This window comes from Solanum tuberosum, unplaced genomic scaffold (genome assembly GCF_000226075.1).
Source record: "Solanum tuberosum cultivar DM 1-3 516 R44 unplaced genomic scaffold, SolTub_3.0 scf00010, whole genome shotgun sequence".
NCBI lineage: Eukaryota > Viridiplantae > Streptophyta > Magnoliopsida > Solanales > Solanaceae > Solanum > Solanum tuberosum.
The window spans coordinates 3,591,372-3,662,736 of record NW_006238936.1 but is presented as its reverse complement, the minus strand read 5'-3'; the positions used below and the strand labels follow the sequence as shown (position 1 = coordinate 3,662,736).

Genomic DNA, 71,365 nt, shown 5'->3' with positions numbered 1-71,365 from the left:
TTTTTAGTTTATCTTAACTGATTTTGAGTGAATTAAGGATAAAAAATATTGTTAATATGGTTGAATCCCTTATTTCATGCTAATCATTAATTATCTACAATAAATTTCAAATTAAATTACAAGCCACACTTTCAGTTTTTACTTTATTATCTATAATTCCGTTTTTTTTTTAATTTTCGTTTTTAAAAAAAAAAACTTTTTTCGAATTAATAAAAACATTTCTTTTATTTGTGAATTTGTTATAACCTGAAATTTTTAATGTTATAGCTTGAAAGTCTAAATCTACTGCTATAGCTTGAAAATAGTACTATAATATATGTCATATATGAAATTTACACATTACAAAACCATTGGGTGACAAACTAATTAATGGAGAAAGCCCATTTATTGAAATGGTTGCAAGAATCCATCAAACTTCTTAGGTTAACATTGTTAAATCGAAATCAACACTGCTTACTAGTAATTTTTCAAAGCATTGTTTTAAGTTCAATATTAGCAGTGGAAGCAGAAGTGATTCCGACGATAGAGTTTTCCATTCTCCTAAAGCTTCAATAAAGAACATAGATTTTGTTGATATCAGATCTCCTCTGAAGGTCTAAGCATATAAAGTAGTCATGGAATGCATCCTATCTAAAAAGACATTTTTTTAAAATCTGAAAAGCATTGTTGAAGACAAAGAAAAAGAGGAATGGAAAATTAAAAAGAAAAGTAGAAAGGAAATATAAAGAAAAGCATAATAGAGAAAAAGAATTATTATTTTTTATATAAAAAAAACGTAATATTACGTGGCAGGGCGCGTGCAGATCTCTACTTAGTGCGAATCTGAGTGTTCGATTTTAAGGGGATATATATTTCATTTTGAAAATGTCCAGGGGGGTAATAGGACCTCCGTAAAGTATAGGTGTGTAGTTGGTAATCTAGTTATAGGTTGAGGGGTTATTTGGCTATTTTCTCTATTTATTTTATTCATACATCAAGACTTTTACACCTTGTTTAGCAGTATATATAAAAATAATGTTAAATAGAGTATATTAGTATTCTTTATATTAGTTATGCTTCCATTAGTTATACATAACTTATTTCTTATGCATTATTTGATTTGTATATTAAAAATAACATGCAATGCATTAAAAATTATTTTTAACCATGTTAATGCATATATTAAATCTCCAAATTGTTAAATTCTTTTGCATTACTAAAACCAAAAAATTCATGGTATTAGTAATATACTCATCAACACACAATAGAATACATTAGTTATACATATCATGAAAAAAATATATACTAAACAAGATAGTATTAATATACAGAGTTAATGCATGCATTGTTTTTGCTAATACACTCAATCAAACGAGCTTTTATTATTTTACATATATTACTTTTATTTTTATTATTATTGTTGTTGTTGTTGTTATTATTATTATTATTATTATCATCATCATCATCATCATTGTTATAATAGTGTTTTATATTTATTTCTAATTAAATTTCCCTTTTTGTCAAGATTTTCTCATAAAACTTGTTTCGTGTCTTTCACACGTATGATTCTTCGTTCTTCACACAATATTCATCATTATTATTTGTCATGGTTAAAAATAAAATTTAAAATATATCGGTTAACATTATTTAAAATATTTTATTTTATTTTTAAAATTATAGCAACATGGATATTGAAAATATGGTTTAAATTTCTTCTCCACACGTAGTTGGATAATTTTTTCATTATCATCAAATTTATTGTAAATTGGTCTGAAACCGCTTGAATGTGCCTTCATCATCGTTCAACTATTGGATCATTGAACCATGTACTCATGTATTCATTGAACCATATGTTTTGATACCACTTGTTGCACTCGAAAGAATTAGGGTGTCAAGTTCCATGACAATGATAAATCAAATGACAAATAAAACTATAATAAAAAGCACAATATTATTATATAGTTTAATCAAGTAGCCTACATATGAAAAACTAATATACAAGAAAATGTTAAAATTGTTGACAGGAAATCTCTCCTTAAACAAATCTCTTTAATTATTAGTGATGCTATTGTGTTAATTGGTATGAGAAGGGGTTACAGAGTTCCAAACTTTTATTTAAGAAAAATAAACCAAATATAGAAACGAATCCAATTTTCTTATGAGAAAAAGTACAAGCAATTATGGTAATGTTTTAACTTTCCTTCATGAAAAAAATAAAATCCAAATATGATAAAAAAAATCAGGACAAAATTGCAACACATATAAAATTAATAGGAAGAACAAAAACAAAATAAACACAATAAAAAGTAAATAAATATGTTAAAAATCAAATAGAAAAAAACAAACAATTGATCTATAATCAATACATACAAACAAAGTAAGCTTGTATAATGTAATAAATAAAAGTACACCTAAAGTCATAAATATATAAAAAATTAAAATCTGTGTGAGCAAATCAAAAGATTTTCAACATTTTAAAAAGAAAACTCCTCGTTGCATTAATCTTTGATCAACAGTTTTATCTTCTTTCAAAGCCTAGGGGATCAATCATTCTGATTCCTCTCTTTCAAAAAGAATCAGTATAAACTATATCGTAATTATTTTGTATTACTCATTAAAATAGTATATTCTAATTTGCTTTAACGTCTGCTTTATAATGAGTGGAGGTGCACATAATTTTTTTTCTTTTCCAAGAAACATAATGTGTTTTGTAATGTAACAAATATTAAAGTTGATTTTTTAAGAACAATTTATGTTTACTTCGGTATTTTTTCAACTTTTTTTGTTGATAATTATATGATTATGTTTGATACTTACATCTCTCTCATTTGCAGTGATTTTGCTACAGTATATAAGTGCATTCCTAAATTATAACTACAACATTGAAGAAGTAACTTACTCTTATTAGGATTCAGCTCACCTCCCATACTTGATCCCTCTATTTCGTCCGATTGTCTATTATATTTATTACATGTGTCTTGAAAATGGATGACACAAATTTTTATTTGCTAACCTTAGTTATCAACTTTTCATCTGTTCTCTGTTACAATGCTCTTTCTCCCTAAAATTTTTTAGATCAAACAAAGAAAGACGATGAGTATATAATGCCTTTGAGTTACAAAATTTGCATATTCAATCAAAAAGTAGAACAATTGATTCAATAAAATTTCTCTCATTTTTATAGGCTAGAATGATAAAAGGTACTATTTTACAAAAATAAATTGATAATTTTATTTTTTATTATTTGCAGAGACTCTTACCAGTAAAACTAAATTTTATGACATATTTAGATTGTAAAACTCTCTAAACACAAAGTGTTCAACGTGTTTATAATACTATAGTAAAATTAATGTTTTAGAATTTATTTTGGAAAAATGTATTTATTATGTCTTTAATTTTTCTATTGAATTATGTGTTTGTGTTAAATGAAAAAATATTTTTACACTATATATCATCACCATTTGATATATTAGGTTTTAATTAATTATAATTACAATTGGATAGTTAGATCATAGAAGATTTAAAATAGATAGTAATTCATAACTTTAATATGAGAACATATATAAGACCAATGCAAATAAAGAGTGTTAACACGGGTTGAGATTGAAGATTGAATTAGACATTCTTTTAAAATGAATTAAGACTTGAATAAGTTGAGATGTACAACCCGTAAAATTCTGACCAATTTGTGCCGAGGTTGATTTTGACCTCTTTAGGTGTGATTGTGAGATGTCAATTTCCTTATCCCACAAATATCTTAAAGTTCATAGTGATTTTACTACGTTTTCCTCAATATTAAATGTGTTTTCTATGTTCTTGTTGATTATTTTTAAAAGTTAAAATAAAATGTTTTTTTTCCATCATAGAAGTATTGGATTGTACCGTATTTTAATCAAAATTTCGTTGTTTTATAAAACACTCTGTTTCACTCAAGTGATTGAGTTGGTAAATTCGTTTTTAAAATTTGATTTTTGTGTTCTTGAATTGTTAGTCCGATTTTGATTTCGTATCAACATAATTCTTTAATTTTATACCTTATTGATTCATCACAAATGACTCCTCTGTTATTCCAATTATTCACTCTTCACTTGCTACTTTGTATATTTGTATTAAAGAAAAAGAAAAAAATGGAATAAATATTTTTGTATTGATCGATGATATCGATAAAATTCAATAATAACCTGTCTCACCTCAATCATCCTTGATTTAGGGTATCATTAATCTCTTCAATACTAATATGGTAATTATTTTTAAAAAAATTATTTATGTTTGTTTTCATTGAATTGGAGAGGGTATTGTTGTATTATTTGTAGGGTTATATATTGATTACATTCGATATGTGGAGTAAAAATATATGAATTGACAATAAAGATTGTTTCTAATCTTCTTAGTTTTAATTATCTTCGACGAGCTACTTTTATAAAAAAATCACAATCAAAATATCCTAATATTTTTAGTTGGTGTACACCCTACAAGTATAATACTAATGTTCAAATAATTAATAATATGTTGTTTTATTTATTAATTGATTTAACTTTTTTTTGCAATTAAAATCAATAGAGGTAACTTTACTTTGCTAGACCAATCAAAGTTGTAAACTATTGCTTACTTTGTATATGAAATTTGACCAAATCAAACAATACTAGACCATACTAATAGCACTGACAAACATAAAAATCGAGCCAAGTAAATGATAAAACAAGAAGATATTAAAGATTAGTATACATTAAACTTTTAACGATAGCAACATGCTTCCTCAAAATAAGTCCTAAGTGAGATGAAAATGGTATATAGAAAATGCAAGACTAATCATGAATTTGTTCTCAACAAATATATGAGATAGCTAACTCGAAAACTCTTAGACTCATATGAATAAGATTAAGCAGTAACAACCTAAACAACAATGCACTTTATGCTCGACAACAGTATAAATAAGATGATACCAACCCAAATGATATTAAGCAGTAGATTTGAGGAAAATAATAATGCAAAAACTCAAATAGAATAGCAAAGAAGTACCAACATTGTAAGCCAACCCACAAAGCTTTTACTCGATATTACGACTAACATGGAAACGACTAAGAATACATATATCACATCAAAACAACAACAACCTAGCGAGAATTGATCAGTGGGCAGCCATGGAGTAAACAATTTTCGAACATCAGCATATCATTTTGAAATGGAAGAAAGGGCGTGAAAATATTATGGGGAAGAACACGTTACCTTTCTTCGGGCAGCAAACTAGAACGACGACGAGCTTGAACGAGCAGCAACTCCCACCACCGAAAACACAACTCCGAGAAACTTGAATGAACGAAACAAAGCAAACGAGAGCAAAGACTGAACGAAAAGGTTTCAAGAACTTTTGTTTAAGTGTATTTTTTCCTCTCAAATGCTAACTAACTCTAAACGCAAAGTGTTCAACGTGTTTATAATACTATACTAAAATGACGAAATTGTTTGATGGACCCTTATATTTGTATGAGTTTGTATTTTGTACCTTCTAACTTAGCACCTTGTCAACTGAACTCTTTAACTCAATGAAACTCAACATTTTAAATCCTTTTGGCTTTGTATGAACTTCAAACTCCCAATGAAAATGACAAGTCATCATCCACATCAAATTTTATATGACACGTCATTTATTATTTTATTTTTAAAAAAAATAATTTTTTCTTCTTTTTTACTCCATACTCCCTTCATTGTTACTTGAGCAACTACTAAAACCCTTTCCTCCATTGATACCAATGAATCACCATTAAAATACCTTAATATATCTTAATATTTGCACACAATTTTACACAATACACTTCATCTAATTTCATGAAGATATTCAACAATTACTTTTCACCATTCAAAACTATCAGATCTTGACACTTTAACCTAGAAAAATGAAAAAAAGACAAATCAAGAACAATGTTGACAGCAAAAGAAGTTAAGATACTCATTAGACATATTTCTTCCGACAACTATATTTATTCCACCAATTTTTTGAATTTTCCTTTGCTGATTATGTTCAATTTTTTTGCACAATTTCATTTTTAATTTGGGGGAATAGAAAACGAAAAAGAAAAAAGAGAAAAAGAAATTGGAAAGGAGCGAGGAAAGGGAGAAAAAGAAAAATGGAGGTCTAAGTGGGGAAGAACAACAAAAGTGATGGTTGAAGAGGAAAAAAGAAACGTGGATGGGTGGGGGAAGAAGAAAGAAGTGAAACATTTATTTTTAATTTTGTTTTTTCTTTCTATTCTAATTTTATTTTTCTTTTAATTATTTTTAATTTAAATTCTTATGTCTACGCTCCTTTTGCGCGTGGAATCACGTATTTATTCCAGCTCATTAATCAAGTTGCCACATAAGCCTGATCAACAGTCAGAGAGATTTAAAATGTTAAGTTTCATTGAGTTAGATGGTTCAGTTGACAAAATTCTAAGTTGAAAGGTCCAAAATACAAACGCATACAAGTATAAGGGTCCATCAGATCATTTCGTCGACTAAAATTTATGTTTTAGAATTTATTTTGGAAAAAAACATTTATTGTTTCTTTAATTTTTTGTGCTAAATTATGTGTTTGTGTTAAATGAAAAAAAATTTCACACTATTAATAATCAACATTTGATATATTGGCTTTTAATTAATTATAATTACAAATAGATAGTTAGATCCTAGTAAATATAAAATAAATGGTAATTCATAAGTTTAATATGAGAACATAGATAAGACCAATGCAAATAAAAAGTGTTAAAACTTATTGAAATTAAAGATTAAATTAGACATTCTTTTATAATGAGTTAAGACTTGTACAACCCTAAAAATTCTAGCTAGATTGGGCTTCATTTTGACCCGTGATAGTGAAATGTCAAATTCCTTATAACCGCAAGTATTTTAAGGTTCATAGTGATTTTACTTCGTTTTCTTCAATAATAAATGTTTTTCTATGTTCTTGTTGATATATTTTTAAAGTTAAAAATAAAATGTCCTCTTTTCATTTTAATAGTATTGGATTGTATCGTATTTTAATAAAAAAATCATTGCTTTGTGAAACAATCTCTGTCGCTCAAGTGATTCAAGTTGGTAAGTTCTTTTTTTAAATTTGATTTTTGTGATCTTGAATTTTAGTCCAATTTTAATTTCATATCAACAATAATTCTTTAATTTTATACCTTATTGATTCATCATAAATGACTTTTCTATTATTCCAATTATTAACTCTTCATTTGCTACTAAATATTTTTGTATTAAAGAAAAATAAAAATGTGATAAAGTTTTTTGTATTGAGCGTTACTATCTTTGCAACTCAACAATAACCTGTCTAACCCAAATCATCTTTGATTTCGGGTATCAATAATCTCTTTAATATTAATATGATAATTATTTTAAAAAATTATTTGTATTTGTTTCATTTAATTGGAGGTAATGTTGTATTATTTGTATGGTTCTACATTGATCACAATCCATACATGAAATAAGAATATATGAATTGACAACAAAAATTGTTTCTAAATCTATTTAGTTTTAATTTTCTTTGAAGGACTACTTTAATTTTAAAAAAAATCACAATAAAAATACCCTAATATTTTTAGTTGATGTACACCCTACAAGTATAATACTAAGATTCAAATTATTAATATTATGTTGTTTCATTTATTAATTGATTCTTCATTATTGATATTTTTCTTCCTTATTGTAATTAATGAATTATTATTTAATTGATAATTTTATTTTTTATTATTTGTAGGTTGAGACTATTATTAGTAGAGCTAAATTTTATGACATATTTAAAATGTAAAACTCTCTAAACACAAATTGTTTAATGTGTGTATATAATACTATAATAAAATTAATGTTTTAGATTTTATTTTGGAAAAAATATTTATTTTGTCTTTAATTTTTTGTACTGAATTTTGTGTTTGTGTTAAATGAAATTATTTTTCACACTGAATAGTTAGATCCTAAAAGATATAAAATAGATTGTAATTTATAACTTTAATATGAAAACATATATAAGACCAATGCAAATAAAGAGTGTTAAAACAGATTGAAATTAAAGATTAAATTGAGCATTCTTTCAAAATGATTTTAGACTTGAATGAGTTGAGAGGTACAACCCATAAAATTCTAGCCAGATTGGGCGAAGGTTCATTTTGACCCCTTTAGTGTGGCTGCAATATGTCAATTTCCTTATACTTGCAAACATCTTAAAGTCCATAGTGATTTTTCTGCGTTTTCTTCAATATTAAATGTTTTTGCTATGTTCTTGTTGATTATTTTTTAAAAGTTAAAAATAAAATATTCTCTTTTCATTCTAGAAGTATTGGATTGTATCGTATTTTAATCAAAATTTTCTTGTTTTATAAACACTCTCTGTCGCTCAAGTGATTGAGCTGGTAAGTTCATATATTAGCTTTTAATTAATCATAATTGTTAAAATTTCATTTTCAAATACTATTATTGTAAGTTTATCCTATAGGTTAATCAAACTACCAATAGCAGTGGTCAAATATTATCAGTCTAATTAAAATAACATTATGAAGTTATGAAACATATTAGCAAATTTTTTGCAAGCCTAATTAAAATACTTATATATATGTTAAGGGGAGCGTGAACTCTGTCGTGCACATTTATTTGTGCTTGCCATTCTAACAACTCAATATAGGCCAATATCATGATGCACTCTACTTTACAAGAGGGTGTTTGGATTGACTTAAAAGTTGGTCAAACCTACTTTTAAGTCAGATTTTGACTTCTAGAAGTGTTTGATAAATATAAAAAATAATTTAAAATAAGTCAAAAATGACTTAAAATAAGTTGGAAAGTGTCTGGAAAAGTAAAAAATGACTTAAAATGAGTTTAAAATGACTTAAAATAAGTCAAAAACCAAAAGTAGGTCTCCCCTACTTTTTATTTTTTGACTTAAAAGTCATTTCTGTTTGACTTTTTATTTTTGACTTAAAAGCTGTTTTTTTTAAGCCAATCCAAACGGGCTCTAAGACTATTTTGAAGGTATTGACAAGTCGACTACAACAAGTGATGGAATGCCTAGTGGACAAGAACCAATCAACTTTTGTTCCTCGAAGACTAATCAATGATAATATTATTCTTAGCCATGAACTGGTCAAAGGGTATGAAAGGAAGAGTATCTCACCAAGGTGCATGATGAAAGTAGACATGCGGAAAACATATGACTCAATTGAATGGGGGTATTTAGGAAAAGTGATAAAATGCTTACAATTTTCTGAACAGTTCAGACATTGGATCATGCAGTGGGTAAGAACTGTCTCTTATTCCATCTTGATTAATGGGCATCATAGTATACCTTTTAATGCTAAAAAGGGCCTGAGACGGGGTGATCCTTTATCACCATTCATGTTTGTGTTGTCTATGGAGTATCTCACAAGAATTTTAAAGCAACTTAAGCACAATCCAAACTTTAACTATCACTCAAGGTGTGCCAGGTTGAATGTGATATAATTAAACTTTGTTGATGACCTGCTCTTATTCAGCAAAGGAGACACCACATCAGTAACACTATTATTTGAGCTCTTTACTACATTCTCGAAGGCTTCAGGCTTAGAAGCAAATGAGGATAAGAACCCTGTCTATTTTGGGGTGTGCCACAAAATATACAATAGAGAATACTAATTATGTTGGGCTTTGTACAAAACATACTACCTATAAGATACATTGGGGTACCTCTTACTTCCAATGGAACATCTATTGTTCAATTCCAAAGGTTGATTGAAAAGATTATGGCAAAGGTTTAGAGTTGGACATCAAGATTCCTATCCTATGCAGATAGGGTTCAAGTAATCAAAAACGTGCTTTTTTCAATTCATTTTTTTGGACCTAAAATATTTGTTATGCCAAAGAAGATAATCAAGTGTATAGAATCCATCTGCAAAAAAATTATTTGGTCTGGAGGAGCTGATACTTCCAGGAAACCACTGACTGCCTGGGAAACATTGTGATGGCCCAAAGTTGCTGGAGGGCTGAATTTCCTAGATATTGCCACATGGAACAAGACAGTTGTATGTAAATTGTTGTGGAGTCTTAGCAAGAAAAAAAGATAAGAATATGAATTCAATGGGTGCATATATATTATGGTAAGAATGAGTCACTATGGGAGACACAACAGAAGCAAGCATTGTGGATGGTTCAGAAGATTCTCAAAGCTAAAAAGTACTATAAGGAGGTATGATGAGATGAATAGGAGATCTTGAAGTGGCCAATCTTCTTTGTAAAGAAGATGTATATGAGGATGAGAGGGGAGTTTCCGAAAGTAGATTGGAGAAGATTAACATGCAATAATGCAGCACCACCAAGGTGGACCTTCATACTATATTTGGCCCTAAATGAGAGACTACAAACTAGAGAAAGACTAGCTGCTTGGTGAATAGTGGATGACTCGAGATGTATATTGTGCAGCTCAAGGATGGATAGTAGTGAGCATCTGTTCTTTGTGTGCGGGTATTCTGCAACATTATGGAGGAAGATCTTGCAATGAATGTACATAGACAAACATATACTAGGATGGAAAAAGGAAATAACATGAACACTGAGGCATTTTAAAGGAAAACATACATTAGCAAAAGTATTTCGAATGGCTCTAATAGCAAGTATTTATGCAGTGTGGAAGGAGAGAAACAATAGAATATCAGCTAGTATTCTTATACAAAATTTTGTCCAGAAAATTCACATTAGAGGAAGTAGGAAGGCAAAAGTAATTAGTGCTTTGAGTAGTCTAGATTACTACCCATAGCTAGTTTGAATGTTTTGAATGATATGATCTGCAAGGCTGGGGCTGTCCACATTTTGTTTGTACTTGCATGGCTCTTTGGTAATAATATTACTTAACAAAAAAAAAAAAAAAGACTCAATTGATCTATCCAAAAAACCTTGGGCACCCAATATAACTTATTTTAAAGCTCGTCTACAAATCACTCTTAAGGCGAAGCTAAATCTGGTAAGACTTCATACGGGAACACCTCCGTTCTCTCAAATTCTCTACAATGGAGAGTCACAAAATCAGTTGCTGTAATACAGCGGACGACGTCGTTTCGAAGTTACCACTTCAGCTGATTAAATCGGAGATAATTCCTCCGGCACCGAACCGATCAAAATCTCCTTCCGAATTCGAGCCAGCAATTGACTGGCAGCCGAACTTCGCTGGCTACTCATGGATCGCCTATGGTGCCTCGTCTCTCCTCGTCATACGTCAATTCCCTAACCCTCTATCACAAACTGAGACTGTAATCGGCACAGTTTTTCAGCAGGTTCTCGAACTGTCAATTGATGGCACTGGCACTGTTTCCGCCGTAGCTTGGTCCCCCGTGACGCCTTCTTCTGGAGACCTCGCTGCCGCACTCGATAACTGCATTGGATTGTTCTCTTACAACTCTGATGCTTCTCATAGTAAGTTTTAATTTTCTGATCTCACTCTCAAATGTGTACACTAGTCTCATTGATTACTTTGCTACACTTCATTTGTTAACTAAAGAATATAGAGGAACAACCATTGTGAAATAGGATCTCCGGATCAAGCAATATGAGTGATACATTTATACATGAGTGTGCATGTTACGAGAATGTCTTTGATATTTTTCACAACAAGAGCAATTGTGTTGGGTTCTGTGTCATCTTGAGGCAATTTAATTACCTTTATTATGGCCCTTGGGACTTGTATAGAACAATGGTGAGTAAAATTCATTAACTACGTCTCATTCACAAATTGCTTAGGATCTGCTTGCTGAAATCTTTGATTTCATTCTGCTTATTTGGGTCTATTTCATTCCAATACTAAATTATTTGTCTTTAAGTCTAATTAGGAGTTCCCGAGAATCAGAGATTAAAGCTGGATGAAAATCTATGCCTAATAAAATGGCTCGGAAGGATGTCAAACTTGGTGAAAGCATGTTTTTTCTTAAAGAACTTTTTCCCCCCTTTTGGTAGGTTACATAGTGAGAGCGTGTTTCATCTAAATGAAGTTGGCAAATGAAAAGGATTACCTTAGTTGGATCCTATGCGCTAAACCAAAAAACAAATTGTTTAGGTGGTAATCCAGTTTTGAATGGGTATGAATATGGAGCTCTAATCACTTGTTTCATCATTAATTACTACTATTGGTCAATTGGATCTTATGTGTCTCTCTCCCCCTTCCTCCCTTCCCTCTTAGATGTATAAATTTATTTACTCATAGTCAGGTTCTTTTTATTGGAGCCAGACATCAACGCTAGTACTAAAAAACAAATTGTTTAGGTGGTGATCCAGTTTTGAATGGGTATGAATATGGAACTCTAATCACTTGCTTTATCATTAATTACTACTATTGGTCAATTGGATCGTATGTGTCTCTCTCCCGCTTCCTCCCTTCCCTCTTAGATGTATAAATTTATTTACTCATAGTCAGGTTCTTTTTATTGGAGCCAGACATCAACGCTAGTACTAAAAAACAAATTGTTTAGGTGGTGATCCAGTTTTGAATGGGTATGAATATGGAACTCTAATCACTTGCTTTATCATTAATTACTACTATTGGTCAATTGGATCGTATGTGTCTCTCTCCCGCTTCCTCCCTTCCCTCTTAGATGTATAAATTTATTTACTCATAGTCAGGTTCTTTTTATTGGAGCCAGACATCAACGCTAGTACTAAAAAACAAATTGTTTAGGTGGTGATCCAGTTTTGAATGGGTATGAATATGGAACTCTAATCACTTGCTTTATCATTAATTACTACTATTGGTCAATTGGATCGTATGTGTCTCTCTCCCGCTTCCTCCCTTCCCTCTTAGATGTATAAATTTATTTACTCATAGTCAGGTTCTTTTTATTGGAGCCAGACATCAACGCTAGTACAATCCACAAAAGTGGACTCAATCACTTGGACGGGGTCAGGCGATGGGATAATTTCAGGTGGCATTGAATTGATCTTATGGAGAAAGAAGGAGAGGTCATGGGAAATAGCTTGGAGATTTAAAGCAGAACTGCCTCAGACTCTAATTTCTGCTACTTGGTCAATTGAAGGACCTTTTGCTGCTGCACCTCCATATAGATTGCACTTTGAAGGTTCGGGTTCCCATATCCATGCAGGAAACAAATGTGTTTTGGTAGGTCAAATAGATGCAGATTCCAGACATTTAGAAGCTATGCTACCACACCCGTTACCTGTTTCTATGATTCAGTGGAGACCATCTACAGTTACACATTCAACTAGAGATGGCAGATATTCAAGCAGGTTGGTGTTATTAACATGCTGCCTAGATGGAGCTACAAGGCTCTGGACTGAGATTGATGATGGGAGGGTTAGAAAAGTTGGCAAGGATGGTAATGAACACAAAATGAATAAATTCTCTTTTCGTGTTATCGCTGTAGTTGAGGTAAACCAAGCATTAAATGGAAGGCTGGGCTTGGATGTATCTGTAAGATGGGCAACAGATATTAATGGTATAATAACTGTTAATGGTGAGGCTGTGTCTTATGCTTCACCAGATGAACATCAACATGGCAATGCTAGTAGGTGTGAATGGCTAGTTGCTGTAGGTCCCCAAACAACACTGACTTTTTGGGCCATTCATTGTCTCGATGATTTTTCTCCCCTGAGAGCCCCAAGGGTGACATTGTGGAAAAGAAAAGAGTTGAACAGTCCTAAAGAGATGCCAAGGGGATTGCTCTTAAATAAAGTCTTTATCATGAGAAATCAGGTCTTTGGTCCACCAACAGTATGTTCTTTTATTAATCTATTACCGAGTAACTATCTAGCCTGGATGCAATTTTATTCCTCAAAATTCCCCAGTGGTGCAAAGGTATCTTCAGAACTGATTAGCACCGAAGATTCGACTCCAAATAAATGTCAGAGTGAATGTTTGTTATCATTATGTGCAACGGGAATTTCAACTATGGACAGTCACAGCAATAAAATTCTGCAGGTAGCAGTTCATCCTTGTTTATCAGAGTTGGAAATTGCTTCCTCTTTGGACACTGATGGAAAGCTCCTTTTTTGGTTGTTTTCTTCTGCTTCAAATACTATTTTGGGCCTCCCAACTTTGAGTCCATCTTGGAAACTTTTTGGGAAAGGTGCTACTGCACTCCCTCAACCCAAGTATACAAGCTTAAGCTGGGCTCCCACTCTGTTAAGTGAAGAACGAATTCTCGTCATTGGGCATGCAGATGGAATAGATTTCTTATTAGTCAAGGCTTTGAAAGCTGAAGAATTGGAAATGGTTTGTCACAAAATATGTACAATACCACTTACTGCTGGAAGTCAAGAAGAGGGGCCGGATAGCGTCTTCTCAATTCCTTTGCCTGCCACTTGTAACAAAACCTTCATTTCCAATAGCTTTTTGCTGCTAGCTGTGTGGAAGAAAGGCTTTCAGGCTTTATCGTGGAAAATTTACCTTCATCACTATGATTTGTCTGGAAGTCGCTGTGGGTGCAGTTTTGACAGTACAAACACCTTCCAGGACAATATATGGAAGTTTGAGAGTAGTTATTCTGGTAAGGTGTACCTTGTTTCTGTTGAACCTTGTTCATCAGCTTTTCCAGACCCTCATCACCATAATAAAATTTCAAGTTCTGCTGTGATCTGTCCCACAAACTCTGGATTCAGTGAAGAGATTTTTGCTAATAATTTATATAGCAACTACTTTGCTTATCATATGGTTACTGGTTGTGTTGATGGTAGTTTGCAATTATGGAGAAGTGTTCCTGCTGTGAGCTCAAATTCTCAATGGGATCTTGTTGGTACGGTTGCTTTGCATCAAGACCCTATTTCGGCGGTATCTGCAAGTGTCTGTGGCCGAAAGATTGCAACTGTATCGAAAGAAGGTCCATTAAGTGCTTCTACTACTATTCATATATGGGAATGTGTGCGTGTTGAGGGTACTGGCAGCTTTATACTAGAAGACACTTTGTATTTTGACGGTGACGTTGTCGCTTCAAATTGGTTGACTATTGGGAATGGTCAGTTTTTACTTGGTGTTTGCTCAAGAGATAAGTTGCATGTGTATGCTCAAAAGAGATGTGGGGGTCAGTGCAATTTGGAACCGGAAAGATCATTAGAAGGCAACATTTGGTTGTGTCTTGCAACAAGTCATACCAATCCAACCATTCAGGACTTCTTTTGGGGACCTAAAACCATGATAGTGGTTGTTCATGACGAATACATTTCTGTATTTAGCAAGTTCTCATATTTTATGGACAAGAAACTTATGCCCCAGCTTGGTGCAGAAGTTTGCGGGGAGAGTTCCATCTGTCAGTATGGTTCTAATAAAGTGCCAGTATTTTATGGTCATGAAAATTGTGACAATGCACAGCGTCAGTCTGATTTTCCGTTGAATATGGAAGTGGTGAATGAGACTTCACTGTTTAGTAGTATGACAAAATCTAAAGAAGGCTCTACTTCTGTTAAAAATGGGATTTGGAGCATTTTAGAGATAGCAGAACTTGTAGGAGGATCTCTTCCTCTTGTTCACCCGGAAGCATTTCTTGTTAACTTACTTTCAGGTACTTATGAATTGTTTGTTGCTCTTTTTGCTTCCCCCCCATCCCAAACTCAAATACCCAAGCGCCATCTTCTTCTTCATCGATACATCTTAAATATATTGTTTGTTGCTCTTTCCGCTTCCCCCCCATCCCAAACTCAAATACCCAAGCGCCATCTTCTTCTTCATCGATACATCTTAAATATGATATGGGCGAACCATTTGTTGTGTTTACGAATTCGTTGTGCATCAGAGGAACTATTTTGTGGTTGGCTGCTTTAAGGAACTGACATGTGCATCTAGGAAGTAGATGCTGTTGTATCTGAGCTTCTAGACCAAACAATAAGCAGCTTCTTGACAACTAAAACTGAAGTACACTCTTTACTTTTTAGTTAGTAAAGCCAAACATTTCTTGTAGCATACAGATTAAATGAAGTTCTCCAATGTTAATTAATTAGTTTATCGATATGTATTTAAGGTTGTGAATCCTTGTCTCTTCATTAGAAATCATTTTGTAATACTCATGCACATTTTGACCAAGGATCTTATTGTTTATCTTATCAGGCTTTCCTTTTCGTTTTTGAAATAGGTAACAAATTTCCTTGGCCTGCTTGCCTTACAAATGAGCACGTCTATCGGTCTATTCGTCCTTTTAAGTCTTTTTCTTTGATAATATCCTATGTACTCTTTTTGAAAACCAAATATCTTTGTTTTAGATGTTCTTAACTGAGGGTTGAAGTACTATTGAAAGTTTATGTAAGTAATGACAATTGTCTTTCATTTTAAAGTTAAAAGCTTGTTCTTGACTGTACTTCAAGAAATAATTTGCTTTGGAACAAAAATTTGGGAGGAAAAAAAAGGGGTAAAGATGCATTTTATAGTTGGTTTTGGTTTAAAACTAGTAAATGTATCGATGTATCATCCTTACAAGGAGAAGAAGTCACTTGATTGAGCTCACTAGGAATAAATAAACTAGGAGGAGAAATTTAATATAATGTTGTTAGGTTTTAGTACGTAATATTTGTGGCTCTCTTGATGTGGGAAGATCAGAATTTCTTAATTTATATCTCATTCTTATCTTTTCTTGTTCTTCTATTGTAAGATTTGTGACAGCATTCAGCAGCAACTCTACTTTAGTTTGGGCAACTGGTTTCCATCTTTCCCACTGCCAATGTCCAGTCTTGTGAAGGAAAAAAGCTCTTCAATAAGAAATAGATTGTGCATTTTAATTTTATTCGTGGTCTTCTTTTTCAATTCTTAGGCTTTCCTAGTGAAATCACGATGGCAATATTCAGTATTGTGAATTTAAATCAAAGCTGGCTGCCTGGCTCATTTAAACATTAAACTTTGTGAGGACTTTTGAGTTGTGGCTACTTGGTTAGTCAGCTTAAACTGAGTAGATTTTTCCATCCATAAACAATTATGCGCTTGAGGAAGCCAGGAATGCCCACAACTAAATCAAGTGCATACTGCTGCCAAAATTAATAGATTTTTGTAGAGCTGTTTGACCTAGGAAAGTTCTCTTTACTTTCTAAATTTGTTCGTATTTGGAGTACTTTGGAGATCCCAACAACAGTAGCAGATTGGATGTTCTTCATAGAGAATCTCATTTTTGTGTTGGATTCTCTACTTTTTGTATCTGCTTTGTAAGCTGAGGATTGCTTCATTATATCAATGAAATTGCCTGTTCATTTCAAAGAAGTTCCTTCCATCTTAGAAGAAGAGGTGGCAGGTTTTCCATGTTATCAAAATGGCAAGTGCTAAAGGGCATTGCTGACGTTGTTTGTTGAAGAAGATTGCACTTAAGGCTTGTTTGGTTTCCCATATAAGAAATGTCGGTGAAAACTCTGGATTACTAATATATGCCATGAACCAATGACACATAAAGTTCTTTAAAAGTAGAAAGCAATTGTGCTCATTTACTCCTGGAGATGTAGATTCTGAAGCACTTGCTCTCAGGAAACATTTGTATGATTACAAAGTCGGGGAAACTTTTATCTCTTCTGACTACATCATTTGCCTGTTCTGGATTTTGTTCTCTGTTTGTTATTACTCATGGAGTGCTATTTTCTTTTAAATCCTCACCTCTGTTGGTCACAATGACTATTTTATTGTATCGTTCTTTTTCAGTTTTATGTTAACTACTTGCCTGAAAATACAGCCAGATTTGTCTGCCATGAGAAGATTGTTGCCAATTTGTATGTCATGTAAATGTTGCCATCATGAAATCCCAGTCATTCTATTGGACTTAATATACTTGCTAGTCTGAGTTTGACCTCACAGTTGTGTGTTCCAAATATGTTTAGGTAATTGGAAACGTTCATATGTGGCTCTGCAGTGTCTCAGTAAACATGTTACTTCTACAAAGTTATCGGTGAAAATATGCTGCCTTCGTGCCTTCAGTGGTTTAATATTTCCCATTTCATTGTCAAACTATCTGGAAGGAAATGTCTTGTTAAGTTCTGGTGAGAAGTCATTTCAATGGGGTGGACCTTCAGATTCCTCAAGCTGGGGATATGCTGCATCTGATAATGCGCTCTCTATCTCATCAACAAGATCTGAAATAACCGACTTTATTGAAGCCGTTGATAAACTTCAGAAATTTGCAACTATATCTGCCACTGAAATGATGCAAATTCGTGCTGCTATTCATCTTCTAGATGAAGTTAGCAATATGCAGTCCACTTCTGCTTATAATAGCCTTGATGGACCTGGTCGTAGGTAAGTCTATGCTAGAAACCTAGAATACATAATCTTCCATTCCGTGTGAACGTATTGGTATGAAAAGTTTGTAAAGGCTCATACATTTTTTTTATGATCAATCTTCTCCTTGTATTCCATATTTTCTTCTGTATATTTATGCTATGATATCAACTAGAGAAGTGTAGCTTTTGGCGAACATGCACAAATATTTCAAGTTTTTCCTTGAGATATATATGCTTAAAGTTTCAATGATGCTATGTCCTGCTTTCCTACTGTTGGGATGGAGTTTGCAAAAGCTGTAAATGGGTGATATATGTGGATAAAAATCCAATTGTTCTGCTACACGTCAATATTCCCTGATATATCCAAGACTTTTTGTGGGTATTACTCTGCTTCATGGTTGTGGGGACAATTTTGGGTACAATTTCAGGGAACGATGATTATACTCAGTTTTGTTTTTTGTGTCATGTCATGGCAGTAGTACAAGATGGGCTATTCTCATGTATGGGTTCAACTTAGTTGTACCCTGACAATCTCAGTGCTACCTGGTAGATAATTCGTGATGATCTAATTTACCAACTAGAGTAATGAACATCCTAATGTTCGTGTGCATATAGCTCAACTCATAGAGTTGACATTATTTTCATGAATGCGTTATCTTCTATTAATTCCAATATTTGGTAGGAGTACTTTTGGTTTGGTCAGAGACTTCTATGTCAATATAGGGGTAAATGTGAGATTCAGTGAACCTCTAGTTTTAGAGGACACCTAATGATTTAGTATTAGAATGGAATGGAAATGGGTACCTGAAGAAATGGAGAAAAGACGTTGAAGGATTAAAATATCTTGTCTCGTCCATTTTCTTCTCAAGAGACAGATAAAAAAGGAGATATCGGCAAGATAGAGCATTCATTCGTGTCTCTCCTTACTAAAGAACATAAATTTGAACATTTTGATGAGAACGAAATAAAAGGTCTCCTATTGCCTTGCATCAGGTTGAATGAATTCAACAAATTAAAATTTGACAATATTTTTAGAGGGGAATGGATTCAACAGATTCATGTAGCCGATTCAAAAAGTTTGCTAATGAGGCCTAGTTGATTGATTGAATACTGACTTTATCTCGACTAAGGTTAAAGTTAGATAGCATGTTTTTATTTTACTGTGAGGTTTTTCTTCTCAATTGCACTGGTTACTCTAAATATTGTTCACATTGTCCTGTCTCCCTTCTTTAACCAGTTTTCTTCAGATTATTTCTTTATGCAAGCATAAACACGCCCTCAGTCTCTCTCTCTCTCTCACACACAAACAGTGTTATCATTTGCCTTCTCCAATGTATCCATTCATTATTCACCCAATCATTCTTGCAGTGATGGTTCTTTCCTTCGTGGAATTATGTATAATTATAAAAACAGCTTTTTATGTAAGATTGGAGCACAATTGTTCCTCTTTTCAGCTTTAATACAAAGAGGAAAAAGTAGCAGATGATCTTAGGTATTCTTGTACCATGCTTCCTTTCAAACTTCCCATCAGCCAGTTGATGTCTAACTCTTTTTCTCTTTGGTGTTTTTACTAATGATTTTGATTTCTTGCCCATAAAGATTAAGTTTGTCAAAACCAAATGTTCAAACTTCAAAGTTCAAACACTAAGGCTTTATCAAAAAAACTAAATGGAATTCAAATTCTTCTCTTCTTAGTGTGTGCAGTGATATCTTTAAATCTTTTATATCAATATTCAAATAATTTGATGTGATTGTAGGGTCTCTATTTTTCGCATACTCCGTGTATCCGGAGATTTCCCCAATATCAATAAAATAGTGACTCTTCTCTCATGGTCATTTTTTATTCATTATCAGACAAATAATTTTTTCCCCTATCTTGCACAGTAAATGAGAGGACATGGAGTCATGCAAATTTTTTTATCTTCAGTTATAGTTGCTTCTAATTGAGTTATCAATTGTTGATGCTACTCATCTTTTCTTCATAGGTTTTGGGTTTCAGTGAGGATTCAGCAGCTATATTTTGTTCAAAGATTTGGCAGACTGCCATCAGAAGGTGAGCTGGTTGTGAACTCGGGACTGATTGGATGGGCTTTCCACTCTGATTGCCAAGAGAATTTGTTTGATTCTCTTTTATCTAAGCAACCATCTTGGCAAGAGATGCGTGATATGGGTGTTGGACTATGGTATACAAGTGTGGCACAACTGCGATTGAAGGTATTTGTTTTCATTAAGATAATGAATTCAGTTGTAGCATAACTAGTGAGGTTGTCCAGTGATGTGCGGACTTCATTTCTTACCTAGAGGTTGGGAATTCGCATCACCCAGGGACCAAAGGCGGAAGGTGCAACTATTGACTCCTGGATGGGATGGGGATGGGGGCTAGGAATGTAGGATTAGCCATATAAAAAAAAATCAGCTGGATCTTCTTATAGTTGTTCTTTTTGGGAGGTGCAGTGCAGTTCTTATAGAAATAAACAATTCCACATCATCAACATGACTACGTGAAATAGACTCCCAATATTTAGTTTTTGGGACTAACATATTGATGCTGTCCAAGTACATTGCTCTACATTTCTTAATGTTCCTTCCTTTCTCAAACTAGTCAGCTCAATTTTCTTTCCTTCCTCTTTTGCTGGTCAAGAATGAGAGTTTCGAAAATTAGAATCTTCTTTCTAGTGTTTATCATTTGCTTTTCCATGTTCCTTCCTACTTCATTAAGCACACCATCCTTTACCTTCTTCATCAATTATTAATGTTAGAAAAATAGTGAAGGTCTGTCATCAATATCTTTTTGATATTGTACCAAGAAGGTACCAAAATAAGTACAAAAATCTGGACTTGTTTAACACTAAAAATAACTTATCAAATGAAGAATAAAACTTGCTTAACACTACGGAATAAGGGAGTTCAACGAATCTAAGGTATCTGTTGTGATAAAGATCTGTCATGAATTTTTATATATCTCTGAATTCTGCATAAATTCAGCTTCTTTTTGGTTCATTATTATGAACTGTTTGGTGAAATGGTTGGTTTATTCCAACACAGTTAATGTGGTTACATCACTTGAGTTTTTTTTAAATGAATATATTTTGAGCTATAGCTTCTCCTGAAATATGAATGATCTTCTAGTTTGCCATTTTTGTTCCCTTTTTTGTGATTAGGGTTAACCCTAGTTGTTGTGTCTAATTAGTGAAGAGGTTGTAGAGTTCAGATTCTCTTACTCTTTTTTCTATTCAACCATAATGGAGAAGAGTCCTTTTCTTGTTAACTTTTATTATTTATCATGTACCAAGGAACTCTTATCCTTAAATATTTTGATTAATTTTGTCCCAGGGCTTTGATCTAGTGTAAAAGCGCAACACATGATGTGTGAGTTATCCGCATGTCACAAGTCCAAACTCTGCTGGTACATTAGTATAGAAGGGTAGTACATTGCTGGATGTGTGGTGGGTGCACTCCTGCCTGTGGTGAACCAACTTTAATATATAAGTGGAAAAGGATAATGTGGCAGGCCAATTATCCACCAAGTTTCATTGCGAGAACCAAAGGATTTTTCTGTAATCAAAAAACAAAAAAGGGCTATCTTTATTTAGTTTCACAATTTTGTTCCTTAACCATAATTCATTGCGGCAGTTTAAGTTAACGTACTGTTAGGACCTATAGTAGAATGTTATCTCAAAAGCTCCACGTTAAACTACAGCTACTCCTATGCTCTTTCCTCTGAAAGGGATGAAAGAATTGGGAAGACCTAATGTCTTATATTGTTAGCTATCATTTTCCCCTCTGTAGTTTGGATAGCAACTTTGACATGGGTGGGTTTTCTGCAGATGGAAAAGCTGGCAAGACAACAGTATTTAAAGAATAAAGATCCCAAGGCATGTGCACTTCTTTATATTGCTTTAAATAGACTTCAAGTATTGGCGGGCCTTTTTAAGATTAGCAAAGATGAGAAAGATAAGCCATTGGTGGCATTTCTTTCACGCAATTTTCAGGTATTATTAAACATATGCTACTTTATTTGTATGCCTGGTACAAATATTTTCAAAGAATTATTCCTGAGTTTCTCCAATTCTTTTATGCATGAGTTTTAACCATTTATGTTGAATCTTTTCTTAAATTTTCTTTTTCACAAGTGCTAAAATTGGGTAAGTATTGTTACAGAGTTTTGATGAATTTATAGTTATCATTTGATCTTGTGTAATGTCTTTTTGTGGCTTACATTAGAAGTATTTGTATTAAAATGGTAAAGCAAATGTAATAACCTTTTCTTTTTGGGTGCCAAGGGGGAGAGGTTCTAAATGAAGTGACTTTATCTCAACTTTATGATTCTTGTGCCTTCTCTTAAATTTACGTATCTTTTGCCTTCTCATGTATACGTCTTATAGTTCGTCTTTTACACAATTCAAATTGGTGGTTTCTTGAGTACTCTTAAAGGTCTTAACTCTTAACAGCTGAAGAGCAATACATATTTTTTGTTAGTTCATTTGCAGTTGCGTTTACCTAAATCTGTTTTGAAATGTTAAGTCCTGTGAAACACTCTAATTTTAATTTTGTTTGTAATGAAACTTTGTTTTCTTCTTGTGGGGCCAATACTCAACGTTTAGTTGCTTAGAAATTTACTGATTCCCTTGTTAGGAAGATAAAAATAAGGCTGCTGCTCTAAAGAATGCCTACGTCTTACTGGGGAAACATCAGTTGGAGCTCGCGATTGCTTTCTTTTTGCTTGGAGGAGATACAACGTCTGCTGTTACTGTTTGTGCAAAGAATCTTGAGGATGAGCAGCTTGCTCTTGTTATTTGTCGTCTTGTTGACGGTTATGGTGGAACATTAGAGCGATGTCTTATTTCGAAAATCCTCCTCCCGTCTGCTCTTGCAAAAGTTGACTACTGGCTTGCAAGTGTTCTAGAGGTATTCAGCAAGAAATCTAGTGTAGTTTTCGATAAAGTGATGCTTTGAATTCTAAGGGATTGTGCTTGTAGATCTTGTTCCCTTGTTTATATATTTATTTTAAGTTCTGTTATTTGCAGTGGATGTTGGGGGAGTATTCACAGGCTTATCTTAGAATGCTTGCTTACCCAACGGGGTCTTTGAATAGTAAATGTATATTTTCATCACGTCAACCTGCCTTCTTAGATCCAAATATTGGAGACTTTTGTCTAATGTTAGCAGCCAAGACTACCATGAAGAATGCTATTGGGGAGCAAAATGCTGCTTCCTTGAGTAGATGGGCAATCTTGATGAGGGTCACTGCCTTAAGCAGATGCGGACTGCCTGTAAGTTCATCTATTTTTTTTGTTTTTCCTAAAGTTTGGGGATTCACAAGCTTCCTTATTTTTTAGATTCTCTTCAAGGATTCTGAGATCGTAGATTTTTATATCCCTCTTTGAGATCTAGAATGCAGAGTTGATCTAACTTTGGTTCAATCCAAAATTCTTGTTCAGGTCATGATTAGGTGAAACATCTTCTTGATAAATCATTCTGCTATTTGATTTTTAAAAACATTTTCAAGAAACTGACTTAAATAATTGGAGGTCGTAATTCATTTTCTGCCATACTCTTTTCACTACTACTCTATATAACGTGTTTTACCAATATGTAAGCATGCTTTCGCTCTTTGCTACACATAAATATCTCCAAACACCGACCAATGCCCTAACCTCATACTCTGATTGTCACATTGGAGCATGGTTCCACTCGCGTTAATGTGGGTGGTGTGGAGGGAGAGAAATAGGAGAGAATTTGAGGGGGTAAACTCAAGATTTTCTCAGTTGAGGAGTAGCCTCCGATCACTTATTTTCTTTTGGTGCACCCATAGATTCCCAGATGTATAGAAGATTGGATGGAGTTTGTAGACAATCATTTCTTTGTATAGATTCTCTACCCTTTGGTATACCCCTTGTAATTCGGCCAGATTTTTTCCCCATGTTTATGAGTGAAAATGTGTTTACTTGATAAAAAAAAGCTGTCACATTTCACCATCTTCGAGTTCCCTTGAACTACTTGGAAGTGATTTTGTTGTAAAGCATTCTCTTATAATAGATCCATCACAATATTTCTCTTAAATAACAAAATTGGTTAAGGTCCCTTTCCAATGTAACTTGAGTTTTGGCGAATTTGTTGGCCTAGAGTAGTTCTCTTTTTCAAGTCCATACATAGCTTATAGTATTCATGTATATAATATATGAATTATTAACATATTAGATATTTTAGAACTTAAAACAAAACACATTAGATATGTATAAAATGATTCTCTATTCACAGCCCAAATCTAGATCATCTTTTGCATGTCAAGTACTGCTTGGAAAAAACTTGGTTTTGAAATCAGGGCTGATCTAATTTATCTATCACAGATTTAAAAAAAACCTTGACTTTAATATTTGTAATGCAAAAATTTGATAATGTGCTAAATCCTACTGAAAGCAGATTAAGTTCCGAAATGCCACGCCAGGGTGATGGTAGGTGGCCTACCACCAATGGCAACACTATTTGCTGATTAGTGTTTGAATTGTAACTGCTGCCATCTTTCAACTGATGTGACTGTTTGGCATCAAAATCCAAACACGTTGACTTCTATGTTACCTTTTCTCCTCCAAGTCCAGTTTATCTAGGGCTTTCTCCTCCCATATTCCTTAAAAGAGACAGTATACCTTAATGTTATTGCATGTCAGGTTACCCTCTCAACCAGCCTGTCCATGTGGATATGGGTGTACTCTTATATGTTCATTTCAATTAGACATTTTTGTAGGAGGACTGATGGTATTTATTCCTTTTCTCTGTAAGCTTGAAGCTTTGGAATGCCTTTCATCTTCTGTGAGCGTCACTGGTGATTCAAATCGACGAAGTGTGCCTGATAATGTGGACTCTGGATGCCTGCATGAATTGTTGAGTGCAATGCTAAATGAAACTTCATCAAACTGGCTATCACTGGATGTGGCTTTTCAGATAGATTCACATATGAGATCAGACTTGTCTATGCAATACATGTCTAAGATGTTAAAAAGACATCCAAGTTGGGTAGACAATGATATGACATGTCTTCAGGAACAAATGTGTACTGTATCTGAGAATCAAGAATACAAGCTTTTAATTGAAGCTTTTCAAGATGAATTGATGACTACAATTGCGTCCTTTCAACTGAAGTTCTCCTTAATTCCTCTACATCTTATTTACTCGGTATCTACTTATTCATGGAACAAATGTTATGTTTGCAGTTTTTGTTTCGCGAGGACTGATTGTCAGATTTTTTTCCTTTTTGCCCCTGTACAGATCTTCTTGTCGTTTTGCAACCATGGTTTGGCGTATATAGGATGCCACTTGTTGTGTGACTACATAAATAAATATCTGTCAAGTGAGCAAGGCGGTGGACTTGATGGTTGCTCATTGTATCCTTGCCTCCCAGAGCTATTTCTCAAAGTATCTGGAGAACTATTTTATATTTTTGCAAGATACATCATTATGTGTAGCATGGACTGTATCTACTTGAAGTCATTCACCTTTAGGAGTGATAGAGCTGATGAAAACATCTATTGTGCCATTCCGGAGCTGTACAAGAAGAGATTATGTTGGTCATTCTGGTGTATTAGAGCCATGATGCAGTTCTCGTCTGTTTCTTGTACAGAAAATTTTGTAGGGACACATTTTACTGTCCTTGATTTGTCAGAGTATCTTTTACTGTTTGCATCTGCCTGGGTACAAAGGAATTTTAGTGATCTTATCCTGATTGTGAAACCTCTCTTGATGACAAAATTTTTTGACGAGACAGACATAAAGGACATACAGAAACTTCTTCGTGAGTCTCTCGGAATGATGACTTCTGATTTACCTAATCATGCTGCTGGATCTTCTGTTCAGAACAAGAATCTAATGCCACAAGCGCAATTTGGGGATGTCATATTGTCAGTTCCAGAGGAGAGATGGCATGTCATGGTTGCTTCCTTTTGGGGATGTGTATTTAGTCTTTTAAAACCCAAGTTAAATCAGTTATGCCCGGAACTTGAAGAAAGCGGTTTGTTTCTACCTCCAGGCAGACATCCCAGTATATCTACTTCATCAATTCTCCTAAATGGCAACAATGTCTCAACCCATAATGAGATGGTTCCAGGACTTCTGGCTAAGATACTAAAGGTCACATGCGCTCACATCTCTTCTTATTGTGTGAATCAGTTTGCATCTGTCCTGCTGGAGAGCATAGATACAGGTGCAACTGCACTTTTCTGTTCTGAAGACTATCAGTCCCAACATAAAGCGCCATATACTAAACTTAGTCATAGCAACAATGATCTGGATAAGGTGACTGGTGAAGATGAATTATCATCATTTGAGGCGTTATGGGATCTTTGTTCTGAGCTTAAGAAAGTTAATCAGGATTTTGTGCTTCAAGACCAGAAATGTTTACAGCATACCTTGCACAAGTCCTTTAAAGGATGGAGTGAAATGTACCCCAGCATTGTCAGAGAGTGTGAAGTTGATGAAACTTATGACAGAGAAGAAAGGCTTGGTAGTCCTAGTAGCGCAGCTGGATCTCCTCTTGCTTGTTTGTCGCCAAATAATCATCCTTTTCAAAGTTTTGGGGTAAAGGATACTCACCATACAAAGAAGGTTTTGCCATTCCGTAGTCCGATAGAGATATATAAAAGAAATGGAGAACTTTTGGAGGTAATTCTTCTCCTAAACCTGTGTATTATTTTGCAAATTTCTAATTCTTAGAGATTACAGGTAAATTTAATGGCAGATTTTCTTTCATGAAGCTAACAATTGCAATACCCCTATATTTGAGCAGGCTTTGTGCATCAACTCCATTGATCAACATGAAGCTGCTCTTGCTAGCAATCGGAAGGTTAGATAGTGCTTGTGGGTCTTCTTTAGCTGTCTGTTTCCTTATGCATCTGAATTTGATGTTTTACTAGTGTTTGGGGTGCATTTGATACCTCATTTTGGTTGTGAAAAATCAATGTGTTAAGGGTGTGTTTGGTATGCACCAATTTTTCCATGTTTGGTTGGTAAAAATTTTTGGAAAACATTTTCTCTAGGTTACTAGTTTCTTAAAAATGAGGAAATGACTTCCCTAATTGAAGTTGGAAAACAAGTCCCATAAGTGATATTTCACTCATTCCCATCCCCCAACACACCCCCATAGCCTCCCCGCCCCACCTTACCCCACACCCATCTCTGATAGTATTTCCCTAGATTTTATATAAATGCTTTTGGAATAGTATTTTCTGCTTTACCAAACACTTGAAAATAAGAAAACCACTCATTTTCTTATTTTCAAGGAAAAATATTTCCTTCCTACCAAAAACAACCTAAAATTCAGCTCAGTGTCATTCTTCAAAAACACTGACTTGAAATACACAAGTAAAGCGGAATAACAAAATATTCTCTGTTGTCCTATGAAAAGCGATTGGTTAGGCGTTAGGGTGGAGGATAGCTTTCCATATAATTCGGTTTGGATTCCTAAAGTGCCGAGGAAGATGTGTTTCTTCACTTGGTTAGCTGCTAGGAGGGTGTTACTGGCGACGAAAAATCTCATGAAACGAAAGGTTGTATGCATAAGTTGGTGTTTTCTTTGTAAGGAGGGAGGTGAGGACTTGATCATATTTTGTTCTATTGTAAGTTGGCATCGAGGTTATGTTGTGGGATATCTTTAGATTATTTGGCGTTTCTTGGGTAATGCAAAGATTTTTGGAGTTAATGTTCTGTTGGAAGAGTGAACCTAGGAGAAGAAGGCATAAGTCTTGGAATCTTACTCCTTTCGCCTTGATGTGGGTCATTTGGAGAGAGAGAAATAAGAGAGCTTTCCCCTCGTTTTCTCTGACTACCTTTTGTTTCTTCTTTACTTCCTTTTTATACTTCTCTGAAATGCGATACTTGAGGCGAGGGTCTTTCGGAAACACTCTCTACCTCCACGAGGTAGGGGTAAGCTATGTTGCTCGGACTCTTCAAAAGTGTTGATGGGTGCGTGTCATATCCTCCAAAATTACACTATTTTTGAAGGATCCGACATAGGTATGACAACATTTTTGGAGAGTCCGAAAACATAGGGGGTAAGGTCTGTGTACACTCGGCGCATACCATAAAGTAAATTTGTTTGTATTTTATTTGTTTCGCATCTTATATTTCCCATTAGTTGTCTATATTTGTAAAATCAATGTCATCTTTTCCTGATTTGAACTCAATTTACTTTTATTCGATTCAGGGTTTATTATTCTTCAAATGGGAAGATGGACTTCCTTGTGGAAATAAAGCTGACAATGTCTGGGCAGAGGCTGACTGGCCACATAATGGTTGGGCGGGATCCGAGTCTACACCAATTCCCACTTGCGTCTCTCCTGGAGTGGGTCTGGGGAGTAAGAAGGGTACACACCTCGGGTTAGGTGGAGCAACTGTTGGGACAGGTTTTTTGGCAAGACCTACATTTGGGCTTCCAGGTTATGCCTATACGGGTGGATCCAGTCTTGGCTGGGGGGTTCAAGAAGATTTTGATGATTTTCTTGACCCTCCTGCCACAGTAGAAAATGTTCGGACAAGGGCATTCTCAACTCACCCTTCAAGGCCTTTTTTCTTGGTTGGATCAAGCAATACACACATATATTTATGGGAGGTAAAAAATTACAATCAATAGATTAGTTAGATCTTTTTTGCAGTTGCAACAGCAAGGGCTAATTTGCACTTTGAATAAATTTGGCTCCTAAAAGGAATGTGATAAAATACCTGTGAATTAGTTAGTATTAGCTAAGAAACACACTCCGTACCAGATCTTCACACAGTGGCACGTTATGTGTCGCCAATTTGTGTTTCCATTGTTTCTTTTATTGTTCATAGTCCATGTCCTTTTTATAGTTATTGGCCTGAAATTGAGAACTTGTTTATTCATTACATACTTGTCATTGTTCGTTTCTGAAGACTTGGTACTGAGAATAATTTATGGTGTCTGTAGTTTGGCAAAGATAGAGCTACTGCTACATATGGAGTGCTTCCCGCTGCAAATGTCCCTCCCCCATATGCTCTTGCCTCGGTATCTGCCGTGAAGTTTGATCATTGTGGTCACAGATTTGTCTCTGCTGCATCAGATGGTACTGTGTGCACGTGGCAGCTTGAAGTAGGAGGGAGGAGTAATGTTCGGCCAACAGAATCATCTCTTTGCTTTAATAATTATACATCGTAAGTACCCAAATTGTGTAACTTTATATTAGGTGGGAACTGAGTATTAGGACCTCTTCAAAATTATACCCAAGCTGAAATGTTAGATCAATGGATATGATTTCTTTCACTTTACTGCCTCGTCACTCCCTACTAACATTCAGTGGATATAACACTCTCTTTTCTTTAATTGCCATCCAACATAAGCACCCAAAATTGTGTGAATTTCCTGGTTAAGTATTATAATACAGTGAAATTGAATATTAGTATCTCCTCAAAATTGTCTCCAAGCTGAAATGTTACATTATTTGAGGAAAAGGTTTCTTATTTCTTTGGGTGCCTCTCCTCTACCTAACTACCACCACGGAACCCTGAGAATATGCTATGCTGTCTTTGGAGGGGGATGAGGGGCTGCAAGTGTTTGACATTATTTCCCTTTTTTCCCTTACTTGGTTTGGTCATGTCTTGTGTCAACTTACAAAAGCACTCATTTGGTTCATATGTGTGAAAGTACAATGAGTGAAGGTCTTATTACGGGACGAGATAGACCTAAATCACAGGAAAGGAAGTTGTTTTGATAGATCTACAATTTCTTGGAATCAACAGATTTTGCTAAAGATATGATGCAATGGGAGAAAAAAAGTCCTTATAGGTGATCTACTAGTTGGGAATAGGTTTTAGTCTTGTTAGTGCATTGATTTTGAACATATTGCTTTTCTAGGAATATTGACTTTTTCGTACATTTAAATGCTAGTAAAAATATAGAGAACTTTCAATAGTATTATTACTATTATTATTGCTATTGTTACTAACATTTATATATATATAAAACTTATTTTTAACTTCTATATTTATTTGGTAATGATGATGACAGTTGAGCACTTGAACTTAAGCGAAGAGACATGGTCAGTGAGGATTCATATAGGATACCCCAGCTTGTTTGGGACTTGGGCATAGTATTTGTTGAACTTGCTCTTTCATTGTGTCATTAGTAACCCCCACACGGACACCGGTGATAATCAGTTCCATCTAGCAACTTTGTGTCTGATTTGAAAGATAAAACAGTCACACATATCTTCTTCCTTGTTTCTGTTCTCCTACTTTCATCCTTGATATGTGGTGGCTAAGTATGTGCTATAATCTCAATCTTGTGCTTTCTTAAAGCTTGCTATACCCTAATGTAATGGCTGCAGGGATGTCACATATGTTACTTCGAGTGGTTCAATCATAGCTGCCGCAGGGTATAGCTCCAGTGGCGTTAATGTTGTCATATGGGACACACTTGCTCCACCAGCAACGTCTCGGGCCTCAATAATGTGTCACGAAGGTTGGTTCCCTTGACATTTTTCCTTTCTGTCGATAAATAGGATAGTTTCTAATATTATTTCCAGCAAAAAGGCAAAATGCAGAGATAAGATGTCAATTATTCTTAACATATCAGTGTCATGGTGACAACAAAAAGAAAAGGCTCTTGTTTAGAAAACGGGTGACTTTATGAGAAGAAAACATGTGAGTTTACTTGTATAAGGATTATTGGTGGAGTTTGGAGGAGGGAGATGGGTATTTTCATCTATAAAGAGCTAATAAGCTGACTCGTAGTGAACTTCATCTTCTTGGCATGGACATATGTATAAGCCACTTAAAATCTACTTGTAGTGAGTTTGTCTTCAGAACATAAGCAAACCCTGGATAATGGGTTTACTCCGTTAGCCGTAATAAGCTTTTAACTAGCTAAGATTATTGTTTCTCTGCACTTTCCAGGAGGTGCACGCTCTCTTGCAGTGTTTGATAATGATTTAGGAAGTGGTTCTATCTCTCCACTCATTGTAACGGGTGGGAAAGGTGGTGATGTTGGACTTCATGACTTCCGATATATAGCTACTGGAAAGACAAAAAGACAGAAGCATACAGAAATTGGTGACCATGGTGTGAATTCCATGGTTGACACGCAGAAGAAAACCGGTGATCAGAATCGTCATGGGATGCTCTGGTATATACCAAAGGCTCATGCAGGTACTGAAACAATTTTACATGATTGTGGCTGAAAATGCTGTAGAAAGTTGATTGGCAGTACATAATGAGATCTTTCTCTAATTCTGCATTGTATTGTGAAGGGAGTGTTACCAAAATATCTACCATACCACATACCAGCTTTTTCTTGACGGGAAGTAAAGATGGAGATGTAAAACTTTGGGATGCCAAGAGTGCAAAACTAGTATTTCATTGGCCAAAATTGCATGAAAGGCACACCTTCTTGCAGCCAAGCTCCCGTGGCTTTGGTGGTGTGGTTCAGGTAACCTCATTGATCAGATGTGTAAATAGTTGGAAGAAAAATTACTGATTTCTTGAGCCTTCACGATAAACTAAAGAGATTCTTTTTTCCTCTATTTTCAGGCAGGTGTTACAGATATTCAAATTGTTTCTCATGGTTTTCTTACTTGTGGTGGAGATGGTACTGTAAAACTTGTGAAGCTCAATGATCATTTAGGGCTGTGAACAAGTCATGGATTAGTGGCACAAAGAACTGTTTGTTGCATGAAGGTGTTGTCTGCAGTGGTCTCGTTTGTAATTTTCTTTGGGATCCACTTCTATAAGCTCTAATAGAGTTGGTGCCTTGACTTGACAATGGAAGGATAGCCTAGTGATAAAGACCATCTCAACCTCTAACCATAAGGTGGTGCTTTGGGTCTCCAAGGGAACAAAGTGGAAAAGGGCCATTGCTGGACTCCTGGATAGAGAGGGGGTTCTTTCGGGTGGAAGGTTACATTTTGGAAAAGAAAAAAAAGTTGGTACTTGACTTGTATTGAAAATTTGTTATTGGTGCATTACCAGCTTATTGTGGTCTAAAATCTGACCATGCACTGCTGCTGAGGCTGTTTCTGTGTGAGAATATGTATGCTATTAGCTGAATGGTTTGAGCAATTACTTGCACTGATATATTAAAAGACTACTTCCCAGGGGCCTATAGCACGAACGAACAAAACCGATTTACTACTGAAGGCGAGTTAAACAAGATAACATAGCAGGGAAGAGTATGGCTCAGTCTTTCAGTTGTCAAACTGATGGGAGAGATATATCTGTCGCTTTTGTATTATATATCAATCAGGGTTTAGTGTGAATTGCCAAAATAGCAACAGGGATTCATGCAGTTCATTTCCACAGTTAATTCTTATACCCTCTCTAGCTGTAAACATTGTCAAATTGCTAATATGTGAATTTGCTGACTAACTAAAAATACAATTAATTCGTTCTGTTTTGCTGACAAAGAATTTTTATTTCTTTTACCCGGAATAACTTTTGTGCTAAAAGAACATGACAAAATGGTCAGTCAGTTTCCAATTGACTAGCGGCAAATGAGACAAATTGCGTAGAGTCACGCACTAGCTTTTGTCTTCCTTTTTTTTTTTTTGTTATTCAAACCAAAATTAAAAAGCTCGCAGACCATATTATAAATTATATAGCCGATATGATTTTATAACACTATTTCCCTTTTGTAGCAGCAATATATGGCTTAATCCTTGTAAAATATCTTATTCAAGTCAGCATATAGGAAAGTGGAACTTGTCAACCGGAAATTAAACACTTAACCAGAAAAGTCTAATTGTGTAATCATGAGGCTTAATCAATCACCAATAAGATAGTGGCTGATTAATCCCAAGTTAGAAGAAGGTGAGGCACTACCTAACTTGGAAAGGACACGTAGATAGAGAACAATTTATTCCATTTTTATTTGTTGCGCTTTTCAAAGTCAATTTGACTAAATTTTAAAGTTAAATTAGATTTCATTAATTCGATATTTAAAAAAAAAAATAGATATTCAAAAACTATACGAAAAGTGCTATAAATTTTAAATTTTTTGCATATCAATATAATGAAAATATACAACATAAAATGTTAATCAAAATTTTTATAATTTAACTCTAAAAAAAAGCTATGACAATTAAAGTGGACGGAGGTAGTAGGTGAATAAAGCACAAACTTTCTTCCACGTAACATCTATGTAGCTTTCTCTTTGCTGATTCCTATTTTTGAAGTACAACCAGTATAGTACAAGTTTCCATAAGTTATGATGAACCCATGCGTTTATCTACATCCTCTAATTGTCTCAATTGATACTAATTCAAGTTTTTGCACCAAATTTATATGCTCTTGCGGCTCATTTAATAAAAAATTGTGAGAGTATTTTTATTTATGATTTAACTTTATTTGACATAAATTTAGAAAATTTTGCTTTTATTTTTTCATGAGTTAAAAATTAAGTTTTCTGGTATATAAGTATCTAATTCGTTCGACATAACTTTAAAAGACTTGTGTGTGTAGTATAAGTTTGTATGAATTAAATAAACGAAAAAGGGCCTAAAATACCCTTAAACTATTAGAAATGGTATAAAATTACCCTCCATCCACCTATTAGTCCTAAAATACCCTTGTTGTCTACCTTTAGGTCCTATATTGCCCTTTATTTTTTAACGGTCCCCAATTTAAACCCAATTAATAAATTCATTAATGACGTGTCAATTTTCTATTGGCGACGTGACAATTTTCTATTGGTCAGATTTTAAATAACCTAAATTAATTTAAAAACCCACCCATTCCCAAATTAGACCCGCCCCAAATTCATTTAACCCATCTTTTATCATCGTCTTCCTCACAGCAAAATGGCAAATCATAGAGCATAAAAGCTACAACCTTTTCTTTTTCTTATTTTCATCCCACCTACATTCTTTGAAAAATAAATAAAACCTAGATAATTTACATAAAGGAGATTATGAAATTTCTTGAGCAAATTTTTGAGTAGAATCTATCTAATGAATCCAAAATAAAGTAATCCAAAAGATTTAGTTTCATTCTCATCAAATATAAGTGGGCAATGGTGATGAGAATTTCGTGTCATCGATTGAATTTGATTTTCTGTTTATTTATGCAATCGTTGCCCAAAAATACAGAATACATACCACTTTCTTAGACTTCCAAAACAAGTAACTAAGATCTGAGCAATGTGCTTGATTAAATAGTTAGAGGTAAACAACAAAACTATATAACAATATTGTTATCTGAAAAAGCTAAAGTCGAAACTCCCATTTCACAGCATATACAGAGTCTACCATAAATTAGAGTTCCTCCAGACTAGCATAAAAAGAAAATGAAAGAACTCAAAACTTGTTTCAACATCTTTATGATCAACCAATGTTTGTATCATCACCATATTTAACAACAGTAACCTTTACAAAATGATCAAGTTATGCACATCTCTTATCAAATATCTTTTTAGATGTTCAAACTCAAGGTCAGGATTCAATTCAAAAAAGCCTGTGAGGAAGATGGGTTTAATGAACTTGGGGTGGGTAGACTTTAATTGAGGATGAAGAAAAAGAAGAAGAAGGGAATTGAGAAGCATACTTCAGCCTCGTTGAAGACTTGGTAGTTGTCCTTCAGGCTCGTTGTTGAAGACGCTGCAGGTGAGAAAAAAGTACCGCCTTTTTTCTTCTCATATATTTTAGTGAAATTTTAGGTATTTTGAGGTAAAAAATATGGGATAAAAGTATAAAAGTTAAAAGTTTGGGGCTGTTGAGAAAAGAATTTTTAATTTCATTAATATTAATTATATATTTGTCACTTCTACCTAATATTTAAAACTTGGAGGACTCCTACCTAATTAACAAACTACTTTGTCACTTTTAATACACTATCCCCGTCACGCCATTAATGAATTTATTAATTGGGTTTAACTTGGGACCGTTAAAAATAAAGGGCAATATAGGACCTAAAGGTAGACAGCAAGGGTATTTTAGGACTAATAGGTGGATGGAGGGTAATTTTATACCATTTCTTATAGTTCAAGGGTATTTTAGGCCCTTTTCCGTTAAATTAAATTATGACTCTTACAATATAATTTTTGTGAGTTTTAAAAACTAAACACATGCCAACATAAGTTTCTTAGGAATTAAGTTGCAAAACTTGTTGTTTCTTTTAAAATATAGCTTATGTTATATTATAATACAAAAAATATAAATTTATGCCGAGCGAAAAGTTATCTCTTATTTCAATGTCAAAGGTAATTTCAACAACTTAAAATATCAAATTTTTAAAATTTGGTTTGAAGTTGGAGATGATCTTATTTGTTACTTAATGTTGAAGGATAAAAATTTACGATCATAAATTTGAGGAATAAAAATGAAAAACTTTCACAAAATTAAGGCATTTGTCTGAATGACCCAAATTAATTAAGAAGAAACTGTCTTTTTATTTATTTATGATGAAGCGTATATTATTTCGAATCTGAATTTTTTTTAAAAGTATATGCGATAGATTAAAACATAGGATAAAAATTATGTTAACTTTATCAAGATAGTCGTATATAGTGTAAAAAAATGGAAGTAGATGATTCGTATTATTTTATCTTAAATAATTCATAGCTGAGACTTAGTTTGAACGAAGAACTAAAATACGTATATGATGTGAATTGTTGAAGTATTTAAAGGACAAAAAGATTCTTGATTTCGTTTGAAATTGTTAATTATTAATTCTTCCTAGGAAAAGCCGGGAGATGGAGTAGTTGAAGTTTGGTCTCTCCAAATTAATAATGTAATCAAGGAGTTAATTGAAGCCTAATCCTGAAAGTGATACAAGGAAATTAGAAGCTCTTTCTCCTTTTTATTCAATCTTACATTATTTTTGTGTGGAGAAAAGTAAATTATATTACTTATTAAACCTTTCGTCTGGACGCTAGGGAGTGTGATGGAATAAATCATTTCTAGTAGGTGTTTGATTATAAAATTTAAAGGTCAAACTTGAGGTTCTTATTTGAAAGTGTTTGTTTATGAAATATGAAATAAAAGTTTAACAGTATGTGATAATTTGAAATTTTAAGTTCACTAAAAAGTAGGATTTTAAATTTTGGGTTATAATATTTTTAAAATTTTAATTTTACAAAAATAAATAAATTATCCTCAACATGAACATATTATTGATACCATGGGAGAGGATTATATTAAGTAAGTACTAGTTACAATTATTATTGTTTTATTAGATTGGTAGAACTTGGTAAAATTATGTGTATTAACTTTGCGGTATATATCATTTAATTTGTGTATTTATTTATAAATAAATAAAAATATAAAACTATATATTTTGTTAACACGGCAACCTGAGATTCTTTTTTAAGACATTGTTTAAGAACTATGATTTTGTTTAAAGGTAAAATTATAAGAATTGAGAAAGTCTTTTACAGGAAAAAGTACAAGTGTATAACTTATTGAGATTCAAAATATATGTTTAATAAAATTTCTATTTCAGATCAACCTGATTTAAATCATGATTAAATTTTTTAATTAGAGATTTTAAATTTAATTCTAACAAAGAAAAAATTTAAATTCTTTTTCTTTGTTAATAATTTTTAGATAATATAAATTTAAATTAATCGTACCACATCATATTTCTGGATACCAATCGATGATCAAAGAGGAAAGAAGTAAAGAAGAAAAAATTGCTCCTTTGGTCATGAAGAGATCATTCTTCTACAATTCTCTTTCTTTGAAAAGAAAACCCCACATTTGAAAATAACAGATTGCTTGTAACATGAGATCCCTTTGTAGAGTCATTTTCAATAATATTTTATATGTATATGTGTAGGTAAATTATCATAATCCTAAAAATATCTCTAAGCAAAAAATAATTCCACCAATGCCCTGCAAATTAAAGCCAAATATATATATAGTGATAGTACTAAAAAGGAAAAAAATTTAGTAGATCCCAATTATTAGACAACCTGGTCCCTTTAGTCATCACTGCTTGGACCCACCATTCCCTATCATAATCTTCTACTTATCTATTCATCCAGTCAGCAACATCTTTCTATAATTAATACTATTGCTTTTTTTCCTAATTATAAAATTATAATATATTCTTTCCTTCCACTAATATAACACTATCTCTTTATTAGTTCATTTCAAAAAAATTATTTTTGACAATACTTTGCATTTCATCACTTGTAATAGATATTTAAAAGCTTTATCATCACACATATTGTATAAAATATATATTTTCAATTTGTGTGGTTGTATCAAATCAAACTATGTTAAAATCAAGATAGTACTAATACACATTATTAGGTAAAGTATAATTTTACTAGATGTAGACCCAAAAACAACCCGTTATATAATCATTAATATCATACTTTACTTGCCTTTATACACAAATATGGGTTTTCTCTTTGCTTCAAATGTAACTTCTTAAAATATAATTGGTGATAAAACGAGAGCAAACCATGACTTGTAGTTATGTTTAACCACAACTCTTTATCTTAAAGCTACACATAACAAACAAAACAAATTGTGTACATAAGCTAGAAATAGTGTAGTGTGATTTATACAAAAAATTCTAATGACGTCGTTTAGGACAAAAAGCTCATAGAACGACACCGTTTAATGTGCAAACTGTAAACAAAAACCGACAGACAAATGGTGGGATGATACAAGTTGACTGTGAAAAAAAAAAGGGATGCTGAAACTGCTGGCGCTGAGGGGTGGTGGGTCACTTGTTTCTGAAAATTGTGTCCTTTGAACAAAAAAGGAAAAACATTTCGTCCAGATTACAAACCCCTCTTGTATATCCATTTAATTTTCCCCTTATGTCCACTGTTTTGAGGTTAATTTTTTCTCTTGACTTTTCTGTTGATGTTCATAGGTAATTGTTTATTTTAATGAACATGTTTGAGTTTTCAAGTTTTTGGTGATTTTCTTGGTATTATTAAATTATTTTCTTGACTTTTTTTACTTCTTTTTTTGCTATCTTCCATGTTTGTAAGGAGTGGAGGTTTGGGGTGGAGTAAAAATCTCAGCTTTATCAGTATATGCTGCTGCTGATGATGATGATGAGTGTGTAAGGATTTATATGGGTTTGGGGAATCAAGATTGCTTATAAAAATTTGATCTTTGTGGTTCTTGATTATGCAAGCTTAGTTTAGTTCTTTGTGAATGAATTGTGATAGAGAGAAATCTGTAGTTTTCTCTGATATCTACTAGTGTGAGTTATTTTAATGGGGGCAAATTTTGGATTTAATCTTTGCTAACTTGGTGGTGTTGACTGTGCATGTGATGGTGTAAAATTCTCTTTTTTGGTGTGTTTACTATGCTAAGACTGGTAAACTATTTCCAGGGGAGATTCCCTGGAGTAGGACTTTTAATAAGTAAGTTGTGGTTGGATTATTTTTTTTTTGAAGGACGAAAAAAAAAAAGATTCTTCCCGAATATTCAGAACTGGAGTTTGGGGTAAATTTGGGATCTGTTTTCAAACATCTTGAATGGTACTTTAGGCCTTGTAGTCGGGTTCTTTTGGTTCTGTTTTGAGGATTTTTTGGTGTGTGAGGGGGGCTTGGCTCTCTTCAAAAACCACTGGATTTTATAATATTTGGTGGCAGATTTAGACTGTTGTAGTGGTGAGATTACCTACTTAATGCATGCACAAATTTACCATTGTATCTTTTTGGCTGTCTTTCGGCAACTATTTTCATTGTTATTTCTCTGTTCCAGAATATGTTCTGTAGAAAAGATAGGAATATAACAGGCAGTAGATTCTTCATTCACCTGAGTTTGTTGATTGAATTTATTCTCATTTTGTACATATTATCATCTGGAGAGCTTGAGATACAAAGCACTTTTTTAAATCTGAAATGAGAGCTTCACATGTTTTTTTACCCTCCCTAGGAGCTCTCACCCCTATTTGCTCCCTTGGTGACTCGAACTTGCAACCTTCGGGTTGGAAGTGAGGGGTGCTTACCATCCGAGCAACTCCCTCTCGTCAGAGCTTCACATGTTACTTTCTTCTTTGCGTATTTTTAGTTTAAGTGGCATAGGAGTACTTTTTAACCAAAAGATTTAGTTTGTGGGGGTAAAAGATGAATTGGGATTGGATCATTGCAAGAGGAGATGGTCAGATGTGATAGAAAGGTTCTTGCCTTTGTCCAAGGGGAGTCATTGACACCCCTTAGTCTTCGGTACTTCTTTATATGTTGAATCCCCTTATAGAAAATCTCAACCCCACCATTGCTTGTCATCATGCATTTTCATCCCCCCGCCCCCCTCTTTAATGGACTAGTTTCTATGCTGAGTTTTGTTCCTGCAAATCAGGTTTCATCTGGAGAGCTTGAGATACAAAGCACTTTTTTAAATCTGAAATGAGAGCTTCACATGTTTTTTTACCCTCCCTAGGAGCTCTCACCCCTATTTGCTCCCTTGGTGACTCGAACTTGCAACCTTCGGGTTGGAAGTGAGGGGTGCTTACCATCCGAGCAACTCCCTCTCGTCAGAGCTTCACATGTTACTTTCTTCTTTGCGTATTTTTAGTTTAAGTGGCATAGGAGTACTTTTTAACCAAAAGATTTAGTTTGTGGGGGTAAAAGATGAATTGGGATTGGATCATTGCAAGAGGAGATGGTCAGATGTGATAGAAAGGTTCTTGCCTTTGTCCAAGGGGAGTCATTGACACCCCTTAGTCTTCGGTACTTCTTTATATGTTGAATCCCCTTATAGAAAATCTCAACCCCACCATTGCTTGTCATCATGCATTTTCATCCCCCCGCCCCCCTCTTTAATGGACTAGTTTCTATGCTGAGTTTTGTTCCTGCAAATCAGGTTTCATCTATTTGTCGAATACTGTTCATATTTCTATGTTTGTCCTCAAGAGTGATGCATGAATCTTGATGAACTCAGTGTCTGGTGGATTTTTCTGTGACAGCAAAATGTGCAGAAGAATGAGCTAGTAATGGCTGTGGCAGAAGCAAGAACCGCTTGGCAAAGAGCAGTTAATCGATGTTTGGTCCAGGAAGATGCCAAACGAGCTCCAAAGTTGGCATGCTGCTCATCAGCATCACCCTCATCAAAGCAGGTTGATGCTGGACCTGCAAATGGTGCTGATGCACAAAATCCTTCTGGCACATACTTCCTGCCTTTTGACAGGAACTCTTCATATTGTGATTTATCCCCTAATTCAAGATGGTGGTTGCATCTTCAACCTAATTATGGGTATCAAAAAGGCTTAGTGAGTGAACTGGTAGACTCTATTGAAGCAGAGATGGAGAATATTGGACCAGTTTTAGATTCAATCCCTAAATATAACAAGTTGTGTGATCAGAATGAAGCAGATAGTATTTGTGTGGATAAATTTACTGTAGGTGGATCTCTAGATTCTCAGGTTACAAGATCTGCAAGCTATGTAAACAATGACTTGGGAGTTGGAAGCAAAGAACTGACAGATGTGTTTACTGAGATTTCCAAGGATAGTCCTAACCTCGAGGACACAGGGTATCCCAATAAAGCAAGTAAGAAAGGTCTGGTTGATCTCACAGTCGGAAAGCAGATAGATGAGCTTCCATTTGATACAGAATATCCCTGGATTGGTGTTGAGAAAACAGAACCATGGTGGCGAACTGCAGACACAGAGGAACTTGCTTTATTGGTTGCACAGAGATCACATGATTTTATGGAGAATTGTGATCTTCCCCAGCCTCAGAACAATTTTGTTAAACAAGACCGCGACGTGGATGTTGACAGTAAGATTTATGCTTCTTCTACGGGTCCGAAAGCTGGAAGTATGCACCAGCAGAATACGAATATTTATAAACGTGGCAATCTTTCTTTTGAACGCCCGTCACAGTTAGATGCTGAAGGGAAGTTGCAGCTTCACACTTGCAAGTCATCAAGGTATTGTGTAGGACTAGCTTCCGTCACTGCTTAATGTACTATATATCATTCTTATACTCACAATTATTCTACCAATATGGAAAAAAGCTCTACTGCACATACATACAATTACTAGCATCTATATATATGAGGCTGAGTGATTGAACTTTGTGGTCCATATCTGCGTCTCTAGCATTCTTCTCGGCTTAGAATGTAATTTGATGTTAGTGTACATATGCTTATCTTGATAGGTTAGACTTCCATGCAGGGTTTTCTTTGCACTTGGTTGACAAAACTGCCCTTTTTCCATGTTGAATTGCACAACTTATATGAAATGGATCGCACCTATAGTGAAAAAAATACAAGATTACAATTGAAAATAAAAATGAAGAAATAAATCTCTTCAGGCTGAGGCGCGGATATCTCGCTCTCTTTAAGGAGATTCAAGTCCACTGCAGCAAATGTTCTTCACTGGTCCAGCAGTAGTCCTCTTGACTTGTCCCCTCCAGGATACAACAGCCTTCACAAAGTATAACTCAACAACTCTGGATAAGAGTTGAGTCCAAAGCTCCACAAAAAAGAACACCTCCCTTCAACTAATAAGAACTCTCTTTTTGACAAACCTTATGCACTCTATATTTTCTCTTGTATGTTGTGTGTGACAAACCAAATGAAAACCACCACTATTTATACTAGAAGAAGTCTTCCTAGCAATGAATAGGAAGATAAATTGTGTAGTAAATAGTGAAGATAATAGCCTTAGGAGTTACATATGTTACAAGGTATAATGGAGGAATTATGAGTGACAATCAAATAGACACTAATGCCATCAACGGCATTTTGCATCTGTTGCAAAACTGAAGTGCATATGGCAATAACTCCTAATGGAGTAATGCAGCAGTTAGCCACTCCAACAGCAACAAAGTAATTGCCATAACTCCCAAACATATAACAGCAAAAGAAAGTCAACCAATGCATATTCTAATGCAATAATGAATAGAGGAAGTAACGACTCTGAGGCAACGGTCACTATGGCAATGCTATGCAACATTTTTGTAATATTAAAATTCCCCAACACTAACATGATTTCATAGTTGTTTTATCTTGCTTGGCCGGTTTGGGTCAAAGTGCAGTCATTTAGAGGAACTGGGTCTTAATCTATGAACTCAATTGCAAAACCTAGTAGCATGTGTTTTCACTTTCAGGTTCGATAACTCAAGAAAACAATGATATATTTTTATTTATGTAAGTGTGTTATTTTCTTATGCTGTCATTGATAACTGTCTCATACATCAAATGCAATGAACATGAGAACTGTTAATTCTCTTGCATTGCTCTTTTGGTAACTTGACACTTCTCTCCAGATTTTGCAGCTTTTCAGATGTTCATTCGTTCCATGATAGTAATATTGATTTGTTATGTTGTCAATTAGCTGCAATCTGGTGCATGCAACATGTTAGCAGTTTTATGTCATCGGAACAAGTGATCTTTTATGAGATAACAATGTCATCTACTCCTCCAAGTGAATGGCATATACTCTGATAGCCACTTTTCGCGTTTTAACGTTTCTAGATTGATTTCGAGTAGTATTTCTTTAGTGTGTCTATACTCTATAGAGCATGTTTGAGGTGCTTAAGAACTTTTTACTTGTACATAGTTTGAAGAACAGTGACACCCCTAGCCAAAAGGTTGTGCCTGAAATGAACACATCTGGAGATGATGAAAGCAAGGCCCAACTACTAAAAGCACTTCGTCATTCTCAAACGCGTGCTAGGGAAGCTGAGAATGCGGCAAAGCAAGCCTTTGCGGAGAAGGAGCACGTTGTTCAGCTGGTCTTTAGACAAGCATCACAACTTTTTGCCTACAAGCAATGGTTCCAGCTACTGCAACTAGAGAACTTCTACTTCCAGATTAAAAACAACAAAAAACAGCCAATATCGGCCATGTTACCAAGGGTGCCCCAGAAAACTAAGAGACCGCAGAAGAAGTCTGCTAGGATGAAACGAGCCAAATGTGGCTGTCCCAAGTATGACTTGAGCAGATATGCAGTTGTTTTTGCATTAGGTTTGGGTCTTGTTGGTGCAGGTTTGCTTCTTGGGTGGACAGTCGGGTGGATGGTACCGACGTTCTGAGCTGTGTAGATTGTATCCAATTTTCCTGTTAATAGTAGTTTTGTAAAGATTGGTTTTACAGGGGAGTTGACTGGGTGGTTGTCTATGTATGTTAGTTGTATGATGATCATTTCTCCATTTACTTTGGTCTCAGCTTTTAGTACTTGAATTGAAATTAAATACTGAGCTTTCCCTCAGTTTGTACTTGAAGACAAGCAAGCATGTATATATTTTAGGCAGAATCGTGTTTTTTCCTCACCAAAATTATGGTTTCTATAGACTCTTTTGTATTGTCATGATTAATGGATTTCTTAGAGTTGTTGATTATTACTATTATTTTTAAAAAGTTTAATTGTGTTATATTGTGAATGAGATTAATGGTTTGATTAGTACACAAATTCTGATATATTGTTATTAAGATTTTCTTTTTCAACCTGGATTTCCAACTATGCAAACGAAGTGTTATTTTATGCTAATTTACATCTAATGTGGAGTACTTTAGTGGACATATCTGCTCCACTTGACTAACATATTTTTGTGCCAAAAAACAAACCTAGGGTATAATTACTCAAGTAAAAATAGTATTAAGGGATTCTTATTTTTACATCGGGGTATGCGTATTTGTGTGCGAGATTGGGAGAGAGGAAGAGGCAAGCTACCAATATCAGCTGCAAGTCAATCTCAATTTCAATTATCTACCTATTCACCTTTCTCCCCTATCTCGCTTGCCTCTCGATTTTCTAAAATTATTGCTATGAATTGTAATTAGACAAACTACTAATTAATTATGGTCCAAACTATAGTTATTTATTAAAAAAAAAATCCTCTTATTCTTTGTATTCTATAACCAAGTACAAATACATGGGCCTGGGATCAACGTTATGGGCCGGGTCTCTTCAAAATAACCGACCCGCTAAATTCGTAGCTTACACAGCACAGCAGCCAACATCTTCAGACTTTTCTGGGTGATAGGAAATTTACGGGAAGAAGAAGAAGAAAAGAAATGGCTGTAATGGGGAAGTTGAGAATGTTCGTGGTTCAGGAACCAGTCGTAGCTGCCTCTTGTCTCATCGCTGGATTCGGTGATTCTCTCTCTATCTTTACGCTATCACCAAATCTACGATTTTATTAAAAATAAGTTGTTGTTTTTTCATTTGTGACAATTGAATTTTACACATAAATTCAGAATTTTTGAACTGTATATGGGTGGGAATCGGCGTCGATGGACCTATTGTGGTTGAATCTATGAAATCTGATGTTTTCAAAGTTCATATTTTTCTAACAAAACCCTGCAAATCGGCAGCTAGGACTTATATTTTTTTGGTCCATATAATGATTATTTCGATACCAGCTTCTCTGAATGTACTAATGCTTGATTGCTAACTCCCTATAAATTTATGTGATCACTGATTCAGCAATCCTCAATTGGGGTATTGTAATTTTTCATGGGCAATATTTTTATTTTATTTTATTTTATATAATTGAGGTTACAATTAGCTCTTCATAACATATATAGTGGACCTTTAATGTAGTGATTGGTCTCAGTATGTAGAGGATCTCTTTTGGAGGTATATAGAGGTTTTCGGAGATTTATAACATTGTGATTAATGGGATAATGTGCTCGTTGAGTACACAGTTTCTTGTGATTTTTTTTGAGACAGGGTAACTCTATATTCACAAAAAACTCATCATCCAAGAAATGATGAGGAAGAATCTTACACCCACCAAAAGTATGGGAAATCCTCTTAAAGGACTGCAAAAGTAGAACTTTGCAAGTTACCTATGAAGTCGACTAGTGCTACTATATCCCCCAACTCTTGTTTACATAAAAAATACAACAAACTAAGACTCTGACTCTTTATCTTCTGAATGTTGCTACTCTTGCCTTCAAAACATCTGGTATTCCGTTCCTTCCATAGTGTCCACCAGATTCATGCTGGAATGGTCATCCACCAGTTTTCCTTTGACCCTCTACTACCGATCCAACTGTTAAGCAGCTCCATAGTGAACTTTGGCATCACCCAACTGACCCCAAGAATACTGAGGAACATGCACCACAACTTTGTGGCTGTTTTACAATGAAGGAACAGATGAAAGTTGCTCTCTGCGTCTTGATCACACATAAAACATCTTGAACAGATGTGCATTCTTTTTCCTTGTAGGACTTCATGAGTTAGACATGCTCTCCTAATTGTCAACCATACGAAACAAGAGACTTTCAGGGGACTTGTGACCTTCCAGATTTGCTTCCAAGGCCAGAAGCCCGTTGTGGATTGATTGTTATTCTTCTTCCAATAGCAAGATTTAACTGTAAAAACCCCTTTGTTGTGAAGCAACCAAATAGGTTTGTCAGCTCCATTAAGTATCCTAGGAAACGTACTCAACAATTGAAGGAATCTTGCAATCTCTGTAACTTCCCAAATTCCATCCTTGGGGACTCCAAACCTGTGACACTGAAGCATCTTTTTGTGAACTTAAGACATATAGCTGAGGAAACAACAGTGTTCAGGGAAGCGTGAAGCGGAAAAAAGCGATAAGGCCCCGATTCACGCTTTAAGTGATGAAGCGCTCGCTTAAAGCGATGAAGCACTCACATACTCATTCTAGTCTGTGAAGCGTAGAAGGCTCGCATCGGTTCGCTTCATCGCTTTAAGTGATGAAGCGCTCGCTTTCCTGAACACTGGGAAACAAAGTTCTCAAATTGTTTTCCCCTATCCAGAGTTCATTCCAAAAATCTATTCTTACTCCATCACCTATAGAATTGTGGCCACAACCTTCTGATGGACTTCCAAACACAACAACCAAAAGTACCCAAAACCTCTTCAGTAGACCATTGGTTTAGTAAACCATATTTCTCAGCGATAAATCTTCTCCAAAGAGCCCTGTCATCTGTGCAGAATCTCCAGAGCCACTTCTGCATTAATGACTCATTCTGGATATTAAGGTTTTTGATCCCTAACCCCCCCCTGATTCTTGTTGAGTGTGAGGGTATCCCATTTAACCAGATTGTACCCTCTTTTTTCCTTACTGCCTTGTCACAAGAAGGATCTCCTTAACCTGTTAATCTTCTTCTCTATACTCTTGGGAATTGGGAACAAGCTCATCATATAAATAGGGAGGGCATCCATTACAGATTTGATGAGTGTCAGCCTACAAGTTTTCCTCATTGTGAACTCTAAGTATCAAGTTCGTCTTTTGTGAGTGAATCTGCTTATTCATCTGTTGAGCTGTAGGTTTTTGGTTAGCAGTGGCCAGTGGGTCAATTAGAATTTGTAGTGGCAGCTGATTTGCCTCTTTATCTAATTGAAAGAATATAAAAGGTTTTGGCCTAACTCTTATTCTGATAGTGGGGAATATACAGCAAAATAAGTAGATAATTGAGAAGAATAACCTCCACATATTGTCACAAGTATGATTTCTACAAAAGGATAACCTGCATCAAGTTGATCTGTTGCCCAAACAGGAATCTGCTACCAGATGACTCCTTATTCTTGCATTTTACACACGTGAGCGCGCATATGACATATATATTTGTATGTCTCACTGTAATAGAGCATGCAAGCTCTCTTTTGTACTTGTTATCTTTCCTATATCTTCATCTTATTGATGCCATCGATATCACTTCCCAAAAAAAGATGTCTCTATTTATGTATGGACGTCTTTATGACTTTTCCATAGGAGTGAGTAAAGGATGGGAGCCCAGAATCTGTGAGCTGACTGTAGAGGGTGGGTTCCTCTTATTGCTTTTCATGCTTAGACCAGCCTAATTCCTGAATGCAAAAGCTATATCTGAGGCATATGCAATAAAACCTAGTATGCATCTTAGACTCTTAGTGTTATTTTCCTGCTGCATTTTGACAGAGGTGACAAAGTGAAACCTAAAGAAGAGTGTACATTTTCTTTCTTTTTGCATTAAGTATGTTCTCATCTGCATATCAAGCAGAGAAATCCACAGTATAGGAATAATAGATCTGGATGTCCTTTACTAAAATGGAATGATGGTAGAGCAGTGGTTATCAACCTCAGCTTCTTCACATGTCTATCTGCATTCATCAAATTATATTTAGTTTAAGATTTTAAAAGCTGATCTTTTTCAGATTTTTATTTTGATCTAATAGAGGGATTTCAATAAGTGAGATATCTGATTTAAAACTATAATCTACTAATGGACATATTCATCTATCCCACTGGTTTTTGAAACCAGTAATTTAGTAACAGGAATTTGGAGAAGCCTGTCTCTGCAACTGTCTAGCCATTGATCGATCATGCAAGTAAGATTCACTGACAACTCTGTGTTTTGTCCCTTATGTGCTTCCAGAGAGGCCTTTACTGCCTGTTAGTCATACACATGGGTGTTGTCTGTTATTGCTTCTCAGGAACCCTTAGTAGATTAGTTTCCTGTATGGCACAAGCCAATTAGCTCAGCCTTACTGAGAAACCCTCTTGCAAAAGAAATGTGTGTTAGTAGCTCAGGAGAAGATTACCTTGGTTAATGACTTGGTGATTCTTATTACCAACTCAAGAAGTTGGAGTCTGTGCATCGTATAATGATGACCATTCAATTACCTACTGAAGTAGTACATTTTGTATACTGTTTTTTGAGAGGACACGTAATGACCTTCTATTCCTATCTGCCTTTCTCTTCGATTGAAAATCAGTTTGTCTTATATTGCTTGCAATTTCAGGCCTCTTCCTTCCTGCGGTTGTAAGGCCTATTCTGGACTCTTTTGAATCATCCAAGCAAGTTCCGGCACCTCCTTTAAGCGATGTGAGTAATTGTCCATCTTTGTTTTATGTTCTTTCTGGTTTATGCAACTGTGTTTTTCCCTCTTATTAGTCATATTCCTCATCATGTGTAGATATGTTTATTAGTTTGTTTGATCTTTGCTTATGCATAAAGGCTGTATTCTTTTGGGGATACGCATAAATTGTCCCTTTACAATATGCTAGTTCACATTCTTGTGTATACTATATAGGATATTCAATGTCGTCCATTTTTACTTATCTTTTATTGTAGGTGAAATGCTTTGACTCAGATTGTACGAGTGTTATAGCATCATATTGTGCCAACTTAACTGATGATTTTTGTTACAAGTGCTAAGTTGAGATTTGAATTGCAAATTAGGAGATTTAGCCTCTTGTTTTTCGGATCAACCAACATCCATATATTCACGTTGTCTCAATTTTTCCTACTGATTGCCAGATATCTCTTTAAGGTTAATATCATAGAGCTCCAGAATTTGGCTGCATGTGGCATTCCAAAGACTCTAAACTAGTTTCTGAACTGAAATGCTTTCAAACTGCTCATAAGTTGTTCATGTCGTACGGCTATGAGATCTTCAGATGATTTTCGTTCTCTTCTTCAATTAAACATAGTTTGCTACTTTGTGCAGGTGGTTGCGGGCATGACTGGTAAAAAACAAGAATAATAAGATACTTGTGAGGTTTTAGTTTGAACCAGCTCCTTGTAGGCTTATTCCATTACTCTTGTTTCATCCTGATCAGAAATGAAAATAAGGTCTTTTTTGGTGGATACTTTAAATGTTTTGTGCAAGGGGGGAGACCCTCCTCATTTGTAAGCACTTGACAAGAGCCAGTGCTACTTGGATTCAAATACCGAATTGTGTTCAGTTATAACCTAATTAAATGCATCTGAAGCTTATCATGGTTTTAATTTGTCTCTGTTTGAATTGCTTGTTAGTTAGTTCTCTCAAGAATTTTGTTCATCTGAGCGCTTTCCTCTTTTGATTTTAGCAACCCAGTATAAAACTGAAGTAAACCCGAAATGATCACATGCTACTAATGTAGATGACTGTTGGTGGGTTAAGTCTTCACTGTCTGAAGTATACCCATACTATCATATGCGTTTTTCTTTATTTGTCACGATGGAAACTCATTTTTTTATGTTGGTTAGACTTGGAAGTATTTACCAAAGTATATCTGTTGGTTGGAAAATCAAAAAAAAAACCCAGGTCGGAGGTGGCGTGGGGTATTTCTCGTGTAGCTATGCCATCGGCATGACCAAAATGCAAACCATAAATATTTACCTGATGATGCAAGGATAAAGAAATGGAAATGTAATCTAGAAAATGATCTCACAATATTTACAATAGGTTCTGGTGAAATTCAAGGCTAATGATAGTAGATTGCTACATTCAAGCCAGGAGACATGGTACATTTGTTTCTATATTTCCTGTGTATTTAACCAGGAGTACTTAAATGACTAGAGAAAGTAACATAAAATCTTCACTTCATACACATAACAGCTATTGTTGAAACTTAGTCAATAAGCGCTTCTTTCTTTGATTTTTTGCTCTTCCATGGTATTACCTGCTTGAAACCCTCGTATATTGTTGCCTGCAAGATTTCATACTTGAGTTTAGTAACGCTGATGGGAAATAGAAGAGGACACAAAATTCTACTTATGCAGGCCAAACAATAATGCGGATGATAGGTTTGTAATTTATTATGAATATGAACCTCGAATATTCTACTGGATACTTGTTAGTATTTCATATTCTATCAGTACATGTATTTACTAATTGTGCCTACCAAAACTAAAGAACTCACCCACTTATTTATTGTCCGAGTATAAAGTCTGATCTCTCATAATGTTCACCAACTTTATTAATTGCTAAGACACATCCTTTAATTTCGATTGAGAAATGTTGGGATGGGAATGTTGAATGTTGATAAATGATAATGATAGCAGAGCAAGAAAAACTGCAATGGTGAAAAGTCTACACATTTCCCAATCCATTACTAAAACAGGTACTCCAATCAGCCAGCCAGCCCATATCCTTAAGTCCCTTTTTCCCATTAACTGCGATGACATTGGGCGCCGTATAACTTGGGGAATCACCTACCTACCTGCCAATTCAACCCCATCTATTATCTTTGTTTGAACAAAGATAATTGGGTACACCACTAATGGATAGATGTAGCTGCTTTTTCCTTAATCAAAAATCTTGAGTTCGAGTCTTAGATATGAAAAAATTATTAGTAGGAGCACTTTCATTTAAATGAGGCCTTATGCAGAGCGAATTTGGTAAAACAACGGATAGAAAAGAAAACAGATACTAATTGCTAACAGCTATATTTGTGTGTTTGTGTAATACCTACCCTCTTGCCTAAAAGTGAAGTTAACTAGGCCCCTTCTCTAACCCCACTGCCGTCTTCTTCAACATCATCACCTGCCCCAATTATTAAGCTTTCTCATTACTCTATCTTTTTTGTTTTCATTCTCATATTAGTCCATCATTACCAAAAGGTATTTTTAATTAATAATTCTTGTGAATTCAGTCATCAATTCTTCAAATTTTATTTTAATAACAAAATGTTTGAAACTAAGTTGCTAAAAGTCACAATATCTGATAACAATTAGTATTTTTTTAGAAATGATTGATAATTTGATAGTCAAAGAACAAACTATTGATCCTTTAAAGAGGTGGGATAGGACGGCCAACCTATAGGATCTAGCTTAGAGGCTAGAGCGCATGAAATTTATCACTATATTGCAAGTCTATTAAGATAGCAGTGTGTTAAAAGGAAGTTTGTAGTTATGAGAGGGATGAAGCGTTGCAAGTAGTTATTTCATCTGAATCCAGTATTTTTTTGATGCAGAAAATAATTTTATGTATAAACTTATTACTATAACTATAAAAATCATAGATTTGAACCATAAAATAGGTTCAATTCTAAAATCTTATGGGATTGTTCGGTATGGGGATGAGATAGATAAAATTACTCCACCATGTATACGTGATAACTTGTCACGGGACTAACTAATACTATACCCACTGCATTTTATCTCGGAATTATTATCTCTAAGGATTAGGGCAGAGTATGAATCAAGCTTTAAAAAGAACTGTTTGACATGATATAAGACGGGGAAAAAAAACAGTACTACTAATAATAGAAAGATTCACTAATGAATTAGTAAATTGATTAGTGAAGTTGTTAATTAAGACTTACCCAAATGTGAGTCTTAGCCTGTGAGAGACCTGAAAAGCTTCCACTTCTTTTAAGTGTTGCCATTTTCATAGTGCATTCATCATTCAAACTAACACAATCTGTTAAATCGGTACCAAATTTTCCTTTACCACCATTATTACGACGCCACCAGCTTTTACTTTCCACTTTCTTCTTGCCAACAACAAACGCACTAAGTTGCCCTGTTTCAGAACTAGCAGTACTATCAAAAGACCCTTGTCGACGTCGATCCCTCAAGAACCTAAAAGATGAAAACTTAGGCTTGCTAGTAATATAAGGCCCATCAAAAACAGTTGTAGGAGAAGAACTTTTGGTTAATTCCATGTAAAGCCTAGGAGGTGGCTCTAAGCATATGGAATTTGGTAAAGGGATAAGGTCAGTACAAGGACGAGGCTTTCCAGGTTCTTCTTCCCAAGAAAATGGAATTGAAGCTAAAGTATGAAGAGGAGTTAACATCCCTAAATCTTCTTGTGAATTTACTGAAAACAGAGGAAGTTTTAGTATTGAACTTGTTTCTGTACCCATGGTGCTCTGTTTTTTGTTGGTACAGAGGAGAGTAATGGGTAATGCTTTATGTACAGGGAAAAACAGCAAATGACTATAAATAATGCATTTGCTAGCACGTTCTTGACTTTGGATTTTTTGATGCTCTATTAATTGACTCTTTACTTGTTAGCTGCCTAACATGATGGGAATAACTTTTGCTTTTCTTCTTTGTGTTCATTAGTTAGCGTAAATGCAAAGGTTAATCAACTACTTTTAACACTGCAATTATTTTGTTTATAGTAGCTTGATATGACATAAAATTTAACTAAAGAGTTGTGTTAAAGTTAAATATAGACAAATAAATATGGCTATAAAACTCTTAAACACGGTATAACATTTGTATATCTATAAAAAAAAAAATTAATTTATCTTCCTTTCACATTTATATCCTCTAATTTTAAGTATGTGCAACTAAATACTTAAATTTGTATAAAGCTGAATAAATAGACACACACATTCTACTTGGCATCTTACATGACAATTAGTGTCCTACGTGTATTATGTCATATAGAACTCATGTGTTTACTTGTTCAGTTTTATGCAAGTTTAAGTGTGCTTGCTTGTGTACATTCAAAATTGAAGGATATAAATGTGAAACAAGACAAGTTAAAGGACACATTAATGTATTACGACTAAAAAATATGCCATACTAGTGTATAGACATGTGTATAGATTTGAAGAAAATCGAAGGGTTGAAAAGAAAACCAAATTTTTTTGACTAAGATAATTTGCTAAATTATTGATAGTGGATTGACTATATGAATGGTTATGATTACTTCTGTAAAGATAGTAACAGACTATGCCTATACAAAGTCTTAGATTGACATTATTTGGTAAAATATTTAATGTTGTTTGGACAATAGTTATACTCCCTCCGTTTCACAAAGAATGGTCTAATTTGATTTGACACAAAGTTTAAGTAAATAAAGAAAACTTTTGAATCTTGTGGTCTTAAATTAAAGTTATGTCAAATGTACAAAATTAGAGGAGATCATTATTTTTGAAACGGAGAAAGTAATTAATAAGATGGAGAAGTATTTGTTCTCTTTTAAATCTAAGTTTTTATTTTATATGAGAATTTAGAGTATGTTTGGGACTTTAGGATGAAGGATAGCATTGGATTCTAAAGCATAATAGGAAATGTCAGCTCTTTTTCAGAGATAGATTGGATTTTTTTGCTTGAATTTTACCCAAAAAATGTCTCATTCAATCCCACGCATATGTCAAAACTTTTGTACATTTTTATGTGCAGAAAACAGTAATTAAATTTCTGTCTCTGTTGAATCTGCAAATGGCTTGTCTATTCTAGATGATGCTTTTATTTTCCCAATCGAATCTAGTATCCTGATTTTATACAAAATTGTTTAATTTTGTCATTAATCATATTATGATGTAAGTCACCCTTATACTCTCTTGACTCACTTTTACTTGTCAGGTTTTTCAGCGATAATGTTCGGATCATATATTTTAGATTTCATCAGTGTCACTCCATGCCTGACCTGATCATTGGGACTCCTTGTGAGGACACACCCCCTCTCTCGAAGTTACTAAGCTATATTTTATTCAACTCATGAGTAAATATTTTATATTAGCCTGATGTGTGACAATTCTAGTAAAAGAGGAGGAATATTGGTATTGGTACACAAAACTACAAAAGTTACAAAAATTCTAGAAATCAAAGGTGGCAATGAAGAAAGGTGAGAATGTAAAAAAGGGCAAATGATTCAGCAATAAAAATTTCAATTTTAGACTTCTACCCTTAGAAAAAGAAACTCAGACTTTTTAGAAAAAAGAGAAAAGGAAAGAAAAAGTTGGGTCTTTCCTACATCATTTTCAAATTAAAGAAAGAAAAAAGAGACAACCAAAAATAAAGAATACTAATACTAGTCATTAAAGAGAAACAAACTAAAGATAGGAGTATATTTTTTTGGGCACCTTTACCTTTGGCCTCCTCCTTTGACTTTGATTTGTCTTGTTCTTTTCCTCAATTAAATCCTTATCACTTAAAAATAAATAACATTTAATCCAACTTTTTTAGAAAAAAAACTAATCGTAAATCTATAGAAAAACAAAGAGGCAGTGGCAAATGTTATAGCACTAATATACAAATTGTCCACCACTTATATCAAACGGTGGTAGAAATAAAAAGTGTGACCAACAAGATTGTGGTAGGATCGGTAGAAATTAAAATTACTTTATTCTTAAATAAAAAAATTGAGTTTTAGCATTGGGTATAAAAATAATCATGTCATAGAACACTCACTCTTAAATTAACTCAATGTATGTGTGGATCTATTAGGACCACCTTATATGAATATCGAACAGTGAGGGGAAAAAAAGTGCATTTTCCTGACCAGCAATTTGCTTTTTGCAGGGGTGAGAGACTGAGAGGTAATGAAAATTGCTCCTTGGATCATCAAAAGTAAAGCTTGATTTGATATATGTTTTGTCTTCTCTGTCCACCAAAATTCCCAAAATAAATTATGATTGATATGTCACATTAGTTAATATTCATTGCCTTCCTGTGAACATGTGGAGCATTAATTAGCCAAACACCCCGTCTATCCAAAATACCAACGTACCTTCTTTCTTAAAATTGCTTCTTCATAAAATGTCACGTAATGTAACATTTGGATACTAGATGGATACATTAACATCACAAAGAAGAAAGATAATGTACAATATTTAAAGTTGATAGCAAAATTAAGAGATAGGAAGGAAGGCAGTTGATTTACGATATGACTTTCAACTTGATTCAATTTCATTTAAAGCAAAAGCAAATTCTATCTTATAGATAGGGGGTGTTAACATCATTACGCATTAATAACGCCTATATTAGCAAAGAAAGAAATTGTGAATTGTCAACATAAATTAGTGATAATAAAAATAAAATGAGAATCGAAGAATTGAAAGAATATTATTATAGGTCACAATCAAGAGAGTGATTATGTTTACTTTGCTCCTCTCTTTTACTGAAAATATGAATTAACTTTAAAAAAATGATTATTTCTCTTTCTAACAATTTCATATATATGGTTATTGTATGATTATAACATTTGGTATGATATTTTCTACTTTATAATTTGATGATCGAAGATAAACATGTCGTGATTAAGTTGTAAAGGATCCTTACCTAAATTATAAATAAATGGAAAATGGCGTAAGATAATATCAATTCATGATAAACTCCAAATGCTATAAAGTTTAATTATTTTCTTTAAGGAGGGACAAGATAACGAAAACAAAGGTAACATAAGCAACACCACATAAATAAAGAAAAAATTATTCCACTAAATTATTAGTCTCACAAAAAGCCTTAATTATCAAGTTTGATGATATAACCTAGGGACAGGGGTCTGAAAAATACCTCAACTTTGGTCGAATTTGCTGTTGCGATACTAAACTTTCATGAGGACCTATTACCTCCCTAGACTATTTAATACCGTATTTTAAACATATATATTTGTCCACGTGGACATAAAAAATAATGCAAAATTATAAATAGTAATGTGTCCACGTGGGCACATATATACCTTTAAAATACACTATTAAATAGTTCAGGGGGTAAAAAATACGGTATTAAATAGTCTAGGGAGGTAATAGGTCCTCATGAAAGTTTAGTATCGCAACAGCAAATTCGACCAAAGTTGAGGTATTTTTCAGACCCCTGTCCCTAGGTTATATCATCAAACTTGATACAACTTTGGTCGGATTTGCTGTTGCGATACTAAACTTTCATGAGGACCTATTACCTCCCTAGACTATTTAATACCGTATTTTAAACATATATATTTGTCCACGTGGACATAAAAAATAATGCAAAATTATAAATAGTAATGTGTCCACGTGGGCACATATATACCTTTAAAATACACTATTAAATAGTTCAGGGGGTAAAAAATACGGTATTAAATAGTCTAGGGAGGTAATAGGTCCTCGTGAAAGTTTAGTATCGCAACAGCAAATCCGACCAAAATTGAGGTATTTTTCAGACGCTTATCCCTATAACCTACGTACTTTTTGTAAAGAAAGAATCAAATCACATTATTACTATTTAAAAATTTGATTGCATTTTATTAACTTTAAATTAATGTTGACATAATTATGACTTAAAATATTTTATAGAATTTCTGAATGTGTAACTTATTTATTTTATTAAAACTATTACTGCACTTTTGTTATGCTTTTTTAATAGGAAATATATATCATAGAGAAAGAGAGGTCGACGAGACCGACAATTTTTAGCAATAACATGTTAGTTTTCTCTTATTAGTATCACGTGAAAACCATGATACCATTCATATAATTATTAGCTTTATTATAAGTATTTTTCTCATTTTATATTTTAAAAATCATAAAAAGATGTTTGGAGAAAGCAATTTTTTTAATGTATTTTCTCTTAATTATTCTGCTTTTGCATATTTATTGACTTTTAATTTTTTTTATATCATTGCACAAATAATTAAGCTCTGAAACGCGGGCTATACCCAAATATAGAAGGAAAAAAAATAAAGGGGTAAATGAGAAAAATATTTATAAGGAAAAAGGGGAAAATATACCCTCAATTTGCGATTTAGAGAGAATATATCTCTCATTAAGAAAGTGATGTACATATACTCTTACCGTCTAACAAATGATGCATAGTTACACTCATAGTCGGAAAAAAAAATCAACCCCTTTCTACTTAGTCATAAAATAAGTTTGGATTGGGTCCGAATAAAAGAGGGATTGAGTTTTTCTTTAGTTAATTGAATCTGAAGGGAGTAAAGTAAATGCGTGAGGTAATTTTTATAAATCACCTGACATTTTTTAAGTAAAAAAACAATTATAGAATATTTATGAATTCAATATGTTAATAAAAAGAATAAATATGTATTGTTAGCTAAATGAGGAGTATATATATATAGGGGTGTTCATGGTTTGGATAAAAACCGATCCAAAACGGAAAAACCGAACCAAACCGATAAAAATAAAATCGATTTTATTTGGGTTTGGTTTGGTTTTAGATTTTTTGAAAACCGATAGTATTTGGTTTGTTTATGGTTTTATTCGAAAAAAATCGAAGAAATAACCGAACCGAATCGATGAATTATATACATATATTTTATTAATATACATACTTAATATATTATTTTTAGAAACAATTTAAAAGGTCTTATACATATTTTCATTAAAATTTCTTTATAATTTACTTATTGAAAGCAAAAATTCCCAAGATATGAAACATTTAACTTATTGATTTCATGTATATGAGTGTCTACTACAATTCTTGTGGGACTGAAAATGTTATTGTCTCTTCCTTCTAGGCCAATATAGTGAATTTTAAAGCTTTATTGATAGTAAATTTAGTGATCGAAAGTTCATTAATTTAAGTCATTCTAACTATTTTTCGTTTTGAATGGATTGTTGTCACTTTTTTCACATTTTGAATGAATTGTTTCTTTTATTTTTGTATATGGTTAATAACTGAATAACCAAACCGAAACCGATAACCACCAAACCGATAAATATATATTATATTTGGTTTGGTTTGATTTTGATAATTTCAAAACCGATTAAGTTGGTTTGATTTTGGTTTTTATCAATAACCAATCCAAACCGACCCGTGAACACCCCTATATATATATATATATATATTGATAAAGATATATTCACTCTAAATAACAAAATCGAAGGGTACCTCTTTTTCCTCGTTGATAAATTAGTTGGAGGGAATGGAAGAGGCAAAGGAGTAACAAAATATTTAGATGTTCGATTTGTTGATGGGAAAAATACTATTTATTCAAGTTTCTTCAGAATTCTTTAAAATCTAAGTAATAAAAGAAATTCTAATTATTATTTTTTCTATCCAATATTGTAAAATGTAATCATTGATTACAGTAGTTGAAATTTTTCAAGAAAGAAGGACCTTCGATTTGGTCCCCACAATTAGGGTTGTACATGGTCGGGTTGATTCGGGTTTTTCAAATATCAAATCAAATTATTTGTGTCGAATTTTTAAATTTATAAACCAAATCAAATCAATAAACCTCGGATTTTTTTGGGTTTTTCGGAGTTTCGGATTTTTTTGGGGTTTTCCTGTAAAGTATTCATACAAACATATAATTTACTTGTACTTCAAATATTTCTTTAGTCCTACCAAAATACAACTATCTAAGATGTTTCTTAAAAATATAACAAAATATGATATGATTAATGACACTAAAATCCAACAAAAATAATAATAATGAAATCGCGTAAAACAAATATTGCAAATTAATAAGTAATAATGACAATGATCATAATTTAAAAGTACTAAATCATGCTAAAATTAAGTTTAATAAGTATTAGTTACATGACTAAATATTAAAGGAAATTTAATTGTCTAAACCAATGTAAAACTAAAGAACATATATTCAATATTATTATCATTCTTAGTGTTGACTTGATTTCTTTTTGCATTAGTATTAATTTGATTTTGATTTAAGCTTTATTATAATTACCAACATCTTTGGACTATAATCTTTATTGGACCATTTAGAATTTTAAGTTTCAAACTTGAAATAATATATTAAAAGATAAAAACTATGAAAATGTATAAGAAATATTTAAAAATTATATAAAAGTAATTACTTTTATGTATAAAATAAAATTTTAAAATTTTATATATTATGTTGGGTTGGTTTGGTTTCGGGTTGGTTTTTTTTTAGTTAAAACCAAACAAACTCAAATATAGTCGGGGTTTTTTTCCAATACCAAACTAAGTCAAACCAAACCACCAGTTGAGTTTCTTTTTTGATTTGCGGTTTGGTTTGGTTTTCAGTTCGATTTTGTACGCCTCTACCTGCAACTCTTTTGGGCACACTAATCTTTCACGGCCCATATTTTAGTACGGGCTAGCCCAAGTGTATTTGGGCCTAAACGGTGACTTATGAGCATCTATTCACCAAGGTTGCACTTGCAGTTTATTGTCTAACTAGCATTGATGTAAGAATTTCATGGGTATCACTATTTAATTTGTATATGGTTTTTAGTATTATTTTTTACACATCTATTAATTTGGAATAATTTTAGACATGTTTGTTCAGGGACGGAGCTATGTGGGAATTCGTGGATTCGGACGAACCCAGTAGCTTTTCCGTAGACCCTATATTTGTACTAGAAAATTAAGTAATAACTTGTGAACCCCTAACAAAAACTGATTGAATAAGGAAGAGGAAGGAAATTTAGAACCCCAAACTTCAATACTGGTTTCGCCTTTGTCAGCTTGTCTGAAGTTAGACTTGACCAATCGTAGCTTCAAACGAATATGATTGATAGGCCGTTCAAGTAAAAATGACTAGATTCAGATATTTGTGCACTATGGGGTCGTTTGGTACAAAAATGAATAATGCAGGGATTACTAATGCTGGGATAAGTAATGCAGGGATTAATAGTGCAGGGATTAGTAATGTAGGGTTTATTTTTACCAAGTGTTTTGTTCATTGGTTCCAACCCCATTTTGGAATTGGGTTAAAACTTTATAAAAAATCTCCTTTCCAATTATACCCTTGAATTATTATGTAATTACGTTAAGGTAAATAATTGGCGTACAATATTTTTTTTTTATTGGCCTTCTAACTAGCTATGAGAAGAACAATTTTGTTGTCATGTTTTGCCTTTTTTCACTTAAATTATTTGAGGATAAATAATTGTCATCTTAGTAAATTGATTACTTACAAAATGTCAATTTTCAATTTAAAAAAAGAAGAAGATAAACTATCAACTTTTAAAATTGAAAAGACGTAAACAATAGTAAAACTGAATAAATCATCTACATTTACACATAAAAATTGCAAGTTGTAGTTTTAATATGTATGCAATTTTATAAATTGTTCAAATACAAATAATTAGAAACCACACAAATATATATAAAAACTTAGTAACTATACTAAAGGTAATCAACTTAAATCATGATCTAAAAAATAAGATCATACAACTAATCATTCAAGAAGAATTCGAAGAAGAATTTTCAATTCATGACTATTCAGAAATAGTAATAAATAACATGAATACATCTGATTATTATTTATCTGAATAAAATGAGCTTAAAAGAAGCTATAGATATATTAAACGACCTAATAGAAAGTCATAAGCAAATAGCCTTAAGACTAAAATTAATAGAATTAGAAATAAAATCTATTAAAGAAAATATTCCTGGAAAAATTACAAATCTAATAGAAAAAATAGAAAAATTTGACAAAAGAGTAAGTCAAAAATACATTAATGAACTCTTAGCAGACAAATTTGCTAGTAAGAATTCATATCAAAAGATCTATCATTACATCCCCATTGGGTTGCTGCATTTGTATCTAGGCAATATATTTGGGTGTTGATTCTTTTAGCTTTTCTTTGTATGTTATGAGTCAAACAAAGTTGTATTGAAAGATCAAGGTCTTCTAAAGCATAAACTAGTTCGTCTAGTTCATATATATAAAAATAAAATTATACATTCAATTAAGACGTTGATATATTTGCCTTTTTAATTAGTTAATATTAAGCAACTCACATTTCAAATATTGTATTAATTTGTATTGGATTTATGTAGTAACAAACAACTTTCTCTAAATAATTTGTAAGCTAATTTATTTAAATAAATTTACTAGTACAAATATAAAACATAAAATCAAGATAATAAATAAAATAATTAAAATGATTTGAGGGATATTTTTGTCTTTGCATAGACTTATCCCATGGTATTATTTCCAATGTATTACTAATACCTCCAAATGGAAGGTATTAGTAATACACCCTATAATACCATGTAGGAGGTATAACTAATCCATGAATTAGTTATACACAGGCCCAAATTCCTACCAAACATAATACTAAATAATACCATACATAATACATAGACTATTTATTTTAATGCGGCCTACCAAACGACCCCATATGTATGGCTTAAATGATGGTTCCCAAAATCAGATATTTGTGCACTTCAATTGTTGTTGTTAATTATTTGAAATATGCATTCTATATGTTTTGATGAAAACAAATAAAATACAAAGAACGTGATAACAAACATAGTTCAATAAATCAAAATAGTTGCGCACATTTCTGCGGATGACCTAAACCTTGAGCAATTGCGATGGAGACTTAGCAGCAGCCATGTCTGCGCACATCTCTCCCCGGCCTTTGGTTGTGGGAGAGACAAACCCTAATCCTAATCAACAAACATCCTTTTCCAACTCGATTAACCACAAATCAAGATGTCAAAAATTTGACAAAAATTCAGTTGAAACAGATTCAATATGTACATGGAGAGCCTACGATTCAATTCACAAAGGGAGAACGACAGGTTTTCGCACAGGAAGAAGGATTACATCAAGCTGTAATTATTAAGTTCTCATCCGATACACTAGAAATGAAGGATTTGCGAACAGTTTTACCTAAACACTTAGGCATAAAAGGAAACTGTTTAGTTGGTTTACTTGTTCGTAGACATATTCTGCTAAGGATAGACCAATATGAAGATTATGTGGTTGCTCTATCAAAATCGGTAAACTTTTTACCTTTCCGTGGAGAGCAACATCTTTATAGGGTATTTCCTTAGACAATAGATTTCAATTCTAGAGAAGAAACTTCAATGGCTGCGGTGTGAATTTCGTTGCCTCGATTGTCACCAGATTTATTTGCCAAGAGATCCTTGTTGTTGATGGCATCAGCGGTTAGAAGGCCAATAGTTATTGACATGGCAACATAATACAAGACAAGGCCTAGCACTGCTAGGGTGAAGGTGATACTCGATCTTATGGACAAGCTGCCTAAGAGGATGCGTCTCCAGTATTTGGTCGAGCAAACCGGTAAGATTCAAGAGGTTTTTCAAGAATTTGTTTATGATAATTTACCTTTATATTGTAACCATTGTAAGCATCAAGGTCATGATGAAAACAGTTGTCGATTGATTTTAAAAAAGAATCAAGATAAAAATCACAAAGATAATGGAATGGTTGGAGATGAACAATTCAATGGTGAGAAATTTCAAGGTGATTTGAGACAAATTTTAAATGAGAAGAGGGGACTAGCAAACATAGATCAAAGGATTGATGATAATACTCGAGTTGCAAATGCAAATAATAATGAAATAGCAATTGTGGAAGCCATTAAAAATAATGGAGATCGAGTAGTTGATACTTGTGTTCAAGATGATACTTTGGTTTTGAGTGCAAATGATGATATTACTAGTGATTCGATGGTTCCCGTGATTAATTTGGAGTCTGATCTAGCTTCGAATCCTAAACTACCTACTGCTGGTGTTTTATTTGGGAAAAATCCTAGTTTGGATACAATTCAAGATTCTTGCCAGGCTAATAAGGTGCAACCGTGTAAAGAGAATTTGAATCAAATTTTCAAATCTGGTGGTACATGCGATCATGACTTCACTTTGAAGGACAATGATAAGGAAGGCTGTACTGAAGTACCAAGCAAAATATTTCTCCAGCCAAACTACAACAACTAGATTGCACTAACCCACCACGCAAGGAGCAAACGATAAATTGTGAAGATAAAGTGTCAAGGTAGATTGTGTGCTCTAACACCTTTAATGCCCTAATGACCAATTCTGATCAAGAGCTCCATGCTTTGTCCAGTCCAATTCTTCAAGTTTCTAATCCAGAAACTACTCTGAATAAAGAAAACCCAATGATCATACCACATTCCAAAAGGAATGACAAGAGTTTGGTGAAGGAAACAAGTGATTCTAGATGGGCAGATTTAGTTGAAAAAGAGGAACATGCACCTACAAGGAGTAAGTTAAGTCCTCAAGCACCCATATTTGTGCCTTTAAGTAAGGCAAATCCACCTATGGCAGTGACAATTGATAACTTCAAAAGATCTTGACCATTAACACCAAGGTATTGGAAATAAGTCATGAGCCAGAAGCTGAAGTTTCAAGACGTAGTCCAACTACAACTTATGATAGTGACTTGGGCAGTGAAATGTTTGACGAAGATGATGAGGATGATATGTTAGACATATTATTTGATAAGGTAGCCAAGGATGGAGATCTCTCGCCTAGCTACAAAGAAGTGGAAGCAACAAAAACAATAAGAAGACATATGAAAGGCAACATAGTTGGGATGGTAAGGTGACTGAGGAATTTATTCCAAGGCACCTACCAATGCGACTAGCAAAGCAAAATCATATAACAGTTTCAACAACAACACGATCCAAAAAGAAGTGATGAACTATCAAGTTTTGTTGGAAATATTTGATGAAGAAGACAAGAGGGACATACTTCAAATTACTTTACACGGGCAATCCATCTCTTTTAATTCTTACATATATAAAATAAAGTTTGAGGTTGATAACCTAGCTTTATTCTTAGATTTTATATTTTTGCATTATTTAAGCATCCTCATTTGTAGTATCCTCACAGAGTGTATTATAAACTCTATGATGATCATAAAATATCTAGTTTTCTCTAGCTCTTATTTTCTTCATGCTTGTTAATTAATAGAGGTTTGCTACCTCATTAAGATTAGTAAGGTAAGGCCTAGCCCCCCTTACTTGTACTCTTCTCTTTGAGATCCTTTTTATTTTATTAATAAAACTAGCCCTAGGCACACCTTGCCTAGCGGACTTGCTTAAAAAAAAAAAAAAGTCCGAGATAAGTTCTTTGATTCCTAAACAAAAGAAAAACAATAATGAAGGTCTATTTCAGTTTGATACATGTAAGAAATCATACACTTCTAATACATCATCATATATATATTCAGCAAGACTGAAGAAACACTTGTTCCTTAACATGATCAAATTAGATCAATTCTAGTACATGTGTTGAAAATATAAGTAACTTCTAAAAGTGTCATCTCTCTAATAGATTAAATTTTAATATGAGATGGTCATACACTTTAATATGGTATCAGGGCTAACAGAGGTCTGGGTTCGAATCTCACAGTCATCCAAATTACAAAGAATTTCTACATGCTTGGCCATGAAAAAGAATCAGGTCGGCATGTGAACTCTTGACCTAATAAACCAATCCAAAGAGCTACCATACAATTTCTTTCTGCATAGTAATGCAAGCAAGGTTTTGATGAGATAAGTGTCTGCATTTGTGTCAAGCTAAGAAAAAAAAGAGGGATGAAATTGCAAACGGCCCTAGTTGTGGCATGTGGGGGCAGAAGCTCTCATTGGCATGCCCCTTCAAGGTTTGCTCTACGGGCAAAAGAGACTCAGATAACAGTCTGCCCACTCTGAAAACGACTCGGGCCAAGGTAGGGTCCAACAGCTAGAAGAAGAGTACGGCAAGTCACATGCAGTCCAGTTTGCAGGGGTCATAGCTAATTGCACTGTCTTGTTGCTATTCAATGCTAGGCCCATTATCCAGCTCCCAAGGCACTCCAAATTACATCAAGTATAAGCTCCAAAACAAAAGGACAGTCCAAAAAGTCTAAGCAAATTTGGAGTAGCACAAGGGATGACGACCTCATAAGATTTGAAATTAGAGAAAAAGACGTTGCCCAAACTGAAAATATTTCACGTCTTTGTCACAAAGATATTGTACGTTTATTTTTATCTCCTTTCGAAAAGCAACTCTTTTTAGTTTTGCTAGAAAGAATCCTAAATGACAACACCACTAGCTAGTAGCTAGTAAACTTGAGCACATTTTCTTTCTTCACAAACAGACAGACTTAGATCACAAATATTGAACCCCCTAAAGGGTTGCCATTTGTAATCCCACCAAACACCATATAATTACGCATTTTATAAAGAAACCATGAATAAAATGAGATTCCAAGCTTTAAGGACCACAGGGTTAAAAGTATAATTTTTCTTAGTTGAGGATAACATGCAGAGCAAAGAAGGACCATTACTGGGTACCATGTGCATATGTATTTAGCCTTGAAAAATCAATCTTCTATGGAGTATATAGTCAGTAGTAATGTGCCAAATAATTAAAATAGTACGGACTTGAGGCAGAGCCTGAAAAGATAATGGGGGGCCACAAATTCATAGCTGTTATGTTGCAGTTACTGTCGCTCTTTTCCACTCAGCGCTATAAAGAAATAGCACAACCATAGTTTGCCATCAAGAAACAAGCATGTCTAAGTTTGTTTGCTTTTTCCACAGACTGATCAAATCAAACCCCACCAAAAGTTGTCAACAACCACAAAAGTATTCACATTTTCCACAACTAACTTTCACCAAGTTTCTTAACTACAACATTAGTAAAATCTAACATTAATCTACTTCCTTACTGCTCTTCTACTTTGGAGCAAATCACAAACTCCAGTCTTCCTAGTTTTTCTTATCAGAGGAGAGAAACACGCGAAAATTAAATTAAAGAAAAAAACATGTCTATTCCTTAAGCCCTTGTATCAACAATTTTGTGCAAGTCATCATCCTTCAGCCTTTAGCTCTGAATCTACACTCGGCATTGTCCCTTCACCTTCCAATGATAAGATAGGAAGCTTACATCTAGGAGTCATCTTCTTCACTTCCTCGCTAGAATATATAAATATCCTCCTCACCATGTTGCAGAACTCGCTGCAATCAAGAAATTAAATCAGAACTAGTCAATGAAAAAAGCTAATGAAAATAAAAACGGTTGCAGAGACTCACAGCCATGGATCATCCCCCACAAGCATCATATCACCCTCATCATCCGTGTACACAACTTCCCATTTGTTTCGAGGGCAAAGCTCTCCCTTGATATCAAATATCTTCTCCAACTCACTGATGAGATCATCATAGCCACTTAGTGCAGTCAAGTCAACTGCACGTCCAACACGAACCCCTTGCATTTGCACCTATAATTTGGATAAATATGCTTACAGATAAGTAAAGTGAACAAATGGTTCCAACAATCTAAAGAACTAACATAAACTATCTTGTGTACCTTAGTACGAGTTCTTGAAGAAGTGGGGCCTTGTTTGAGTGTATCCTTTGGTAGTGCCTCCAATTGGACTTGTTTCTTTTCATCTGAAGGATTCAGATGCTCAACGTTCTGGTCCTTATCAATTTCAGACTCGTCATGCACAATGGGTGCCTCATCAGCGCAGTTGGATGTAATGTTGGGACCAAGTATTTCTTTCGCCTTAGTAGACGTATTATTAGAGTTGTTCCGCAAGTCAATTCCAAATAAGCGACAACCAGAAGAGATCTCACGTTTATTACCCCTATTCACTTGGTCATGTAAGAGGCCACTACTTGCCTTTGAAGACATCGGAGAACCATAATCCAACAGAGCTGATCGTGTGATCAGCTGCTTGTTGTCTTCAATAGAGTCTCGGAGCAGATTGAGGGAACCATTTGCAAGCATACTATGCTGCCAAGCTCCACTGAGATGTGTCCTACAACTAGTGTTGCTCACGCCGTTGGAGAGGCAGCTATTCTGCTTTGAGGACCAGAATAGTTGGTTATCATGACTTTGCACATCCGTAATACCACCTAAGTGGCTCACTTCAAGAGTAGGACCAGATCCAGGGCACCAGAATGGAGAAGCAGCCGAGGCAACTGCAATCTCTGCAAAAAAACATTTATTGCTGGATTCCAATGACTGGAATTGTAGAAGGGGAAAGGAAAAGTGAGATACGAGTTCAGAAGTAACTATATACCAGTGCGGGGAAGATCAAGGGGACGGGGTCTTTTGCTCTTTATTCCTGGTTGTGCAACATCTACACATGTAGAAGCGACAAAAGGCTCTATCTCCCATGGTGAAACCCTGTCTGGCCTTACCATGGATGCTGGTTCATCCCATTGAATCTAGAAGAGAGTAAAACTTAAACAAGTATCAAAACGAGACAATGAATGTGCCAAACGTTTCCATCTATGAAACCAAACATATTCTTCACCTTCAAGGATCGCCATTTAGATTCTGACCATTGTGAGGAAATGTCACCAGTTCCAACTATAGTTCCTGTAAACCTGACAATTAAAACCCACAGAAATCAAAAGCTGCAACAGCAGCATGACCTTCAAATTAACACAAGAAAAGGAAATGAATTGTGAACCTTCTTTCAGGAGAATCTTCTCCTTCAAACCTCATCCTGAAACGCATACCCACTGAGAACCCATGACTCACAGCCTCCAGATACTTGTTTAATCCAACTATAAATTGGCTTGTCCTGATTGATGTCATATGGTATCAAAAGAATTAGGAAGATGTCATATAACATGCACAGTGTAAACATTTTACGAGAGGATAGAGGAATACCTTGGTTTATAATACACAACAAACCGAGTCTGCGTTGTAATAGCATGAGATGCAGTGGCAAGAACTCCAAGATGCATACTTTGGCTGGATATCACAGATTGAGGTATAGGGCTTTGCTGACGAGCAAGACGTCTAACCCCAACACGCAGTTCTCCATTATCATCCCTGCAATATTTAAGACATGTGTCACCATCTATGTCATGGAAAATAAAATATGATTTAATTTTATCGAAAATGAACCAGCAGCAGTTCCTAACAAGTAAAAAAGAGAGTTAGCACCTCAGGAATACGAAAGCATCACCAGCAACCAATCTCTTGGATGTTACAAATGTACTCCATCCAGTAGTAAGCAAGTGTCTTCGAGGTTGGCCTGAAAAGTGGCTATGTAGATTAAGGAACCAAGACAATATACATGTATACCAGAATATAAATTCAACTAAAAATACTTATTATACTGGGAGAGTTTCTCAATCTCAAAACTCAAAGCGCAAACATTGGTTAATTCTTACTGTACCAAGTAAAAATTACCTCTAAAGATATGCTTAAATCGCCACTCATACCCATGAAGATCTTTGGCAACCAAATCTTGGGTCGGAGTCGCCTGAGTCATGTCCTGTTGATGCCACATATCAGTCCAAAATGTCAGAACATCTAACCCTCTAAAGATTTGCTAAAAGCAATCAAGTCTAAGACAGGGAAGAAGAGAAATGAACCTTCTCTCCTGCCAATTTTGCTATATAACATCAAGATGAGTGAAACTTAGACAACAGTTGCTGATATTGAAAATATAAGTAGTACGTATTGTTATTTTTAAGCCCATTTTCTTCATCCATCTCATGAAAAAACAAAAGGAAGTGAAAACAAAGTGAAAGAACTACCAGTTGCGGGAGGCATTCATTAGCGTGCTTCCGAAGAACAGAAAATCCTCCATGGGTGCTTGTATCTGATGCGGTTAAAATCTTACAGAACGAGTGAACCGTTCGTTTTGGCAGATCAGGTGGGCATGGATCAGGTTTAGAAGGCTCCTCTTGCTACAAGGAAATAAATTAAGTCGATGAAACGTGAGAATAAGTCAAACTAAAGAATCTAAACAGCAATCATCCAATAATTGTTCAACCCTTTTAAAGGGAAAGTTGGCTTAGAGGAGACTGATGCTTCATTTAGCATCATATGCCTGATGCTTAAGAAAAGATGCAGATAAACTAAAAGCAATTACTATAGATAGTTACCTCCGCCTCAGGGTGCAATGTGATCTGGGCATAGACCTCATCGGTCTCTGTCTCCGCCTATCAATTGAAGGGGAATGATCAATGATTAACCATAACAGGGAATTGGCAACAAACTCAATAAACAAAGGCTAGAATTCAGAATCAAGAATATACCAGTAACTGAACGTGAACAACGCGGCAGAGTATCTTAGAAGAAAGATTAAACTGAGGAATTTGTTGATTCACAGCTTGATTTGTCGAAGCCTCTAACTATATAAGCATCAATTAATACACAACCATAGCAAAATTTCAGATTTTTTTTCGAAAATGGAACTTTAGCATCATAAAAAAGAGGGTTGAAAAGAAATACTTGTTCTATGTGACCCTGTGGAAAGTAGTAAACTCGCTCTGCATCCCGAGGAACATCAACTAAAGGCCCTGCACATGCTTTCCAGAGGTCTCTATACAAATCCTCACTTCCCATACCTACTCAAAAACAAATTAACCAGAAATAGAAAATGTAACAAACTCACATAAAAGACATATAATTAGAAAATTGAAAAAAATCTTCAACTTGCCAAAGAAATGAAGCAAAGCCACAGAGACTGAAAAAAGAAATTGAACTCAGCAGTACTTGTTACAGAACTCAACAGAAGCTAGAGCTATTTAAACTGCATTTTTCATTAAAACAGAACTAATTCCAAATCAGGAATTTAATGATTTATGAAATGATCAGCAAATTGCATTAACTAAAGCTTTAAAGTAGCAGTTGAAAATTTTCAGAAAAATATAAAAAAGACAAAGAAGAAGAAGAGAAACAAACATAAAGAGATGCCGAGTCAAGCTTTGCTACCTCTCTTTCTCAGAAAACAACAAAACTTCATTGAAACCCACAAAACTTTAAAAGAAAGAAGAAAGAATCGGCAATTCATTTTCACCTGTATTTTGACTATGTAACTCAGAAGCTCCTCTATGACCTTCAACCAACAAGGCCCCAAAAAAAAGAAGAAATCACCCAAAATTTCACAGTAGAATAGAATATAGGAACCCAAAACAACAAATAAGGGACGGTAACAACAAAGCTTGAAGAAGAAACCTTTCTCAGTGTTCACGCACTTCAACATACCCAACTATCATCATTACAAATCCAAACCAAAAACTTGCAAAGATCCATTTTAGCTAGCAAACAAATTACTGTAGTTAATAATCACCCATTTTCTGCACCTTTCTCTCTCTAAATGTAAACACACATAAGTGTTTGTAACAGCTTTTGTGCTCTTTCTACTGATATTTTTCTAGCTTTGCTTTTTTTTCAGTTACAAAACCACTCTCTGCCTTTTTGAGTCTTGTAATCAGTAACCAATACCACCTTTTTGGATTTCCAAAAACCGCTCTTTTCTTTTTCCCTCTCAACAATTTATCACCTGAATAATCAACGTTTACCAAATACCCAAAACCGCTTTGTTATTACTCTATCTACGTTTCCCTCTCTGTATATCTTTTCGTCTTCCCTCTACTCTATATAGATGAAATCAAAATCAAAAGCTTCTTTCACTCACATCGGACATGCTCAGGTTAAAATTTAACCCCGGTTAAGCTTTTTCATACTAGTAACTTTTTTTATTTTTTTATGGCAACTACCTTTTCTTTTTTTAGTTACTATAAGCTACTGGAAAAAAAAAATTACTTTATGGGTTTGTTCGAAGGAGACGAAAATGCTTTTCTGATTCAAAAACTTTTTAAAACTTATTTTTTTAAAGTAAGAAAATGACTTTCCTCCTACTAAAAATACGAAAAATAAGTTTTACATTGATCACCACACTCGATACTATTATTTGATAGAAAATATAAGAATAGTGTTAAATATAATACTAGTTATTAAAAATATTTTCATCAGTTATGCTTGTATTTATTATACGTGGATTATTTTTATTTTTATGCATAGTTTGATTTGATAAATTAAAAATAGTGCATAAAAAATATTTATTAATGTACCCTCCACAATTATAGTGGAAAAGATGTAAACAAGGTTTTGATGGGCAACTGAGTCTTTAACCATTCTAATGCATGCATTAAAATTATTCCATAACTAATATCTAGAAATTTATGGTATTAATAATACACACAATAGAGTATAATGTACTACCTCTGTCTACTTTAATTGTTGTGTTGCGTTTTTTGAAAGTCAATTTGACAAATTTTCAAAGTTAAATTAGATTACATTAATTTGATATTTTAAACAAAAAAAAAAATAGATATCAAAAAACTATACGAAAAGTACTATAAATTGCAATTTTTTACATATCAATATGATGAAAAAATACATAATAAAATATTGGTCAAAGTTCTTAGAGTCACTTATCGTGTGACTCTAAAAAAAGAAAATTATGACAATTAAATAAAGTGGACGAAGGGCAGAGACGAACCCAGGATTTGAAAAATCCAGGTGCACCAATATTAAGCTAAAAAAACTTTTTAAAAACGTTATACTTGGATTGAACCGGTGGATTTATTAGCTTGTACCACTGATACAAAGCACAATTTCATACTTATTATGGGGTACTATTAATGATATTTAGTTTCTGTCAGTTTTTCAAAATAAATATACATATATTTATACATGAGTTTTTCTAAAGTTAACGGGTGCACGTGCACCCCATATGACCATGTGGGTTCGCCTCTGACGGAGGGAGTAGTATTAGTTGATAGGTTGGAAAAGAAAACCAAGTCAGGTACTAGTAATACACAAAGAGAATGCATGCGTTATTTTTTCCAATACATTCTATCAAACGACCACTTCATGTATCGTTTATGGTACAGAACGCACACTATTTTTTATATTGAAATTTTTCATTAAAAATGTTATTATTCTCATAGATATTTTAATTAAATAAGCGAAAAAATAAAAATTAATAATATTTACACACAAAAAGAGAAGTTAAAAAATTTCTTACTATTTTAAGAAGAAACTATTTTTTTATTTCGATAAAAAAAATATGTGAAGTGACATCAGAAAAATCTGCGATCTTGCCACTCACCGTCCTCTACTGTCTTTTCAGCTTTTTGGAAAATATCACTCTCATTTTACATGTCAAAAGGTAATCCCTTTAATTTGCTTTTAGAACTTATATAAATAAGAAAATAGAAGTAGTTATTCATCTTTTTTTTTCTTTTTTTTTTGTACTAATAACTGTTAATAAGAATAAAAAACGAATAAGTTACTATATAATTTCGAATAAAGTTCATTAAAATATGAGCTATATTTGTTTATAGTAGTTCTTTCTGTAACATAACTGAAATATGGGAGAAAGATAACATAAAATAATAGTAGGATTTATAAAATGTGCACAA

At 33.9% G+C, this 71,365-nt stretch overlaps 5 protein-coding genes across 10 annotated transcripts; 3 read left to right on the top strand and 2 right to left on the bottom strand.

Moving 5' to 3' along the window:
* Positions 1–10,872: 10,872 nt before the first annotated feature.
* LOC102588082 (uncharacterized) lies at positions 10,873–32,554 on the top strand. 2 transcript variants are annotated; one of them, XM_015312392.1, is made up of 16 exons: positions 10,873–11,391; positions 12,798–15,479; positions 17,764–18,178; positions 20,148–20,376; positions 21,990–22,154; positions 22,798–23,070; positions 23,190–23,435; positions 24,943–25,335; positions 25,429–26,817; positions 26,942–26,998; positions 28,358–28,762; positions 29,099–29,322; positions 30,495–30,628; positions 31,063–31,314; positions 31,416–31,594; positions 31,696–32,554. In XM_015312392.1, exons 1-16 carry the CDS (start codon positions 10,989–10,991, stop codon positions 31,795–31,797), a joined length of 7,548 nt encoding a protein of 2,515 aa, XP_015167878.1. In that variant the 5' UTR covers positions 10,873–10,988; the 3' UTR covers positions 31,798–32,554. The 2 variants fall into 2 exon arrangements, with proteins under 2 accessions (XP_015167878.1, XP_015167882.1); XM_015312396.1 differs by having other exon boundaries at positions 11,293–11,391; positions 12,818–15,479.
* Positions 32,555–37,554: 5,000 nt separating this feature from the next.
* On the top strand, positions 37,555–43,417 carry LOC102587530 (uncharacterized). 3 transcript variants are annotated; one of them, XM_006339666.2, is made up of 3 exons: positions 37,555–37,947; positions 40,036–41,000; positions 42,637–43,417. In XM_006339666.2, the coding sequence occupies exons 2-3, from the start codon at positions 40,063–40,065 to the stop codon at positions 43,109–43,111; spliced, it is 1,413 nt and encodes a 470-aa protein (XP_006339728.1). In that variant the 5' UTR covers positions 37,555–37,947; positions 40,036–40,062; the 3' UTR covers positions 43,112–43,417. The 3 variants fall into 3 exon arrangements, with proteins under 3 accessions (XP_006339728.1, XP_006339729.1, XP_015167875.1); XM_006339667.2 differs by having other exon boundaries at positions 37,555–37,986; XM_015312389.1 differs by lacking the exon at positions 37,555–37,947 and adding an exon at positions 38,012–38,737.
* A 611-nt stretch (positions 43,418–44,028) lies between these two features.
* Positions 44,029–48,764, top strand: LOC102587205 (fiber protein Fb11). The gene is made up of 3 exons (XM_006339665.2): positions 44,029–44,172; positions 47,776–47,858; positions 48,484–48,764. Exons 1-3 carry the CDS (start codon positions 44,094–44,096, stop codon positions 48,517–48,519), a joined length of 198 nt encoding a protein of 65 aa, XP_006339727.1. The 5' UTR covers positions 44,029–44,093; the 3' UTR covers positions 48,520–48,764.
* Positions 48,765–49,152: 388 nt separating this feature from the next.
* On the bottom strand, positions 49,153–51,795 carry LOC102586864 (uncharacterized protein At4g00950-like). Its single transcript, XM_006339664.2, has 2 exons — positions 51,065–51,795; positions 49,153–49,447 (listed from the first exon to the last, which is right to left on the bottom strand). Exons 1-2 carry the CDS (start codon positions 51,605–51,607, stop codon positions 49,370–49,372), a joined length of 621 nt encoding a protein of 206 aa, XP_006339726.1. The 5' UTR covers positions 51,608–51,795; the 3' UTR covers positions 49,153–49,369.
* A 12,876-nt stretch (positions 51,796–64,671) lies between these two features.
* Positions 64,672–69,577, bottom strand: LOC102586095 (auxin response factor 18). 3 transcript variants are annotated; one of them, XM_006339662.2, is made up of 15 exons: positions 69,111–69,577; positions 68,953–68,991; positions 68,385–68,500; positions 68,189–68,284; positions 68,036–68,092; positions 67,685–67,837; positions 67,335–67,419; positions 67,086–67,176; positions 66,807–66,971; positions 66,604–66,717; positions 66,445–66,517; positions 66,208–66,355; positions 65,490–66,106; positions 65,213–65,400; positions 64,672–65,137 (listed from the first exon to the last, which is right to left on the bottom strand). In XM_006339662.2, exons 1-15 carry the CDS (start codon positions 69,136–69,138, stop codon positions 64,990–64,992), a joined length of 2,118 nt encoding a protein of 705 aa, XP_006339724.1. In that variant the 5' UTR covers positions 69,139–69,577; the 3' UTR covers positions 64,672–64,989. The 3 variants fall into 3 exon arrangements, with proteins under 3 accessions (XP_006339724.1, XP_006339723.1, XP_006339725.1); XM_006339661.2 differs by having other exon boundaries at positions 65,490–66,115; positions 69,111–69,572; XM_006339663.2 differs by lacking the exon at positions 68,953–68,991 and having other exon boundaries at positions 65,490–66,115; positions 69,111–69,571.
* Between the last annotated feature and the right edge of the window lie 1,788 nt (positions 69,578–71,365).

Coding starts and splice junctions, on each gene's coding strand:
- LOC102588082 (XM_015312392.1), top strand. CDS start 10,989: ATGGAGAGTCACAAAATCAGTTGCTGTAATACAGCGGACGACGTCGTT. Junction 11,392..12,797: donor CAACTCTGATGCTTCTCATA/GTAAGTTTTAAT, acceptor ACTCATAGTCAG/GTTCTTTTTATTGGAGCCAG. Junction 26,999..28,357: donor CTCTTGCTAGCAATCGGAAG/GTTAGATAGTGC, acceptor TATTCGATTCAG/GGTTTATTATTCTTCAAATG.
- LOC102587530 (XM_006339666.2), top strand. CDS start 40,063: ATGGCTGTGGCAGAAGCAAGAACCGCTTGGCAAAGAGCAGTTAATCGA. Junction 41,001..42,636: donor CACACTTGCAAGTCATCAAG/GTATTGTGTAGG, acceptor ACTTGTACATAG/TTTGAAGAACAGTGACACCC.
- LOC102587205 (XM_006339665.2), top strand. CDS start 44,094: ATGGCTGTAATGGGGAAGTTGAGAATGTTCGTGGTTCAGGAACCAGTC. Junction 44,173..47,775: donor TTGTCTCATCGCTGGATTCG/GTGATTCTCTCT, acceptor TTGCAATTTCAG/GCCTCTTCCTTCCTGCGGTT. Junction 47,859..48,483: donor CGGCACCTCCTTTAAGCGAT/GTGAGTAATTGT, acceptor TACTTTGTGCAG/GTGGTTGCGGGCATGACTGG.
- LOC102586864 (XM_006339664.2), bottom strand. CDS start 51,607: ATGGGTACAGAAACAAGTTCAATACTAAAACTTCCTCTGTTTTCAGTA. Junction 49,448..51,064: donor AGGCTAAGACTCACATTTGG/GTAAGTCTTAAT, acceptor GAAATCTTGCAG/GCAACAATATACGAGGGTTT.
- LOC102586095 (XM_006339661.2), bottom strand. CDS start 69,138: ATGTTGAAGTGCGTGAACACTGAGAAAG. Junction 66,116..66,207: donor CCTTGATCTTCCCCGCACTG/GTATATAGTTAC, acceptor GTTTTTTTGCAG/AGATTGCAGTTGCCTCGGCT. Junction 65,138..65,212: donor GTGGGGGATGATCCATGGCT/GTGAGTCTCTGC, acceptor TCTTGATTGCAG/CGAGTTCTGCAACATGGTGA.